This window comes from Heptranchias perlo, chromosome 39 (genome assembly GCF_035084215.1).
Source record: "Heptranchias perlo isolate sHepPer1 chromosome 39, sHepPer1.hap1, whole genome shotgun sequence".
NCBI classification, from domain to species: domain Eukaryota; kingdom Metazoa; phylum Chordata; class Chondrichthyes; order Hexanchiformes; family Hexanchidae; genus Heptranchias; species Heptranchias perlo.
The window spans coordinates 6,436,504-6,497,451 of record NC_090363.1 but is presented as its reverse complement, the minus strand read 5'-3'; the positions used below and the strand labels follow the sequence as shown (position 1 = coordinate 6,497,451).

Below are 60,948 nucleotides of genomic sequence, written 5' to 3'. Positions count from 1 at the left end.
ACTCCCCAGCCATTGGGAACATCCTCCCTGCATCTAGTCTGTCTAGTCCTGTTAGAATTTTATATGTTTCGATGAGATCACCTCTCATTCTTCTAAACTCTAGTGAATATAGGCCTAGTCAACCCAATTTTCTATGATCGGCAATGAATCCATCATTATACATCCATTTTGTTGGATTATTTTGGCTGTTTTTGTTTCGACCAAAGTGATCACCAATTAAAATAGCAACAAACCGAACTACTGCAGCTATGTGAGAAATCACATCGCATTTAAAATGTTCCTGGATTAGCTCCGGCCTGATCTAGTGACCCTCTCTCTCTTGCACACACACAGATATTTTTCAGAGGAAACGTGTGGTTGCTGGAGAGGGGCAATTTTAACCTAACCCGCCCGTCGGGGAATTGACAGGATCGGGTGTAAACGCTGGTTTTACACTCCGCCCGATTTTACTCTCCGGTGTTCCATCCGATCCCGTGAGATTCCCGCCCGTCGAGTTAGGTTAAAATGAACCCCATTTGACCAAGATGTTTTTACGTGCAATGACGTTTTTGTTTAAATGCAGAGCATCCCTGAAAACATGTGTTTGCCGATTTCTTTCCCACTATTCTGTACTCTTTATTGCAAAACGTTAAAGTGGACAGATATGAATCTGGATATGAGAAAGGTAATGGAGCCTAATCGCTGCATCGGTCACTTTTTGCTATTGTTCCTCAGTTTGTCCAATCTGAGTCTAAAGACTATCCATGGACCCAGATATCTGTATCTAGAATGATAGCATCAAACCCCGCTTTCTGCGGCATTTTCCTTTTTTTTGCCAAGGCATGGAATCAGCTAAATTGCCAAAAGCAGTGTGTAAGTTCATTTTTTAAGACTAGACAACGCAGTGCTTCCAAAAATCTTAACCACTGCCATCATCTAACCATGTCATTAAGCAAATGCCCGACCCAAAACATGCTAGGGTGCTCGGAGGAAAAATTCAGCTTTGGGTGGGCACAATATAGGCGCCCATTTGGCACCCCCACCAACGTTTAATTTTACCCCCGCTCCAGTTTCTATACTTTTCTCCTGTTGGGGGTAATTTTAACTTTGGGCGGTAGAACAAAATGGGCAATATGGAATTGGCCGCCCATTATACACCATGCCTGAGATTCCCTTCGATTGATTTCAGGCTAATTCAATATCACTAATTTTACACTATCGCCCAAAGTTGGAATTACCCCAAAACCTCCTCATAATTCTAATAGATTGGCAGAATTAAATTAATTTCCATTGTAGTAACTGCTGTTGCCGAATTTTTGTACTCCACAAAGTAGCTTGCACAACATTTCCCCTCTGTTTAAAAATTTCCATTATCTCACTATTAAAGCTGGTGGTTTTGAAGATTTTTCGGTCTAATTAGTCAATAGTATTAATATATTTTAGGGGATCTTCCGCACATCGACAACCCTCGCATGATTAAAAACAGCTCCACAACGGATAGTCCAGTACTCACTGGGAATATTTGTCTCATCACTCACTATCAAGTCTCAACCACCATCACCCCCCATCCCAAGTATCAGTAATCAAGACGCTATCTAATGTCAGGCTTCAGGTATAACTGCCTTAGATTGTGAGAGTAAGAGAAAGCTGTCTGGGGTAATGAGCTGCACATTTTTGAGGTCCTAGAAAAGGATGCGAGAGCAGAAGCGATGGTGTGATGAATGGTGGGGGGTATTTGTAACTCTGGGCGATAGTGTGAGATGGGTGATATCGAATTTGATGCTTATTATACGCCCACCAATGGAAAGGAAAGTCGGGTGAAGTGAATATTGGGTGACTAATTCAATATCGGCCATTTTACACTATCACCCAAAGTTAAAATTACCCCCTTGGTTTCTATGGAGGGAAGGTGTTGAGAGAAGGAAGGCCATATAGGATGGTGGCTTGATACAATAATATTCTATCCAATAACAGTGTTTACAGGAGGTCCCTAGGAGTGTTTCAATATATACAGGGGGGGTCACTGGGTATATGTCAATATTTATAGATATATATTTATCAATGATACAATTTGCTCCAATATTTCTAATTGACACACCACAATCTGCTTCAAAGTACAATCTTGTGTTTAACTATATAATCTCTGTAGGGTTTGTGAGCAGCTGCATCCTGCTGTTACGATGTATATTTTTGTAATAATATAGGCGAACACTGCAGTCCTGTGCCTATATGCCAGGCACAGAGTCAAACAGTTTACTCATTTATTAGAGATTAAATGAACGTATCGTCACAACCAACTCTGAGATTACAACATATATTTTGCTATAGAAGAACGCACGTCTCAGCCGGTTGAGCTGAACCTTCTCTCCTCTCTCCCCCTTCTGATCGTTCTTCTAACTTATAGTTTCAATCTCACCCCTTTGACACTGTTTCCAGCTCCACTAATTCATAAGCATCTGCAGTCCATAACCCTTCACCCAAGTCCTCCAATCACCTCCCCGATTTTCATTTCTGCTGACTTCCCCCCCCCCCCCCCCACCCGAGAGGTACGATATAGATCCTTTCATTCTATCACCAAGCCTGCCTGACCCAACAGACCAATACTAGCGCCTCCAATTCCCCACCAAGTGAGATCAGCCAACTGAGACAGCATCAAACCTGGAGCCTTCTGGTTTGCAGGGCTCAGGTGGCTCCTGCTTCACAAACTGAGCCACTAGGGACCCGAATTTACCTCTCTGACTGTGCATTAATATTTTGCTTCTATATCTGCCCTTACCCTTGGAAACCTGTGCTACAATTACTTGATATTTCATGTTTATAACCAACAAGTGTCATCCCTTGCCCATAATGTTCACCAGGAGTTGCAAATTTCACTTGGCAATAATAGATCTCCGAATCGCACACTGATACATTGGTTAATTGAATCGAAGCGCCTATCGTTCGGTCGACATGCTCCCTATTTGGACCAATTATCCCCCCTCCTGTATTCCACTACAAGGCTGGAAAGTTTACTTCAGGCTTTACTGTTCCTTTGCCAACTGTAGACACCTACTCCCGGGGCCCCTTCGGCGATACTCTACAGAACTGTCTGCCCCTCAGTTACATTATGGGATGCCGGGTTTTGAACTATTGCGATGTTCCCAACGCTGTCTGCTGTAAAAGAACAAGTAATTTTTAACATTGAAGCCATAAATCTATGCTTGAAATTCCGGTCCTAATATTAAGCAGTGGGAACCAGCGGACCAACACTAACATGCGCTTGTCTCAAATCCCTCCTCCGCTATTACAGGCATTAATATAAAGTGATTAACTCGGCCACTAAAATAGCGGATCAAGAAACGTCGTACAAATGCTCCAGCTTTTTGAGATATAGGAATAAAAGTTGGTAATTATTTTAATGAAGGTTCAGGAGGAGATTTTTAAAATATTTTAATCTTTGTGATCATTAAATTGCGACTGACATGAAATAATTAAGTTAAAAATAAATGATATATTACTTAATCCTTCCATAGGCATATTGAGAGCAATAACATCACATATAACAATCCAGATGGTTATATACTTGAAATTATACCCGGAATATGAATTTTTGCAAGCGCATGGTGTAAATACAGGAGGTTATAAGAGCTACCTCCAAATTGATAGAAAATGCACCATTATTGTAAATAACCACCTGATGGGCACAATATCAAGTGCGCACTATTAACAGAAAGAAGACAATGTAGAGGTCTCCAAGATACCATTTGTTCGCTCCCAAAGTTGAACAACCGTCGTACACTCCAACTATCCCTCGCCCATTCGATTGTGTTTTTTTTTGCCAAACGTTCATGCAGAATTACTCCCACTATCCTTCTCACTGCGGTCAAGCACAAACTGCTCCGATTTTGTATTATGTTTATTAAATAGGCAAAGCATAATCATGGTTGTGGGTGTTTCCCATTTTTCTGCTAAATCGCATGAGATAGTATTTTATTTAGGGCTTAAAGTAGATAATACAGAGCCATTCATCAATTGGTAATGGCAGTTTATCACTGCACCGTACAGATTACAAGATCCCTACCTCAACTTTCTATTTTGGCTGAGTTAGATGTTCTCATCCGCCTTGTTGCCAGGGATGGACAATTGGCCTCGAAAACCCACTCCCTCTCACTTAAATGACTTCTGCTAAGATATACTTGTGTGACCCTCTGGTGACGACCAATCGAGCTGGGCTATGATGCCCCTCAAGTCGGACACTTGGGGGTGGGGCGAGTTTAACCCCCATGAACAGGTGGGTTGCGGGCGGGTGGGAGTTGAAAATAATTGTTTTTTTGGGACGCAACTGCAAAATTTTCGGACTTTGCATTCCCAGTGGGAAGCCTGGACTTTCACATGCCCAAGTTACACACGGGCCCAAAAAACAACTATTTTCAACTCCCACCCGCCCCCAACCCACCCGTTCTTGGGGGTTAAAATCACCCTCCTACTGTCTGTGCTCAAAGGGAAATGATGGACACTTAGATACAGTAACACATCCAACACTTAATGGAAGGAAAGGATAATAGCTGAAAGGGTAAAATTACAACCTGTAATAAATTGCAGAGACAAAATTATCTTTTCTATGTCAATAACTGTAATAAAATGCACGGGTTATCATGCGTTCTGCTTTATATCAACAAGAGAAGCAATGTGAAACTACTTGCCAAAGACAAGATTAAGAATCTAGATTATTTTTTATTATTCGTTCATGGGATGTGGGCATCGCTGGCGAGGCCGGCATTTATTGCCCATCCCTAATTGCCCTTGAGAAGGTGGTGGTGAGCCACCTTCTTGAACCGCTGCAGTCCGTGTGGTGAAGGTTCTCCCACAGTGCTGTTAGGGAGGGAGTTCCAGGATTTTGACCCAGTGACGATGAAGGAACGGTGATATATTTCCAAGTCGGGATGGTGTGTGACTTGGAGGGGAACATGCAGGTGGTGGTGTTCCCATGTACCTGCTGCTCTTGTCCTTTTAGGTGGTAGAGGTCGTGGGTTTGGGAGGTGCTGTCGAAGAAGCCTTGGCGAGTTGCTGCAGTGCATCCTGTGGATGGTACACACTGCAACCACTGTGCGCCAGTGGTGAAGGGAGTGAATGTTTAGGGTGGTGGATGGGGTGCCAATCAAGCGGGCTGCTTTGTCCTGGATGGTGTCGAGCTTCTTAAGTGTTGTTGGAGCTGCACTCATCCAGGCAAGTGGAGAGCATTCCATAAACACTCCTGACTTGTGGCGTGTAGATGGTGGAAAGGCTTTGGGGAGTCAGGAGGTGAGTCACTCGCCACAGAATACCCAGCCTCTGGCCTGCTCTTGTAGCCACAGTATTTATATGGCTGGGACTGGAAATTATTCTTTCTGCGGTGTAAATGCAATGAAATTATTCATGAAATAATTAACGGAACACTAATGGGAGAAGACTACACTTCAATCATTTTATTATGGTGGAACAGACAGGATGTGACGCAGTGGAAAAAATATCACGCTAACTCTTTCTCTCCCAGCACAGTGAGGCTCAGGCGTGGTCAGTGTTTCTACTGGTTTTGGTGTTTCAGATTTTCGTAGTTGCCAGTTACGCTATAGAAGAGAAGCTCAAATGAAGAGATGCTTCCTACTATAAACACCGGCAAAATCGCAGGACTGCGTAGCTTGGTGAGTCCGACAGCGCCCAACATTCCCCAAGGATAAAGAAAAATCGCTAATGCTGAAAAGCTGAAACAAGAAAATGCTACAAATTACACAGCGAACATTTCGAGAGAAAGACAGATTAGGATTTCAGGTAGGACCGTCCATTTGAAACTCAGTGGGGGTAATTTTAACTTCTGACGATTGCGTCGAACAGGCGATTTCGGATCGGCCGACGTTACACACATCTCCACAATTCTCCTCTCCATTGACTTGAACAGGACGAAAAATGGTGAGAGCTGTATAATGTGCGGCCGACCCACTATCGCCTGTTTTACACGAAAAGTTAAAATCGCACCCCAGTGGGTAACTTCAGTTTTCATAGGTTTATTGCTGCAAGGGGGGGAAGGGGGATTTTAATTTTGGTGGCGGTGTAAAACCGGCGATAATGAATCAGCCGCCCATTATACACAACTCCCGATTTTCCTTTCCTGGCGAAGTGCAAACTGGACGGCCAATTCAGATCTTCACACCGCCGCCCAAAATTACAATAATCCCCTGAGTTATTCCCTTGCGAATATGTGCAAGTAATTTACCGAACTGTCCATAAAGTTGCTTCAACTTTCTAGCATCTGCGATTTTTAAAAATTTCCCCCTGGATTATTTATAGCGCATTTTTCATACGCACTAAAATTACACGCGCTAGCCGCCGATCTTAGATATCGCAGCAGCAAAAATCGCATTCAACTGCAAACTGAAACAAAAGCTGCAGCTAAGTGGAAGGTTTCAGTAGTGCAGCACTGATCTAATTACTTATCTTCAGGAAATCTGAGATGTACTGCAAAGAAAAAGACACGAGAGTTTTTTTTAAAAAAGCTAGATATTCTTGGTTCATGAAGGTCCTGTTCTCACTTCTATTTAAGTAGAATATTAACCTTGCGATCGATTTAACCGAATTAATTTACAAAGTAATTCATTCAAGATTTGAGGACTGACTGCGAGAACTAAGGAATAATTTTGAGTCAATCCACCTCTTGTGAGCGATTCCCAGCATCGCATGAGAGATACCAATGAGGAAGGCAGTTGAAACCCATTGACCCTCAATCATTCAAACAGTCCTGAGATCCTTTTATCAAAACACTCAACTATCAATGATTCCAGGCTTTCAGCTACCTGGAAACTCATTCATGGCGAACAGCAAGTCAAAAAAATTCCATTCTGAAAATCGTGATAAAAATAATTATGCATTAGAAAATTAGGAACATTCCCTCAGATCATAAAATGACAAGTAACCAAAATTTGAAACTAAATATGTCAGTGTATACTTCCTCCAGCTCGAAGTCTCGAAGGATATGCTTTAATTGATAATAACTAGTGACACTAGTTTAGATAACACACACTACCGATGTTATCAGGTAATATTGAATGACAGAGCATCGTTTCATTTATAATTTAATCTAAGATAAACTGCTTGATGTGTCCAAGTTAAAAGTGTCCCTTTGCGATTTGGGACAGTTAAACCTCTGTCTTTTTAAAAGTCAGGATGAAGAAAACCAATTGGATTTATTTCGTTCTTCCAGGCTCACAGTTTACTTATTATAGCTTTAACGGCTCATCCAAACAATGGCATTTTCTCACCGCTCGACAGTCGACCTAGACAGTGCCATTAAATTGGTTGTTCAGAAATACTATTGAACCACAAACTTCGACCATTGCAGCATTGAGTTTGGACGCGAAGCGCCGATCAATGAAACGTGCAATGGTTTCACAGAATATGCCTGCAAACTTCTGATTAAACATAAGTGGAAAGTACATAGTTCGCCAAGTTTCTCTGGAGCATAAAATCGGGCCGGTATAAAGCGGGTATCCGACCCAAAACCGCTCGGTTCTCGGGCAGGTTACATTAAAATCTGAAAAGTTTTATACCTACATAAAAACAACAAGTAACCACTTTTACAATGAATGTGTTATCCAGATAACATCGACAGGACACCGTGAGAGTAACATCCAACTTCGGTGGGGACAGGAAACTGGCGGTATCCAACTGCCATCGTACACGAATTTCCTTTGCATTGACCCGCCTCTGCAAAGACCCCTCCGCCCGTCCTATTTTTGTTACTATCACTCTCTTCAAGGTCAAATTTCTCTGAATGAGAAAATGAAACGTTATATAAAGCAAAAAAAATCATTACAACACATATCACTTAAATATAGATAGAAATGTGAAATTAATGAACATGGGTCATAATAAACGCAGACTAAAGACTCTGAAAAGTTACCATACAGAGCCAGGAATCTACTACAATGACTGGCGCACTAACCGAGGGAGTGGGATAGAGTTAGCCCGGTATATTTTCAACTTGTCACCTGGACTAAAAACTGACCTTGCAGATCAGGCGTCTGTTATAGATCCCGCCTGATATTCATTATCACTGACAGCAATGGGAATGAAAATCAGTCGGTTTCCATACCGGGGCAGTGTTAAAAATAGTCGCCCGTTGTACACAACACCCGATTTTCCTTGCTATTTTAGTCAATGGGAAGGGAAAGCAGGCTGATGGGTGCCACTTCGCTAGCGCCCGTTTTGCGCCCAAAGTCAAAATCACTCCCATGAGTTTACCACCCGAGGGCCGAAGGTGAAAAAGATTCCCTCCGTGTTTAAATGTAAAGTAGGTGCATGTCCCTTCATTTTTGCAACCTTGATTTCAAGTATTAACTGCTTGAATTAATCGGCTATTACATTAATACTGGCGTTATTCTGGGCTGATGACATTTCAAAATAGGCAGGTCAGACTCATCACAATCTCGTCCTTCTGCTCTGTGCTGACCCATTTATTTATCTGTCATTTCACAATCGCTGAGCCCCCTGATATTCTATAACCATATATCGAAGAGACACAGATATGTGCATGACATTGGGAATAACGTTCACTTTCATAGTTAGAATGTAATTTATCGTTTTCTAGTCCTGCCCATTTATTTCATCTCGTTCTCTAATTTCGTTAATGTAGGAAAAATGAATCCAAGCTGCGTTCTGTGGATATTAATTCCTCTGTCTGGTAAGTAGACACCTCATTGATTTCCATTCCTCATTTATCAGCTGGACGATTCCGCCTAACATTTATAAACATCCGTTAATGTGCCAATTGGAATTCAGGACTAACTATGCAAGGGCATCATATGCATTGATTTTACATGTCACCCAGGCTCACTGAAGCAAACGGGCAGTAACCAATTATACCAATTAGAGTTGTCCTTTTTTGATGTTCGGATGTGCTAAAACCATCTGAGTACTAAGAAGCAAATCATATTAGGGTGGATTTTCAACTTGCTACTGGGGCATAAAACTGGCCGCCCATTGTAAAAAAAAACCCACCTGATTTTCAATCGCATTGAACACAATGGCGGTGAAATAGATCTTGGGCAGTAGTGCAAAATAGGCGATAGGCAGCCAGTTTCACATCGTACCCGATTTTATTTCGCATGGGATTCAATGGAAAAGAAAATATGCTGCCCAAAAAGGAATTTCACCCAATGGTGAAGGATTCGCTCCACCAGGCAGCGAACATAAAAATTATAGCTCAATAATCCGGAAAACTGGATATACCAGTGTACTTGGGCAGTCTATTCGTTAACCTTTAATGTTGAAATTTTAACATGATAGCCAAACAATACAGATTAATGCGCTGTAAAAAGACTGCTTGGCAAGCCAGGATATTGGGATAGAATGGCAACTTGCAGCCGGGGTGTAAAACTGGAGTTGCAGATCTGCCGCCCGGTATAGATTTAAAAATTGAGAGTCTAGCCCAGTCGTACAATTTCCAGCAATTGTTGCTCAGAAGTTCACGCTTATTCAAACTCCACCCGTTGTAAACACAGCCATTCCATAACAGTCTAAGTAGGACTGTCTCTCAAAGTTACAACTTCGAATGAGATAGCAAGAACTTTCTTCGTTTCCAGGAATTTTCGCTGGGAAGTTCACAGTTGTTCAAAAGGTGCCCAGTATTCTCGCAGAGGAAGGGCAGACAGTGCACCTCCCCTGTACCTACACACCCAATGTCTCTGGGACAATAGGGGCTTATTCCTGGTACAAGGATGACAGAAATGGAACAGAAGTTTCCAACGGAACAGCAGGGTTCAGAGGTCGGATCTCCAGACCCAAAGAAGATGATTTTTTTAATGCCAGAGATGCTTCCATTCTAGTAAAGGAGGTGAGACCGAACGATTCCGGGGTGTATTACTGCAAAGTGGCAATGTTGCATCTTGGCGAGGAATATGGACCAGGAACAAATCTCATTGTGAGGGGTAAGTGATTCGTCTGCCTGCAATATCATGTGAGCAATGAGTGGAAGAATCGGTGCCACAATGCTGAGTCCCTATCATCGGCTTGTGCGTCTGCCAGCTTGACTTCTCAATGGGGAACTATGATGATGGAATCACCCCTCAGCTGCAGGGAGGAGACTATTTCATCATTTTAAATAACTTGGTTACTGACTGAAGGTGAAATTGGACCGTTCAGTCAGCCCAAGTCCGCGGTAGTCACAAGGACCCCTCTACACTGGGACAATAAACAAGCATTCTTGTACATGGCGGAAGATATAGGACGAAGGCAGTGGTTCCCAGTGTTTCCATTGTGACGCTGGGGAGAGCTAGTGAGGACATCAGCCATCTGCCTTCTCTCTTCAGCTGGGGTAGTACTTTGCCTGGGGGAGACCAGAGCAATAGAGTTAATTTTATTCCTTTTCGAGTGAAAGTAATATTCAGAAAGCATGGTTGGCCCACCACATGCCGGCCAGTGAGCCAAATGTTCCATTTGGAGTTAAACCGGTCGGTACCGCAGTTTACATGATTTTCCTATTAATAACTGCCCATAAATTCACTTTAATATCTGGCGGTATCATCTGCCTGTAAGCTTGTGAAGCTTTCCAGAGGCCGATCCAGTCTCAGTTCACCGTCGTTGATAAAGATTCTACAAAGCCATTTCTCTTCTTTTGCAACGTGGCATCGTTTCCAGGAAAACGTGTTCAGCTTCTTTGGTTTTCCAGGATTGTTCCTCTGAGCTTTGAAAACATTCAAAGTAAAAAGAAAAGGATAAAGAGGCACCAGAAAGCATATAGAGACAATAAAACGAATATGGAATCACTGAACATGATAAAGACACACCGGAGAAGATGTAAAAAAGATTGTCAAGGATGATACCAGAACTGAGAGGTTAGAACTATCAGGAAAGACTGAAGAGGCCGGGGCTCTTTTCTCCAGAAAAGTGAAGACTGAGAGGTGAACTGATAGAGGCCTTTAAGCTTATGAAAGTGTTTGATAGGGTAAACATAGAGAAGATGTTTGCACTCGCGGAGGAGACCAAAAGTAAGTATAAGTTACTCACTAGTAAATCCAATATAGAATTCAGCAAAAACACCTTTACCCAGAGAGTGGTGAGAATGTGGAACTGGCTACCACATGGAGTGGTTGAGGCGAATAGCACAGATGCATTTAAGCGAAGGCTAGATAAGTACATGAGTGAGAAAGAAATAGAGACAGACTTAGATAAAGTGAGGTGGGAGGAGTTTCGTGTGGAGCATATTCACGGGCACAGACCAGTTGAGCTGAACGGCCTTTTTCTGTGCTGTAAATTATATGTAATTTTATGTAGATGTTAATTAACTTGTACATTGACGGGTACTTTAAAAAAACGGACAAGGTGTTCATCAACATTCTATTGCAGACTTCGTCTTTTTGGGAGTTTAACCTAACCGTCAGGGTGGGAAACCGAAGAGTTCCATTGGAACACTGGGTTTGCTCGCCCAATCTTACTCTCCCCCCGACTTCAATGGAGAGTAAAATCCGACAGGCTGTAAAACCAGCGTTGCACCCAATCCCGTCAATTTCCCGACCCGCGGGTTAGTTTCAAATTGCCCCGTGTTCACCATTGCCGATTCGATATCGCCCGTCTTGCCCTACTGCCTAAGGCGGATTTCTACCCCATAGACTGGCGACAGAAGGAGAGAATAAGACTAATAGGGAAACCGAATTTTGACTTGTTCTCCGTAGGTTCGGCGGTGGTTGACCTGAACACAGGCATAAACGCAAACGCGATTCTGTATATTGTCAGAGGAGTGGTCGTCATCACATTGATTGTCGGCGCAGTCTTCTGGAGACTGGGAGGTAAGATTATTGAATATCTATTGAGCAAATAGTCTAAAGTTTTGCCTTGATAATGTTCTCTCTGAATATTGTCATCATCCAGGTAACACTAGGCAGAACGACGCTACAGGTGCACCATCGGATAACGACACATGAATGTGTTCGCACTTGTCTGAAACTCCTTCACCCCTATTTTAGCGGCGATGTTACCCAATTTACAATAAATGGGTTAACACTTCCGGTAAAATAGCGGAGGAAGGAATTTCAGACGAACACATTAAGCGTTCAGTCTGGAATCACTCCCAGTTGTACGTAAAGCTCCCACAGCTTTATCCAGCCCAAATAATGCACTTCAGCTGCAACCTCAGAAGAAGACCGTCTGTTGTTTTGATGTGGCTTTTCCATTTCCCACGTCAGCTATCGTTCCAGTCTGTCTGGGTCACATTGACAACTTGGTGCCAAATTAGAAGCCATTTAATTATTTAGTGTTTAAAACATTTCAAATTCAGAGTCATTTTATGTTATGGGATATTTAAAACATTTGAAACACTATGGTTAAAATAATTATAATTTTTTTTAAATTTCACCTATTTTACATAGAAACATAGAAAATAGGAGCAAGAGTAGGCCATTCGGCCCTTCGGGCCTGCTCCGCCATTCAAAATGATCATGGCTGATCATCTAACTCAGTACCCTGTTCCCGCTTTTTCCCCATATCCCTTTAGCATTAAGAAATATATCTATCTCCTTCTTGAATACATCTAATGACTTGGCCTCCACTGCCTCCTGTGGTAGAGAATTCCACAGGTTCACCACCCTCTGAGTGAAGAAATTTCTCCTCATCTCGGTTCTAAATGGCATTCCCCGTATCCTGAGACTGTGACCCCTGGTTCTGGACTCCCCAGCCATCGGGAACATCCTCCCTGCATCTAGTCTGTCTAGTCCTGTTAGAATTTTATATGTTTCGATACGATCACCTCTCATTCTTCTAAACTCGAGTGAATATAGGCCTAGTCGACCCAATCTCTCCTTATACGTCAGTCCTGCCATCCCAGGAATCAGTCTGGTAAACAGCACAAGTTTTAATATTGTGAATGTCTCAGCCACAAGTGTAAAGAAATCTTTTTGTTTGTTTTACTATTTTGAATTTTTGATTTCTTAGATTTTTGTTTCAAATTAGCCCTCAGTGCATGGCATACACTTAAGTGTAAGGGAATTTTAATCACTTTCTGAAAGATTTTTGTTAGTTGATTAATAATCTCGGGATTATTAATAATTAACTAATTAGTAATCTCGTTAGAGCAAAGAAGGTTAAGGCGAGATTTTATAGAGGTGTTCAAAATTTTGATAGGGCAGATAGGGAGAAATTGTTTCCACTGGCAGGAGGAAACCACAGGACACAGATTTAAGATAATAGACAAAAAAACCAGGGCGGAGTGGGGAGGAATGAGAAGAATTCTTTTACTCGGTGAGTTGTTATGATCTGGAATGCACTGCCTGAAAGGATGGCAGAAGCAGATTCAGTAGCAACTCTCAAAAGGGAATTGGATAAATACTTGAAAAGGAAAAAATCGCACAAGCTGTGGGGATAAAGCAGGAGAGTGGGACTAATTGGTTGGCTCTTTCTGAGAGCTGGCACAGGCACAATGGACCGAAAGGCCTCCTTCTGTACTGCATGATTCTATGATGCTATGATTAACATGTAAGAGGCCGCATTGTAAAACTAGAAAATGGTGCAAAGGTAATAATAATAGCAAAAAGGCAGGGTACAAACACACTGAGTATTTCACAAATAATCAGTTACTGATTTTATAACCTGCATTGAACTATGAACACAGTTCACCACTCTATTGCCCACTGCGTCTCATCTGTGGTTCACTGCTGTGGCACTGTCTAATTTGGTTACACTCCCAATGTAACGGTACAGGTTACCCAATGCATTTTCTTCCTGTTTCCTTATGGAAATATTTCCACAATTCTATAATTGTGCCCCTGCCTTAACTCACACTCACTGTCTGACCTCATGCAGGAAACATAATGGTCTGGATAAGGTAATGGCGAGATGTCCATGGAAGATTATTCCAGCAAGAATCAGAAATAAAACGAAAAAGACGCAAGGGGGCAAATATCAACTGCATAGGAAAACTGTATGAAACTACATAATAATAATAATTTTGTTTCTTAAATTATATTTGCAGGAATTCGCAACATTTGTTCTTCAATTGGAATGATGAATCAGGTTCGTAGCACAACAGTTTTAATATTTGTTAATTGATGTTATTTTTTATCGTGCAATATTGATGCAAAATTAACTATCTTATAGACTTCAAAGAATTAGATTATCATGTGTGTTAGTCCTTGATGTGTGAGTTGGGGGTGAATGAAATGCTCTGGAAAACAATAGTGGTCTTAAAGATAAACAGAGGTGCCATTTATAATTTGCTTTTATTTGGGGGTGCACTAAAAGTCATAACCATACCCTGCCAGGTGCAGAGTGGAGCTCTCTCCCCTAAGTCCCATGAACATAATGTGGGGTTTCGAGTTCATCTCAGATCAAAGTTACCAATGGTGCCTTATGTGACTGTGACCTTTATGCGCTATCCCATGTATCCTCTTTAACCTCTCCTTTGCTTTGTACAGTTTGCCGCCTGGAGGTTCGGCACACATGAACAGTCAGGAAGGAGGACCAGTGCCTGGAGCACTAACTTTCTATTGGGAGTCAAAAAGGATGACTGCCATCTTACTGATGTTGAGTTACAGAAGGTTCGGGGACTTGCAGGACATGATGCCCAATAGGTAGTCAGACGGCATTGGATGGCGGTGCAGTGTGAGTCATTAACACTGGGTCTTCTCAGAATACCTATCAACGTTGGGTCTATGTTTATGGATGAAGTCATGGAGGATTGGCATGTAGTTGAGGATAAGTAGCCAGTTAAATACGAACCATTGCTTCTCACTGGGATTGATCATAGGGAAACAGGAAGAAAAGGCATTGGCGAATCTGGGAGTGTAACCAACATAGACAGTGCCACAGGGGTGAACCACAGATAAGAGGCAGTGGACGACATAGTGATCAACTGTGTTGATAGCTACAGATGATGAAGGATAGGGACTCTGAAGAGTAGATGGTAAATTTCATGGAGGTCATGAGTCTGATGTGAACAGGCTGGGACATAGGGGAAAATGGAAGAGCATTGTGGAGCAGGGACTGGAGTATGTGGGGCTTGAGAACATCGAGGAGATGGAGAGGAAGCAAAAAGCAAAGTCAGCCAAGAGGATAAACGTAAGGGAGGTGTTATTTCCATACAGTAGAAATTGGCTGCCACGTTTCCTTTATTACAACAGTGACTACACTTCAAAAGTACTTCATTGGCTGTAAAGTGCTTTGGGAGGTTGTGAAAGGTGATATATAAATGCAAGTCTTTCTTTCTTTTACTTCCAATTTGGCTAAATTTTTCTATTCACTGTTAAGTCACGAATCTACTTAGTCAAACATGATCTGCGAAATTAGTCCGAAAAAATGTGATTTAGAGCGAAGATAGTCTAGCGATTTGGTAAAAGTCCCAGTTTAGATGCAACTCAATACTATTTCCAGGCACATCTGGACAGAAGGAAAAGTGACAATTAGCTTTACATGATATGAATTGTTAAATGCCACGGGAAATTATTTTAAAAATCCAATTAAACATAAATAATGAATGCCTGTTTTATTTCAGTTTCATTCTTCTTTATACGCACCTTAAAACGTACATTTATCTAAACCTTAAGCTTTGTGCCTAATTTGGCCATTTCTTATATAAGGTTTTCTTAGTAGATCATGGTAATTATGTATATTGGAGAAACGCATATTTACAATCGTACGTACTCATTGCTTTGCTATCGAGACTCATTATATTGTCTCCTACTTTGTTTCAGTCATGCTCAGGACCAGCTGGTGATCATTCTCCTTGAAGAGGGAACTGTTTCACTTCATGGTGCCTCCATGTTGACATGCCTTGCCAAGGAAGATTGGAACCGAGACTATATTATGTGTTCATTAGTTTAAGCTGGGAGGGCGAATAGATCTGATACTGGGAGTTGGGACTCTCCCTACCGTGTGCTTCAAGAATCCTACAAACCGATTGTCACAATGGACAAGGTGGTTCCGGTTGGATAGTCAGCAAGGAGCTTGTCAATGCACTGTGATTGGGTATGGTTTTAGATCACTTAGCACAGCAACACCACTGCACACACTTGGAGGTCACTAAACCTTGGCTCTTGCCAATTTGCATTTGGCTAATCAGAATGCGTTCCAATGGAGACAGAGTGTGCACTCCTCAATTCTCAGACAGAACCCTGTTTATATGGATTTCTCAGTAGTTCAGCTTGTAGATTCTTAAGCTTGATGATTGATCTGCGCACTAGACACTTGGTTAAAGGTCAACCCCTCCCACTCCCCCACCGCCCCCCCCCCCCCGAAAAAAAACTCACGTTTCTCAGTCTTGCCATCCCCCTACAATCTACGATCTGGTAGAGCCCAAGTTTGGGATCATCTGAGGTGACTTATTGATTTATCTTGCTTGTTGTCTCAACTCTTTTTTGAACTTTGAAGGTTTCCTGCATTACATTCATTGGCCTTTTGCACTGATTTTTCGATTAAAAAAAACAAAGCAAAGTATATAATTATAACAAGACGGTGTGTTTGCTAATCTCTTAGTCGCCCAGCACTTAAGTGGGTGAAACCTGTATTTTCGTGGCTTCCTGAATATTTCTCGCAGACAGCACTCAGGGAATAACCCCGAAATTAGTGGCCGATATGTGATATATCAAAATAATCGCATTATGGGGAAGCTGGAAGCATTTGTTGAGACCTGGTCCCCATTCTTCAACTCCATTAATCCCAAGAGGGCGGTTCAAACACTACTCCAGACTTTCACTAGCCAGCTCCTAGTGTTTCGGGAAGAAAATCAGGACCATCTCTACAGTAGCACGGTATGAAACATCCGAGCGTATTATGGGCTGGCTTCGCTAAAAAATAAACAACAGTACAATAAAGACAACTTGGTGCGGAACCACCTGTGTCATGTCATAAAGTCATGTGGGTGGAGGGAATTTTCGAAGCCAACTGCGAGGTTTCGGCCCTGATTTTCCATCCATTAATGTCCATAATCGGAAAATAGAGAGGCAGTATCCCACCATTTCCGCTAAGCTGCCTCCTGCTGCGTGCACGCCCACATAATCACACGCCTTATGTGGACTGCATCGCACCGTGATTACTTCTTCATTACCCAGCTCTGCCTTATCACCTTTTTTAAAAAATTGGATAAGGTATGTGGAGATTTTGCAAAAGCTGGGGTTGTTCTCCTTAGAGCAGTAAAGGTTAAGGGGACGTTTGATAGAGATCTTCAAAATCACAAAGGGTTTTGATAGAGTAAATAAGGAGAAACTGTTTGCAGAGGCAGAAGGGTCAGTAACCGGAGGACACAGATTTAAGGTGATCGGCAAAAGAGCCAGAGGCGACATGAGGAAAGATTTTTTTTACGCAGCGAGTTGTTATGATCTGGAATGCACTGCCTGAAAGGGCGGTGGAGGCAGATTCAATAGTAACTTTCAAAACTTTCAAATCCTTCCAGTGTGAGGGAACAATCCCCAACTCTAATGAGCTATTAAATTTACAGGCAGGGTGCTCGCATTGCACCTGTCCCCGTTTCTTTAAGGACCCTCAGGTGGATTTCTTCTGGGCTGGCAGCCCGATCTATTTTAAGCTTCATTATTCTATCTATGTTACCCTCGTCTATTTTAATATTAACAATTCTACTGTTAACAACACAACTTATTGCTGTTAGTTGTGCATTGTCTTCACAAATGAAGACTGATGCAGAGTACTTGTTTATTATCTCTGCCATGCGCTGAGACCCCCTTCTAATCTGTCCTAAAGAATTTTTAATGACCCAATACAGTCTTTGATGGTCCTCAGACTCTTAACGTAGATAAAAAACAATTCCCATTATTACCACAATTCATAATATCATAGTGGGCACAGGAGGAGGCCATTCAGCCCATCATACCTGTGCCGGCTCTTTGAAAGAGCTATCCAATTAGTCCCATTCCCCTGCTCTTTCCCCATAGCCCTGTAAATTTTTCCCTTCAACTACTTATCCCATTCCCGTTTGAAAGTTACTATTGAATCTGCTTCCACCGCCCTTTCAGGCAGCGCATTCCAGATCACAACAACTCGCTGCGTAAAAAAATCTTTCCTCATGTCGCCTCTGGCTCTTTTGCCAATCACCTTAAATCTGTGTCCTCTGGTTACCGACCCTTCTGGAAACAGTTTCTCCTTATTTACCCTATCAAAACCCTTGATGATTTTGAAGATCTCTATCAAATCTCCCCTTAACCTTTACTGCTCTAATGAGAACAACCCCAGCTTCTCCAATCTCTCCACATAACTGAAGTCCCTCATCCCTGGCACCATTCTAGTAAATCCCTTCTGCACCCTCTCAAAAGCCTTGACGTCCTTCCTAAAGTGTGGTGCCCAGAATTGAACCCAATACTCCAGCTGAGGCCTAACCAGTGTTTTATAAAAGTTTAGTCCATTATCCTCTTTTCCATTATCCTTTTAGTTGATTTAATAGTACCTCTAGGTTCCCTTAATGTGCATGGTACAACATAATCATTATCAAATAAATCCTTATACATCATTTCTATATTGTTTGAATCGTTTAGAGTTCGTCTCCCGATATATTCGGTAGGTTTAGACAGCATAAATGAGTTTTTCAAATTGTTCTCTTTGCTTCATGATACCATCTCCTTTAATTTATTCAGTGACTCTCCTGGAAAAATAGTTTCCATCTTTTTTTGTGTTGATGTTACCTTTTAATAAGTTTCTTACTCTTCAATAGGCACACTGGCTGCTCCCTGTCCAAGTATGGAGCAACTGAACCGATGTAATACTCTTAATTCCCTACATGTTAATCAGTTCCAGATGGTGGAGAATACTTGCATTTTTTATCTGAGCAATCGATAGGAAGACCTAAGCTCTACAGTGCGGCAAACTAGTAGGCTCGCACAGTAAGCCAGAAGATCAGTCAAACCAAAAAGTAAACCAAGGCATGAGCTACAAATGTTGGTCCATTTTAGGAGGAAGGGAAGAGTCTAGGCAGTAGGTTAGCTCCACAGTTTCGCGAAAGAATGAGTTAGTACGGGTGACGATGCGATGAATGTTGATTTGAATGCAGTGAGGGTGCCCAGAAGAGATACGACACATAAAACGATATATTACAGCTCAATATTCTATTCAATAAAGGTTTAAATAAATCTCTCATTAAGATATAATTTGTTCCAATCATTTTAACAGGCTTTTCGCTCCGTTGCACAGCCTCATGTTAAATTGCTTCATAGTTTCTTCTGCAAATTACATTTGTGAGCATGGGGTGCCCTGCAGTACCTGGCTGTTAATATCTCACTACACAATGGGATATGTTAGTACCTTAATGACCCATTATGATGAATAATGAAACTGATGCTGCTCTAGAAGCAACATGTTGAATATCAGACGAAAATGCCATAAACCGTAGACATTTTATATCGTGAACAATTGCTAAAGATATTTATTAACTTCTAACTCACCAACAAAAATTAACTTCTGAAGAAATGTACAGATAAAAACAATTACGACTTTCGGACAACCAGTCCACAATTCCAAGGTTAGATGAATTGGCCTTGTGATAGATGAAATGAGCCTTTGGCTTAGTGGTACCACCTACCTCGGAGATGAAGGTGCAGGGTTGAAACCCCATTCGTGACAATGCCGGTGGGTGGAGACCTGAATTCTGGGTCGACAGTGTACGTTTGCAGAATAAAACTATTTCCCGAAAATACTGAACCTGTCTTATTTTTATTTGCATTTTTAGACAAAGTGCTATCGTTCATTCACACTTGTTTAGGTGTTGCATCGGTTGCTAACAAAACTATTGTGGTGGGTATTAGTTTCAGAGGTCAGTTATTCTAGTGTTGCTAAAACGGTCACATCTGCTAACGAAGCCCACATAAATTTCCACCAAGTGTTGCTAAGCACAGAAGGAGGCCATTCAGCCAATGGTACCTGTGCTGGCTCTTTGGAGGAGCTACCCAATTCGTCCCACTCCCCTGCTTATTCCCACAGCCCTGCATATTTTTCCTTATTAAATATTTATCCAATTCCCTTTTGAAAGTTACTATTGAATCTGCTTCCTCTGCCCTTTCAGGCAGCGCGTTCCAGATCATAACAACTCGCTGCTTTAAATAAAATTCTCCTCATCTCCCCCTCTGGCTCTTTTGCCAATTATCTTAAATCTATGTCCTCTGGTCACTGGCACTCCTGCCACTGGAAACAGTTTCTCCTCATTTACTCTATCAAATCCCCTCATAATTTTGAACAGCTCTACTAAATCTCCCCTTAACCTTCTCTTCTCTAAGGAGCACAACCCCAGCTGCTATAGAGTCTCCACGTAACTGGGGTCACTCACCCCCAGTACCACTCAGTATGTCTCCTCTGCACCCTCTCCAGGCCAATTACTTTTAAATGTTTTTTTTAAAGTTCAGTTTCCACACGCGACACGAATTCAAATCCTTCCTGAAGTGTGGTGCCCTGAATTGGACACAATACTCCAGCTGAGGCCTAACTATAAAGGTTCAGCTCACCGCCCTTGCTTTTGTATTCTTGCACTCAATTTATAAAGCCAAGCAGCATGAATCAACTTATCCTGTCACCTTCAAAGATTCGTGTGTACGAACCCTCTGGACTCTCTGCTCCTGCACTTAATTTAAAATTGTACCGTTTAGTTTATATTGCCTCTTTTCATTTGTTCTCCCAAAGTGCGTCACACCACGCATATCTGCACTAAAATTCATGTATCATATATCTGCCCAATTCACCAATCTATGCCCTCTGAAGTCTGAAACTATCCTACTCACTGTTTACTACATTTCCAAGTTTTGTGTATAGCTTCAAACTTTGAAATTATGCCCCCTATACTCAAGTCCTGGTCATTAATATATATGAAAAAGAGCTGTGATCCTAATACTGACTCCTAGGGGGCACCACCGAATACTTCCCTCCTGTCTGAAAAACAACCGCTCAACACTATCCTCTGCTTTCGGAATATCATAGTGATTTCGTATCCATGCTGCCACCGCCCCTTTAATCCCATGGGATTCAATTTTGCGGCATTTTATCAAACGCCTTTTTTAATTAAGGACAGAAAGTGCTGGAAATGCATAGCTGGTCAGTCAGCATCTGAAAGAGAGAAAAACAAATTAAGGTTTTGTGCGGGATCTTTCATGAAGGGATGAAGTTTAAGCCAATATCTTTGTCCTTCAGATGCTAACTGACTCTTTCAGATTTCCAGCATTCAATCTTTTACTTTCTACCATTCTTATCGCTAAAAGACCCCAAAGTTCCCACATAGCTGTCTTGCATGAAACTGTTGATTTACTAATTCGCACTTTTTGGACATGTTCCTCCAATCTGTTGCTCATCCTCTCACACCTTTGGAAACAACCTTATAATTACCTGATAGGGCAAACTCAATGAATCACTCCTCGGATCTACTGTTTGAACTCCTATCTGGATCACCCAGTTTACACCTTACCCTTGGTTGAAGTTGAAGAGGTGTTATAACAGAATAACTTCACATTATCTCGAGCCGTGTACTCTTCATCCATTTGGTCCTTAAACTTACAAAAGATTCTTAGCAGTGTTATTTTACGATTCATGTTTACCTCTGATTATTGCTTGTTGTTTATTAATATGAGCCAGTCAGATATCTTCTTAGTCTGAAGTTCAGCAAGACTTTGAGTGTTTACGGTGAAAATTCAACTGTGCAGGCGTAACCCACAAGTTGGTGAGACTTCTTTGGATGGGCAGGACGTTTTATGGTGTCATTAAGTTACCACACCCAACTTCTGCATTCTGATTGGCTCGTTATTCTACTGGACCACCAATCCTACAGCATTGCCCCCTTCGCTGTTACTCTTTGGGCTGAAATCTGAACTTTAATTTTATGTGGTGGATAATTAAGGCAACATTTTTAACCAAACTCCCGGGAAACTGACGAGTATTTTACTCTCCATCGAAGTTAAAATCACAGGTTTGAGAGTGGCACGTAATCACACTTGGCAGTTTCAAGAGGCTATATTAGAATACCAGGGACAATGCGTTCCACTGTACTTTTTAGCAAAATCATAGGCGTTACTGAGTAGATTACCACACTCATAGGAACATAGGAACAGGAGTAGGCCATTCAGCCCCTCGTGCCTGCTCCGCCATTTGATAAGATCATGGCTGATCTGTGATCTAACTCCATATACCTGCCTTTGGCCCATATCCCTTAATGCCTTTGGTTGCCAAAAAGCTATCTATCTCACATTTAAATTTATAAATTGAGCTAGTATCAATTGCCGTTTGTGGAAGAGAGTTCCAAACTTCTACAACCCTTTGTGTGTAGAAATGTTTTCTAATCTCACTCCTGAAAGGTCTGGCTCTAATTTTTAGACTGTGCCCCCTACTCCTAGAATCCCCAACCAGCGGAAATAGTTTCTCTCTATCCACCCTATCTGTTCCCCTTAATATCTTATAAACTTCGATCAGATCACCCCTTAACCTTCTAAACTCTAGAGAATACAACCCCAATTTGTGTAACCTCTCCTCGTAACTTAACCCTTGAAGTCCGGGTATCATTCTATTTTGGGAGGCGGATTAAAAATCCAGCAGACTCCTAGGATGAAGGTCCACTCTCCCTCCACCTCTATCATGGCTGTAGCGGTCCTTTGCCAAGAGTGGGCATGGGCGGTTAAAACCCAGTTCCTACGGAGGGTGGGTCAACAGAACAAGCTACCCACAACTTATTGCAAATGGACTCACCCAGAGACGCCACACGGACGGTTCATTGTCAGGAACGGAGATGCTGCACTTGTGCATTAGTAGACACACATCTGAGCTTGCAGCTAAAGCACCCGAACTGGCCTATTTGGTTCTCATCTTAGCTATCTAAAATGGGAAACTGCTTTATTTGACAGCGCTAACACTTTTGGGCACGATAAGTGCAAAAATTCACCAAAACACTTATATATTACAAATCACACACTGATGTACAGAGCTCAGTTTAATTAGAAGCACAGATAGCTGTTACATCTTTAATGTTAGCAAAGAGAAAGATTTGCATGCCTTTCAAGTCCGCGGGGCGTCCCTAAGCGGCCACTTTACGGCCGCTTCATTGGCTGCAAAGTGCTTTTGGACGTCCTGAGGTCGTGAAAGGTGCTATATAAAAATTCTTTCCTTCTTTGCTTTACAAAAGGACAGAAAATAAAACTGGAACTGCATTAGAAGGATTGACAACATTACACATTTGCTACTGCACTTCTGTGTACACAGTAGAAGATGGGCCTTTAGACAGATTTTTGTCTTTGCGATCGTCATTCGCCACCCAAGGGCACTGGTCGGAATCTGCTCCATTTTCCTGCTTAAATTATGAAGATACAAAAGTATATTACATTCAACTGGGTTAAACAGTACATCCTGAACACTGGTAAAGACTAGAGTGTCCCACTTAAATATCAGTGTATAACTATCAAATATAAGGAGTCTTACAACACCAGGTTATAGTCCTGTTGTTATAAAATAACAGTTATAAAATAACAGTTATAAAATAACAGTTATAAAACTGTTGGACTATAACCTGGTGTTGTAAGACTCCTTACTTTTGTCCACCCCAGTCCATCACCGGCATCTCCACATTATAACTATCAAGGTTAACGCAGTGCATCAAATAGTTTATTTTAATCACAAACTTCAACAGCAGGTCGATAATTGATTCTTTATTGTAATCATGGTCGTACAGGCAGGTCTGCTGTGTTCCAGAGGACTGTTGATGATTTATCAGCCAGGCTGGCTCATCAATGGGACCCGAAGGGGCAGACCTGTCACATAACAGTGAAGAATCTTTCCCGCTTCTGCACCAGGTAACCCTGTAAGCTAATACCTTAATATCCGTTTTTAAAATTCATTCTCGGGATGTGGGCGTCGCTGGCAAGCCGAGAATTTAATGCCCATTCCCTAGTTTCCCCAACTGAGTGGTTTGGTCGGCCACTTCAGAGAGAAGTTAAAAGTCAACCCCATTGGTGTGGGACTGGAGTCACATATAGGCCCAGACTGGGTAAGGACGGTAGGTTTCCTTCCCTAAAGGACATTAGTGAACCAGTTGGGTTATTATGACAATCTGATAACTTCATGGTCATTTTATGCTGAAACCAGCTTTTTATTTCCAGATTTTTTTCAACTGAATTCAAATTCCGCAACTGCTGTGGTGGGTCATTCTCTGGATTATTAGTCCAGGCATCTAGATTACTAGTCTAGTAACATAACCACTACACTACTGCACTCTTGTTTAGCCAGGATCACCTTACCAGGGACAATGCGTTCCATTCTACTTTTTAGCAAAATCATCGGCGTTACTGAGTGTTGCAGTAGATTGCCACACTCATAGGAACATAGGAACAGGAGTAGGCCATTCAGCCCCTCGTAGTGGAAATTGCTTTGCCCTTTCTTTGAACTAGCTAAACACCAGCAGTAGCCCTGTGGCCTTAGCCCTGCCAATCTGCACCTAAGCTCTCTCGATGTAGATAAGGGGAGAGCAAAGACCACAGCTAAGGTCCTATATCACTCTATCTGTGTGTATTTCTCAGGAGTTTGAATTTCCCAGTAGCTCGGTATACTCTGTATCAGGCATCTAGCTGACCAAAAAAAACTACTGCTATATTGGCCCATGTTCAATTGTAAGGGTGTGGTGATATTAATCATGCATATTTATGAAAGATAATTTCATTTTAAAGAGACCTTGTAAATGTAACATGGTCACAAGATAGGTTTAGATGAAAAACTCTCTACAGTCCTTTTGAGCTCATCCTTCCTTAATATCAATCTAGCGCCTTCCCATTACAGAATCCAGCTGTTTCCTAAATGAACCCGGCAAAACCCTTCCTAGCCACATGTTCCAGCTGCTGTTTACTGCCTTGTGCAGAAATACTTCCTGTCAATTAGACACTAACCTTTAACTTGAATTGGTTCGATTTTCATTGACTTACATTTAGCATAAATGAAGAGAACAAACATTGCTTTCTTACCGGATTCACTAACATGCCTTGAGGATTAAGGTCATGTCTCGCTGTAAATTAAATGACAGAGAGAGAGAAGTGCATGTAAATCGTATAACATTTCAACCCCACACAAAAAAAAATCTGATAATATTCGTTTCATATCCTGATTCATTTAGCATTGCAGAGATATAATGAAAATAAAATTGCCATTTTAAAGAACGGGCGAAAAGCTTGATTCAGCTCCCTCGCTGTAAAAGTGTTCACGAAAGTCCATCTGATCGGTATCCCGAGCGAAACTGTGAAAGATAATTGTTCATAAAGAACGCTAATGATTCGGTTAAAAGTACCGACCAGAGGAAATTTCCACGAACTAATTTGCAATATTGCAACCCAAAATGCTGTTAGCAATGGAACAGCTTAGCAAATAGATTAAATACCAGGAGAGAAAAGGCAAGTGCATAACAAGACTGAACAGTGGATAAAAATTGACGTTCATTTGTACACAGAGTGAAACATCGAAGCACATTACTAGATGCAAATAATATTTGAACAAAATCTTAGATGTTGCCAGGGTGAGGAATGTCAATGCTGGACAATCCGTTTTTGAAATTGGACAATTTTAACCTAACCCAGCCGTCGAAAAACTGACGGGATCGGGTACAATGATCGTTTTACACCCAGATCGATTTTACTCTGTATTGAATGTAATATTGGACGGGCTGTAAAACCGATGTTCCTCCGAATCCCCTGGATTTCCAGGCCTAGTGAATTAGTTAAAACTCCCGTGTCAAAATCGAGTGTTCCCAACTTGGGTGAGTCACACACAAACAAAAGTTCTCTTAACACTGCAGGTAGGTAAAACATGAATTGAATGCAGATCAAAGCTCTTTGCATGCAGCCTATGAACATTTTCTGTCCCCTATATTATAACAAAAAACTTAAAGCGATTTAGGATAAATAAAATCAGTATTTCATTTAGATAGCAAGCTTACTTCAACAGCACCTATTGCAACCTCTACCACCAAGAAGGACAAAGGAGATTTAATAGAATTGTTCAAAATTATGAAGGGTTTTGATAAAGTAAATGAGGAGAATCAGTTCCACTGATGGGTGGCTTGCTAACCAGAGGACACAGATTTAAGGTAATTGGCAAAAGAACCAGAGGGGGAGATGAGGAGAATTTTTTTTTACGCAGCGAGTTGTTATGATCTGGAACGCGCTGCCTGAAAGGGCGGTGGAAGCAGATTCAATAGTAACTTTCAAAAGGGAATTGGATAAATACTTGAAGGGGGGAAATTTGCAGGGCTGTGGGGAAAGAGAGGGGAGTGGGACTAATTGAAGAGCTCTTTCAAAGAGCCGGCACAGGCACGACGGGCCGAACGGCCTCCATTTGTGCTGTATGATTCTATGACAGCAGCAAGATCATGACAACAGAACCGCCTCTGCTCCAACTCCAAGGGTGACATTGTCCTCACTTGGACGTATCCTTTCATATGCGGCTGAGTCAAAATCCTGAAATTGGCTATCTAGAACCATCCTGAGAGCACTATCGCCACAAGGACTGCAGCGGTGCAAGAAAAACGTCCACCATTACCTTCTCATTGCAACTATGGATGGGCAATAAATGTGTCCTCGCCACCCTCACCTACATCCAGAAAACAATTGAAAGAAAGCAAACAAAGGAATTTCGTAGAATGTGTTAATGAGTTATATGCTAATATCACACTACACAATCTCACCCGTAAGTGTCCTTTAACATAACTCTCCATAGCCCAGCTCTTTCATTTCTGGCTCCAGCTGTTTTGTGACCTCTCTGAGTGAGACTGGCGACTAGTGCCAATTTGTGCCAAATTACATGCTGTTTTGTGTCCTGGAGGTATTAAGGCCTTAAGGGATATGGGCCAAAGGCAGGTATATGGAGTTAGATCACAGATCAGCCATGATCTTATCAAATGGCGGAGCAGGCACGAGGGGCTGAATGACCTCCTCCTGTTCCTATGTTCCTAATCCCGTGAATTTAGAAAGATGATAAAAGGTCTCGGGTACTTACAGCGAGAAAAGTCACATCCAATTAGTAACCGTTTGACTCAAACTCAGGAGGTTAAAGGACAAAGTTCAAAGAGAATAAAGCACCCAGTTCCCCCAGAGGACACCATTATTTACCTATTACATTAAGCTCGTCATATTCGTAATCATGCCTGCAAAAAGAAGGGGGAAATTTTAAATGGCATCAGAATAAAATGCACATCAAGAAAGTAGTTCCAATTTAATAGCTTCTTAACTCTTAGCAAATTGGATTTATTTTGCCAAAACACTGATTCTAATGGGTCATTATTTACAAATGCTGGTTTAAGACTGGTACCATTATGAGGCAAGACCCCAGTTATACTGCCTAAATCTGCGCAGGGGAAATAAACGTATTTGTACTTTCCTGCATTCGTCAGCAGTGTTCAGGTTATAACACAGAAACCAGCTGGTCCTTTAATTGCCCTGATAACATTAAAAATATATTTTGAATGAATCTTGAAAAGTTTCCAAGTCGTTAATTTTTAGACTTCTATTTGCATGGAAACTAGTTATACTGCAGCAGGTGTGAGACTGGAGAGGTGTAAAATGACTTTCCAGGGCTGGCCTTACAACAGTTACTTAGATTCAATTCAGGCATCTTTGCACCAAATTTGCACAACAGCTTGTTGCTTGGCTTTCAGTCAAACTGTGCAGCATAAATTAACCAAAAGCCAAAAACTATATTTTAGCCAAGAAATTACTGTCGGTGATATTCGAGAATATATGCTAACCGTGTTAGTATGGCTTTCCTCTATCGGTTATTTTAACACAGATATTAACCCTTTTATTTACTTTTTTAAACAGAAAAGGTGGTAGATTTGTGGAATTGGGTATCAGGAAATTCTACTGAAAGGAATAGCATAAGGCGAATTTCTGGAGTGATAAGGGACTACGCGATAATATGAGATGATGAGCAAGTCGAGATGAATTAAAAAGAGACAGGCTTTTTGAGCCAATGGCCTTTGCATGTTTGTAAAATAATGTCCTAACTGTGCTACAAGGATAGACTGACGGGATTGAGGTTAGGATGTTTTGCTAAAATAAGAAGGCTACATGGATTTGGTCGGACTTTTCAGTCAAGGGAGCAGGTAAAGTTCCCAAATTATTTGAACTGAATCAAGAATGGAAGACAGCACGATACAATTTAAATTGGTGAAAACTGTTTAGATGGATTTTAAGAGCTTGAGAGAAATTGGCACTATCCAGTGACATGAACCCAGAGTATAATTCTTTGCGATGCAGGCCAGGTACAGATTTGATCTACGGTTTGCATATACAAGAATGAAATGTGGTTTCTTTTCATTCCCCTATCTCCTAAAGATAGTTACTTTTCTAAAGATGTCGGCTGCCCTCGTGTACTTTGCCTATATAGTGACTATCAACTTCTCTACTGGACTGTGGATAACACCACAGCCCCGCCTGATCTGTATACTTACACTATCCAGCGGGGGTCAGTGTGATTGTGATCAGGAGCACTAACCCTGTCTGATTCCTAACTCGCCAGCTCCAGGCCTTATAAGACTCCCTATACTCCCTACCCCACCTGGGACGAGCTAGCTCAGCACAGGCCAGGGGTACGACCTGCACAGGCCAGGGGTACGACCTGCACAGGCCAGGGGTACGACCTGCACCTTCCAAGACACCGGTAGTGTATCTATCCACTGTTAATGAATGGTCGAAGTCATCTCAATTTCTTTTAATCCCACAGAAAAACGTTTATTTTTACAGTTGCCAGAAGTCATGAGATTATGATGCATCACTAATGAATCGCTGGGAAACTGACTTCACGACAACAACTCGTGGCCAGCACCTGCCATTACATCATGCTAGTAAACAGCAGAAATTGATGCGAAATGTCACAGAAATTTACAAACATAAGTGATGACGCACAAGTGTGGCCAAAAATCTCGACAACAGGAAATGAGGTTTTGGACAGGAAGTGTTTTTTAATGATATATAAAGGAGCAGAGCTTCTTAACTCGTTAACTATGATGTTTAGTGTACTGTGGAACTGGAAGAATAAAGATCTCTTTCTGTCCCGTTAGCGGCTGAGCTTTCAAAAAAACATACTGTTATAAACAGAAACTGAAATTAGATTCAGTACGTTAAGAGAAATTCCTGACTCACTCTGAATCACAATATTCCACAATCAAATTCAGTGAAGGTCGTTTTTTCAAATAACTTTTCTGTAGCGATGCGTATTGTATACTGCCTGTTGCAGTTTTCTGTTTGAATGGAAAGATTAGATTAGACTAGATTAGACAGACATGACGTACCCTTCACAAATCCACGCTGGACTCACTTTGATTAGCTGATACTCTTCCAAGTGCTCAGTCACGCTGCCTCTTTAAATTAGGATTAAGAAGGGAAGTCACCCAAAATGTAATAGACTTGGAGATAAAGTTACCAGGATATGCCATTAAAGTAGAAAGCATATAGGAACTCAAAAACAACTGAATGTGTTTCTGTAGAGTCAGGGAAAGGATTGGGGGATATGGTGGATAGGTTTGCTGGGCCTTGTAGCTCTTTCCTGTTCTTAACAAAATCTCACAGTCTTAAAAATAAATATGCTGAAATGTTCCATTATAGCAATCGACATCAGTAATTGTTAAACATATTACTCGATGAAATCCATCCATACTAGACAATTATCAGGCCATGTTCCACAAAGATGCATTGTGCTGCATGACCTGTTACTACTGCAGAAAACCTTGATGTGTGATTTGGAAAAAGTGCATTTGATTGGCTTCCGACAAGCTGTGATTTTGAAAGTGCAGTTTGATCAGAAGCAACTTGGATTAAAAACACACGTGTGTGTTAACGGCGAGAATTCTGCCTCGAAATGTATTAAAATCAAAAGGTTTTATTTCACTCAGTTTATCATACACTGCACACCATACTGCTGCTTACCCGATTTTGTGAGTTGATTGGAGTGCTTTCGGCATCTATAACTGCAAAACACAACGGATGAGAAAATGTCAATGCATTTCAATACAATAAGGCATAAGATAGATAGATAGATAGATGGATGTATACATCAGTCATGATCTAACTGACTGGTAGAACAGGCTCGAGGGGTTAAATGGCCAACTCGTGTTCTTGTATTTGTATAACACCCTATCATGCCTCTCAGGATGTCCTAAAGCATTTCACGTAGAATTAATTACTTTGAAGTGCAGACACTATTGTTATGGAAGTGAAAAAACAGCAAGGTCCCAGAAACAGTAATAAGATACATGTCCAATTAAATGTTTTCTGTGTGTGTGTGTGTGTGTGTTTCATTGAATCACTTTGGTTAGAATGATGAAATAACGTCTTGCTGTTCTTCAAACATTCATAATCTGGATAAGCAGGCAGAGCTTTGTTGTAATATCCTGCAAAGGATGCAAGCTCTGCCAATGCAGCAGTCCCTCACTTCTGCACGAAGCCTAGATTATCTATTGAAGTCCTAGAGTAGAACTTGAACCTGCAACCTTTTGACTCATAGAGCAAGAGTGCGACCAACTGAGTCAATATAGAGCTCAGGAAAGCACCTCCTGTGTACCATTTTCATTTCCCACACCAGCCATTTATCTGGGGGTGCTTGGGGGAGGGATGTCAATTTAGTAGCAGATTATGAGTAATTTTCTGCTGTGGGCCAGGCACACTAGAGATTGAATTGAGGCTCTCAAGACTCATTTCACATATCACATCTAGAACAACAGTCAGGAAAATGTCTCATCTGTTTGAGCTGGGCTCAAATAAAGATAAAACGATAACATGTAAACTCGGTGCCTCACCAGGTCCACGCTGTCCTTATTCATGACACTGGAGTAGAACCTGATCATGTCATTGGTACTTGAGAATCTATAAAGGATATTTGTTTCCAGATAGTCTCCCAAAAGCTGATTTGAAAAATAAAGGTAATGTGATGAGGAAAGTTGGAGAGGCATGGGACAGTATACAGAAGTGTATACTTGCAATAGTTCCAATGAACACCAGGGTCAAACAGCTTAATTTATTCTGCTTGAATTACTTGCCTGTCATGTTATCTACCGAATGGTCGAATGTCGTTAGGCTGTGGAAGAAAAATGGGAAAGAATGTCACAAACATAGAAGGGAAATCAATCAAACTCAATTCCACTTTAATTTTTGTACTGCTGGCTTAATATTAGAGTGGAGGGTCTAAGTCTAAGACCGCAAAATCACTTAGCAATCAGGGCCCCCTTTTCCAGAGGCTTACGCACCAAGTCGCCAAATATCACAAGGACCACAGCACACTCCCATAGAATGATGGGCAGGCCAATACGAGAGGGAACTTATTCACTCCAGGTACCACAAGAGTAGCGACCAAACTCAAAGGCACGTCTAGATAGCAAGGTAGCTTGTCTATCTTTGCCCAATGACCCCATCCTCCGTGGCCACCTGCAACAAAAGACTTTATTCCTGAACAGCTTAACACGAATATACCAACGGCTGCAATGGCGCCGACAAACTCATCGGAGACAATTTTAACCAAACCCGCCCGCGGGGAAACTGACAGGATCAGGTGCAACACTGGTTTCGCACCCCGACTGAAGCCAATGGGGAGTAATGTGGGCGGGGTGCAAACCCTATCTCAGTTAAGTTGTGAAGTGAGTCGACACCTAATGCAGCAAAGGCCGAGCGTGGGGTTTGTTTCAGAAGGAATAGGGACACGTTCTGTTGGAAGATTAGACAATTCCTGAAAACGTGCGACGCAACTGCCCTATTGGTCTTGCTGTTACGGCGACAGAACTTAGATCTGTAGCAAGGGTTGGAACGTGGCTCCGATTAGGGCCATGCGGTCACGTTGAGGTGGATTGAACGTCTCAGAACATCTAATAATGTAAACGTGTATGAGAGCTCTGTTATACTGTCACTTTCATGTTGACATGAAATAATTTTTGGATTTGCGCCGATGCACAAGTGCCAGTATAACTCCTGTCAGATCCGGGTTTGAATCCAGAGCACAAAGCCAAGTGGTGTAAGATAAACACCAGGGCTTATTCTCAAATTGTTGTAATATAATGGCATCGGTGCCAAATCGTATTTTGTCAGTGCCCTGTACGTCCATTGGATGCCCAATTAAATTGAATGTTATGAGATAGTGAATTCTGCTGCTCTCTCCTAAGTTTAAAAGTCAGTTGCTAGGGAGATGCACGAACTTCATCGTCGCTGACCTCAGTGTTACTGTGGGGTTCAAAACGCCTTTAACAAAAGACATTTGAAGGAAAGGGTTAATTGTACTCCTTCTAAACAGAGACATTTGAAAACCTGCAAACACAGTAATGTAGTAAATTTTCGTTCTTGCAGATCCTGTTTTCCCTCATTGACGCTGATGCCATTGGAAGAGTGTGAGTTTCGGGATCGGGGACATGGTACTGCGATAGATGTCTAGCTTATTAAATAAATAAGCTAGATGGATAATATTGAGTTTAAAGTGTTGACAGACTTTCAAAGCACGTAGGCTTTAGGAAACACAGCAGGGGATAATGTAAGAAAAGTCATACATCAAAGGCTTCGGATCGGGAAAGCAATGATAGGTGTGAAAAGGCATTGGCCCTTTCAGTCCTACCTGGTAGTCTGTTCAAAGAGCTGGGAGCTGTGAAACATCAAGTGGTATTGCATCCGGCATATGGTCAAATGGTGTAAGAAATGGATTTGAAACCACTGAAGCAATCAAAATGGGAGATATCAGGACCATTAAGGATAACTGTGTATAGGCATCAAAGGGGCTATCTCTACATGAAAGGCCATCAACAGAGATAGTAAAGGAGCCTTTTACATTCCCTGGTTCGAGCACATCTACATCAAAAGGATCTCCGGTCACATGAGCAAAGCCTAAACTGTCAATCATTGAGGTATGTTAACGATTGAGGCATAGCAACAGGGAGTGATTGGACAGAAAGAATGGCACTCCCCAATCCTACGTCCTATTGGTAAAAAGCAATATAAAAAGACTTTGTGAGACGAACAGCCTCTTCACCACCTGACAGCCACAAGGAACGCACACTGTGCAGTTGAACATCACGCAAGAAGAGGAGGACTTCGTGGACTGAAGAGCTGAACAACCTTCAGACCCGATGAGCAAAAGCCTTGGTTTAAAGGTTGTAAATGTATTATTGATTTGTCTGGTGTGTGTTTGATTTGTTAAGTCATTACATAATAACGTTGCGAATTATTAAGTGTATAATGGGATTTTATAGAGATCTATGAACGATAACATCATTAAATAATTCCTTTTGATTGACGAAACGACTGTGTGAGGGTGACTTTCTTTGCTTGACTATTCGTCCAGTATCCAAGAATCACAGGAAATAAGGACCTCCCTACACTACCCAAAGCAAAACGTAGATGGCAGCACAACTTGGTTCTGTTGGCTGTGCATGGCACTCCATAGGTATTGGCGGGGGTCCAATAACTGCAGGCTAACTGTAACCTTAATGGTTGGTTGATTAGAACGTACCTTTCCATAGGGATGTAGATCGATTGGTCTTCTTGGTTTAATTCCTTTAGAACAAAAATTAAGCTGTATCAGTGATAACTTTACTTGCATTAAAGTTTTATATAGCTACACAAAGTGAAATATATTCCTTACCATGCACAGAGGGTCAGATGCAAGTAGAATCCCGTCTTCATTCTGTCATAAAATAAAACATTTATCCACTGAAATAAATATTTATATATACCATGAAATCCCCATATATTACAGGAAAGGTTTCTGTCTCATTTTACAGCTGAAAATACAATTTTGCCAAATAGCAATGCACCACACTAGTGGAAGCTTTCGTCTGGTTGCTAAGGGCTAATGACTTCGAAAAAATAGTAGGAATGTTCAATATTTTGAGCACAGGCACTCCGAATGAATGTGTTGGCAATTTTACTAAAATTAGTCATGAAAGTGTCGAAAACTTAAACTTAATATTACTTATTATATACAATGCATTAACTCCCAAACACTTAATTCAGACAAGCGAGAATTTATTAAGAAACTTATACAAGTGGACGAGTACCCCAAACAATGGTTGGGGCTACGTCTTCGCTGAGTTCAAGAAACAGCTCACGTTTATACAGTTCAGTAACGACGCCCACCTGTCATAGAATATGGGCATACACGTACATTCTTCATTGGTTCAGGTAGTTAGTCAATCAAAAATAGGGAACCCACCCTCTGGTTCCCATGGCCGTCTCGATATTTTGGACACAGGCCTGGGAAAGTGCTTTTACCTAAGAAACTGTCTTTATTATCAGTAAATTTGTAGCTAGTCTCAAGGCTATATGGTCATTCATTTCTGTTAGTCAGACAGTTATCAGCACGTGAAAGCTCAAAGTAATTACACAATTGTGCTTCTGTGTGTTTTTCGTGAGAAACTATTATGTGAGCTTTAAATTGAATTAGCTGGTCAGTTAATATGTCAAATATCCATCATGCATTTCTACATTCGTGGGTTAGGTGTATTAGAGAGAGTTAATATGGTCAGGTATCTCTTTATGCATTTCCACAAAAGGAAATCGTCCCACTATGCTTACCATGTAACCAACACACTGGGGGCCAAAGAAATCTTCCCACTATGTTTACCTTGTTACTAACACATTGGGATTAAAGGAAATCTTCTCACTATTTTTAACACGTAACCAACACATTGGGACTAAAAGGCTTTGAACACCACGGGCCATCTCTCCAGAGATTAAGCCGATCTTCCGCCGAAGTTAAGACGGGAGACCATGAGAACCCCACGGAAACTCTCCCAATTACAGAATTTCCTTGAGGCTCTCTCGATCTCCTGTCATGACGTTCGCAGAAGATCGGGAGAAACCCCCTTTATTTTAAAACACAACACGTAAACATAACTCTCTCCTTATATCCTTCCTGTAAAAAAAAATCAACTGGTCACAACGTGAGAGCAAACGACGTTTTATTCCGGATATTCTTTCTAACGCCACGGCCCTTTGTGTTCGATCAGGTTCAGGTTAATTTAAAGATGAATTAGTTAATACTGTCAGCTGTTTGGGAGCTGGAATTGGACACGGTAGTTCCTGTGCTAGTCGACGTTCATCCGGGCAATGTTTGCGGATGAATATTCCTTACATTTTACATGATAGAGAAAGAGAGAACGAGAGAGAGAAAGAAATACTTGCATTTATGTAGCGCCTTTCACGATCTCAGGGCGTGCCAAAGAGTTTTACAGTCAATAAAGTACTTTTAAAGTAGTCACTATTGTAATGTAGAGACACAATTAAACCCTCACCAGTAGCAATTTGCCCAAAATTGCTAACCCTAATGCAGTACAGTTTTACAATCAGCAAAGTAATAGCTGAGGGAGCATTACCCTTCCCACTGTTTGCCAATGAGAGTGTGTTATGGCCCCTGAAAAGAAATGGGAATACAATGGTTGATCGGTGAGAAACTAAAGGACACTCTGTTTCTTACCCTTTTTAATGTATGTTGAGTAATAATATGTTGAGTAGATATATAATACATTCCTGGCCTATAATTTATAGCTGGCGCTCATTTCCAGCAACAGCTCCGTTGTTTCTACGTCCTTATATCTGATTTAAGAATCGTGCAGTTGAAGAGATTTTGCCCAAACACTAATCAGGGAAAGTACGTGATTTATCGCCTTGTTGGTTTACTTACCGGATCTTGCACTCCCGCCGATCGAGAGGAGGACAAACTAGCTGCAAAACAAGTTTTGAGAATATAATTATAAAACAAACAAGCGGGTCTCCCCTGGAGTTGGTGAGCAGAAGGATGCTTTATCATAATAGTCATCAACCAAATATAACAGGTAAAATGTTACAAGTGAGTGTGATGCTTATAGGAAGTGCATGCTATATGCGTGTTTACTGTATTACAAATATATCCTTGAAACTGTTATCCATGCCAGCACTGATACTAGCTTGGCTCAGTTGACAACACTTTCACTTCTTAAATGGTGATGGTTGTGGGTTCGAGACACTCCAGGACTTGAGCATGTAAACTCTTCCTGGCATTTCAGTACAGTACTGAAGGAGTGCTACATTGTCAGAGGTGCCTCATTCAGTGAGATGTTAATTGTAAACAATTTTACAACACCAAGTTATAGTCCAGCAATTTTATTTTAAATTCACAAGCTTTCGGAGGCTTCCTCCTTCCTCAGGTGAACGTTCACCTGAGGAAGGAGGAAGCCTCCGAAAGCTTGTGAATTTAAAATAAAATTGCTGGACTATAACTTGGTGTTGTAAAATTGTTTACAATTGTCAACCCCAGTCCATCACCGGCATCTCCACATCAGTGAGATGTTAAACAGAGGCCTGTTCGGGTGCACAAAAGATCCCACTGCATTATTCAAAGAAGAGCAGGCTGTTCTCCCAGTTCTCTGGTCAACAATCTTCCTATAAGCAGCCCCATCAATAACCAGTTTAGTGGTTATTGCTGTTTGTGGCACCTTGCAGTGTGCAAAGTGGATGGCACTTAATCCATTGGTTGTCAGATGCTTTGGGAGGTCCACCAGTCGAAGATAATGTGCTATATAAATGGACGTGTTTTTTTTTAATTAAGTTTCATTGTAAACCTTGCATTTTAAGAAATGCTTTCAGCAGATAATGTTTGGCAAAGCAACTGACCGCATTTTACAAAAACAAAGTGAATTATACATTTCAAAAAAGGCAATTGGGGGAACAATTTTAAATTAACCCGCCCATTGGAAAGCTGACTGGATTGGATGAAACGTTGGTTTTACACCCTGCCCAATTTAACGCTCCAATCAAGTAAACGGAAAGTAATATTTGGCGTGGGGTAGAATCGCCATTCCACCTGATCCCATGGGATTCTCGCCTGGCGAGTTAGGTTAAAATTACCCCCAAAATCCGAACCACTGAGGCATCCTGGAGTGTCTGACTGAGTTGCTTTAAAACTACAAAAATCCAACTTCAAAAAAATGCTATAAGGCTGTAGTTGCACTCGGTCAATTCAAGTGTAAGTTAAAACTCGAGCGATAATTTAATGTTTTCTCTCATTTGCAGTTGAAACATTGGGGAAAAATAGCCTCGAACTTACAGTCCGTATATGAACACGTAACATATTGTTAACAAATTCCTGTGTCTGTTGTATCAAAAGGAGAAATAGCCCGTGTGAAATAAATGACGAAGATTTATTCTGTTCACTACGTGCAGTAAATAAACACACTCAAAAAGAACGTCTTTCCGATTGCCCGACAAATGGTTTTCCTCAATGTGGGAGGGTGAGATTAGACATGAACATGAACACAAACCAGGCGGTATCATGTGGGTCACCCGTTTTATATATAAAACACACCCAATATTCAGTTGCACAGACTTCAATAGAACTGACTATCTGGTCTGGCTCACAATGGTCAGCAAATCCGATTTCACTTATTTTGTTTCCCCACCCATGTCTAAATTTCGCCCTCAATATCTCTTAAAAGAGCAGACAGAACAATAAGAACATAAGCAATAGGAGCAGGAGTAGGCCATACGGCCCCTCGAGCCTGCTCCGCCATTCAATAAGATCATGGCTGATCTTCGGCCTCAAATCCACTTTCCCGCCCGATCCCCATATCCCTTGATTCCCTTAGAGTTCAAAAATCTATCTCAGTCTTGAATATATTCAATGACTCAGCATCCACAGCCCTCTGGGGTAGAGAATTCCAAAGATTCACAATCCTCTGAGTGAAGAAATTCCTTCTCATTTCAGTCTTAGATGGCCGACCCCTTATCCTGAGACTATGCCCCCTAGTTCTAGACTCGTCAGCCAGGGAAAACAACCTATAATCATCTACCCTGTCAAGCCCCCTCAGAATCTTATATGTTTCAATAAGATTACCTCTCATTCTTCTAAACTCCTGTGAGTATAGGCCCATTCTACTTAATCTATCCAACGCCCAATGTCCCAGGTATTCATACACTGATATCACAAATAGTAATAACTGGGCTCTAATCACTGGTTAGGTCTCAGTTGGAGCATTGTGTCCAATTCTGGGCACCACACTTTAGGAAGGATGTCAAGGCCTTGGAGAGGGGTGCAGGGGAGATTTATTAGAACGGTACCAGGGATGAGAGACTTCAGTTATGTGGCGAGACTGGAGAAGCTGGGGTTGTTCTCCTTAGAGCAGAGAAGGTTAATGGGAGATTTAATCGAGGTGTTCAAAATTATGAGCGGCTTTGATAAAGTAAATAAGGAGAAACTGTTTCCACTCTCAGGAGGGTCGGTAACCAGAGGACACGGATTTAAGGTAATTGGCAAAAGTAGCAGAGGGGAGATGAGGAGAATGTTTTTACACAGCGAGTTGTTCTGATCTGGAATGCACTGCCTGAAAGGGCGGTGGAAGCAGATTCAATAGTAACTTTCAAAAGGGAATTGGATAAATCCTTGAAGGGGGAAAATTACAGGGCTACGGGGAAAGAGCAGGGGAGTGGGACTAATTGGAAAGCCTTTTCAAGGAGGCGGCATGGGCATGAATGGCCTCCTTGTGCACTGTATGATTCTAAAAAATATCCCCATAGAAACTTATATTGTTTGTCCCAGGAATCAAAACCAGCTGTACTTACCCGGCACGTAAGTGACTTCTGGAAAAACAGTTCCTTGTCTGCAGAGCAAGGAAATGAAAGAGGTGAACGGCCTGTGCTGACATGTGTTGACTGCCCATTTCTTATCATATGAATGTATGTTTGCTGACAACTACCCACCTTTGAGCCTGTCGAATGCCTAATGAAAAGGGAGATAAGAAAGAAAAGTGGATTGTGAAATACTTGACATTTCTTCTCTCTTATTTCTTATCATTGCCATTCTTGCCCAGGTAAAAATAGTGAATTCACTTCAAAATAATCCATTGTGTGAAGCGGTTCAACATGTATGAGAGACGTGATAAAGTACTGCATCAATGCATGTTGTTTCTTTTATTCTTTAAAATCTATTTAATTTTAAAATGTATTTCTAGAAAAGAGAAGGCTGAGGGGTGACCTAATAGAAGTCTTGAAAATTTGATAGGGTAGACATTGAGAAGATGTTTCTGCATATGGGGGAAATCCAAAACTAGAGGTCATAAATATAAGATAGTCACTAATAAAACTAATAAGGAATTCAGGAGAAACATCTTTACCCAGAGAGTGGTTAGAATGTGGAACTTGCTACCACATGGAGTAGTTGAGGCGAATAGCATAGATGCATTTAAGGGGAAGCTAGATAAGTACCCAAGAATAGCAGGTTCTGCTGATAGGGTGATATAAAGCAGGGTGATAGAAGGCTCGTGTGCAGCATAAACACCGGCATAAGCCAGTTGGGCTGAATGGCCAGGTACAGAAAATAATCAAAAAGGCTAATGGCCTTTATATCTCGAGGACTAAGGGTAGAAGTTATGCTACAGCTATACAAAGCCCTGGTTAGACCACGCCTGGAGTACTGTGTTCACACCTTAGGAAGGATATATTGGCCTTGGAGGGAGTGCAGCGTAGATTTATCAGAATGATACCTGGATTCCAAGGGTTAATTAACAAGGAGGGGTTGCACAAACTAGGGTTGTGTTCCCAGGAATTTAGAAGATTAAGGGGTGATTTGATCGAAGTTTTCAAGACATTAAGGGAACTAATAAGGTGGCAAGAAAGAAACTATTTCCGCTGGTTGGGGATTCTAGGACTAGGGGACGTAGCATAAAAATTAGATCCAGGACCTTCAGGAGTGAGATTAGAAAACACTTCTACACACAAAGGGTGGTAGAGGTTTGGAACGCTCTTCCGCAAATGGCAGTTGATGCTAGCTCAATTGTTAATTTTAAATCTGAGATTGGTAGATTGTTGTTAACCAAAGGTATTAAGGGATATGGGGCTAAGGCGGGTAAATGGAGTTAGGTCACAGATCAACCATGATCTCATTGAATGGAGGAATAGGCTCGAGGGGCTAAATGACCTACTCCTGTTCCTAAGTTCCTATGTTTCTGTGCTGTAATTTGTACGCAATTATTAATATTCTAAATCAAAGGGAATGTCTTAGGGCTTATCACTATGCAATTGTTCAATAGGTTCTAACTAAATTCCCTAGTCTGCTATTTTGAGGGAGGGGTTAATCTGTTCATTGGACAACTATGCTTTATGTTATGCTAATGGAGAAAACAACTTCACACAAACCCATTAAACCTTCATACACCTGTTTTTGACAGCATAGTGTCAAGCATAAGAAATGTAATATGGACACAGAGCAGAGGGTGTCCAAGCTTTAGTCCTCCTGGTCCACACAGGTGTGTACCACTGCGACTTGGGGAGGGGACTCCCATGTAAAGTCTAAATCCACGACCCATTAATTTGCAATTGTCTCAACTTGCTCCTACGGACAGATGTTGGTGATTAAGGATTTATCCAGCAACCAAACAACAGTAAGTTTTTTTTAAAAATCAGCTCTTTTCAAAAAAAAACTCGAGACCCACCAAACTGAGAAACATCGTAGAAATTCACCTTGCACAGTATCGCATTGGCCGCCTGCTGAACGTCCTGCCCATTTAAGTCGACCTGCACGAGATGGATTTCTGCCCCATTACACACAAAATGGCGTTACGTTTCGTTGGCTACAAAGGTTGCGTTACTGGCTCTCAGGACGAACATGGGGGCAATTTTAACCTAACCCGCCCGTCTGGAAACTGACCGGATTGGGGGGGGGGCAACGCTGGTTTGACATCCCACTCGATTTTACTCTCCATTGAAGCCAACAGGAAGTAATATTGGCCTGGGTCTAAAACTAGCGATCCACCCGATCCCTTGGGACTCCCGCCCAGCGAGTTAGTTTAAAATGACCCTTTTTATTTGTTCGTGTAGGTGACCTTTATTACCCCTCTTTCGTTTCCCTGAGAAGGTGGTGGGCCTTTTCTCGAAGCAGTTGCTGTTATAACTAAGTCGCTCGTACTTGAGACAGCACCAAGTGTCAACTGATGTTACTTGTAGTCCAGGACGCCATGACACATTCCCAACTGGGTTTGTACAAAAATCTCGTAACTTTCAACGCCATTTTCCCCTGCTGCTAATTTAACCCATTTATTAAATTTAACCTCACAGCCAGCGATGGTGTGGTTCTAACTCGCGGCCACTGGCTCACTGGTCCAGTGCCAACACCACTACACCAACATACCCACTTGCCACCGTACCGCTAGGGCTGCAGATTAGATACTTCTGCCTTAAGTATTCAGCTGTCAATGTTCCCTCCGCACAGTTTCAAGGCCCTAGCGTTTTTCAAACAGCAAATGATGACCACCCTTACCTTTCATTCTTTGGAACTTCAGGCAGAGGAGTACAACGATTAGAAGGACACTCGCTTCCACCCCTACACTGATGAACAGGATTAACAATACAGCCGGGATTGATTTTGTTTTCTCTGTGGAGGAGAAAGCAAATCAGATCAGAACACAGGACCAGGAGCAGGCCACTCAGCCCCTCGAGCCTGTTCCCCATTTAATTAGATCATGGCTGATCTGTATCTTAACTCCAGCTACCCGCCTCCGTTCCAGAGCCCGGAATACCCTTTACCTAACAAAAATCTATCAATCGCAGTTTTGAAATTTGCTATTGATCCCCTCCGGCCTCAACAGCTTTTTGGGGGAGAGAGTTCCAGATTTCCACTCCCCTTTGTGTGAAGAAACGCTTCCTGACATCACCCCCAAACGGCCTGGCTCTAATTTAAAGGTTACGCCCCCTTGTTCTGCACTCCCCGCAACAGAGGGAATAGTTTTTCTTTATGCACCCTGTAAAACCCTTTAACCATCTTAAGCACCTCAATTAGATCACCCCTTAATCTTCTATAATCAAGGGAATACGAGACTAGTCTGTGCAGCCTGTCCTCATTATTTAACCATATTCTGGTGAATCCACACACTGCACTCCCTCCAAGGCCAATATATCCTCCCTGAGGTGTGGTGCCCAGAGCTGATCACATTATTCCAGGTGCGGTCTAACCAGGGCTTTATTGACCTGTAACATAATTACAACCCCTTTGTATTGATGCCCCCTTTGCAATAAAGGCCAACATTCCATAAGCTTTTTAGATTATGTTTCGTACCTGTCCACTTGCTTTTGGTGATTTTAGAATAAACTGCACAGTTGCCTCCCAAAATGGTAATCAGGATCCTGTGCAGGGTATAACACTCTAATTTGCATATTTAAAGTTCCTACTAACTGAAACAGGCGGACACTCGGCATGTCGGTGGGAGAGCGGGCATTAACTGGTAAACGCTATCTTAATGCTGCAACTACCCCATTTATAATGGGCAGAACAAGTTAGAATCCACCCCGCCCTGTCCCAGAGGGGGAAAGGACAGTGTCTGACCCACTGTACCACCCAGTCCCAGAGGGGGAAAGGACAGTGTCTGACCCACTGCACCACCCAGTCCCAGAGGGGGAAAGGACAGTGTGTGACCCACTGTACCACCCAGTCCCAGAGGGGGAAAGGTCAGTGTCTGACCCACTGTACCGCCCAGTCCCAGAGGGGAAAGGACAGTGTGTGACCCACTGTACCACCCAGTCCCAGAGGGGGAAAGGACAGTGTCTGACCCACTGTACCGCCCAGTCCCAGAGGGGAAAGGACAGTGTGTGACCCACTGTACCACCCAGTCCCAGAGGGGGAAAGGACAGTGTCTGACCCACTGTACCACCCAGTCCCAGAGGGGGAAAGGACAGTGTCGAACCCCTTGTATGATCCACCCCATTATGAAAGGGCACTGTCTGACCTACTTGGGGGGGCGCAAAACAGGCAGCATCGCATCAGAAGCCGGTTATTCTCTCCTGCTGATATTAATTTTCTTAGACATCAATAGCATTGACTATCGGGGGTGTGGTACGACAGTCCGCAAAAGCGATTCTGCCTGTTTTGCGTCGCCGCTAAGTCCAATTTCACCTCTGATCAGTAACCAGTTATTTAAAATGGTTAAATATTCTCCTCCCTGTAGCTGAGGGGCGAGTCCGCCATTGGAGTTCCCCATAGGGAAGCCATTCTGGCAGAGGCGCCAGTCGGGGATAGGGACACAGTATTGTGGCGCTGATTCTCCCACCCGTTGGTCGCACGATATTGCAGGCAGGCGAATCACTTACCCCTCACAGTGAGATTTGTTCCTGGTCCATATTCCTCTCCGTGTTGCATAATTGCCACTTTGCAGTAATACACCCCGGAATCGCTCACTCTCACATCCTTTATTAGAATGGAAGCGTCTCCGGTATGAAAAAAATCATCTTCTTTAGGCCTGGAGATCCGACCTCTGAACCCTGCTGTTCCGTTGGAAACTTCTGTTCCATTTCTGGAGTCCTTGTACCAGGAATAAGCCCATATTGTCCCAGAGACATTGGATGTGTGGGAGCAGGGGAGGTGCACTGTCTGCCCTTCCTCTGCGAGAATACTGGGCACGTTTTGAACAACTGTGAACTTTTCAGGGTTAAATCCTGGAAATCAAACAATAAAAGTCAGTCTTAACCCGATTGGGAGTTGGAACGTTGAGAGACAGTCTTGCAGAAACGGTTACGAGGGGCCAACTTTCAGGGCGCAGTCCCGATTAGCGACAACACTCACCGGCCACCAAAAGGCACGACCCGCCCTCGGTCAGAGGGCAGAGCAGGGCAGTGAGTCGGATATTGGTTCGAAGTCCAATATGGGCTTGTTTTTGTCAGGCCCGTCCCCGTCTTTATAACCATGGTACCAACCAACAGATTTGATTTCTGACGTGTCTTATTTTTAACTCAGCTGTTAATACCTTCCCATTAAATTTCTCCACGCTGTTTAGACCCCGTGGCCGTGAGATTGGCCACCAGCATGGACGCAAAACAGGCGCTCTGGCATCGGTCGCCCGTTACACGCTGCGCCCGATATTAACATCCAATGAGAATCCCAACGTGGTCAGTTTTCGGTAAAATATTAAGATGCCTACGTGGCAAAGAAGCAGAATGCAAAATGGTTAGAAAGGGTTAATTAGTTAGTAACTGAGATTGGTACAGGTGGCCTGGCCTCCTGCTGGGCCATATGTTTGCGTAGTCAGCAGGTTTGCATTGTCTTATCAATGTAGAGTCTTTGATGTGATTCAAGGACTGGTCTGAATGTCTCCATGTTTATGGAAGATCAATATAGGTAACGAGCTTAGCCAAAGTTGAAAGACATTCCAAGTTGGGAGATAAGGAACAGAAGGAACAGGAAAGAACATTCCAGGTTGGAAGGTGAGGAAGTTATCCCCTTTGATGTCTAACAGCAGCATGATCAGCACATGGACGATCTATGATTGGCCGGCAATAATGTAACCTCGCATGGCAACCTATGCCCGGCTTATGATTGGTGTTGACCCTCGTTAAGTATGTTCCAACCCCTACTGATCTGTATAAAAACGTGTGGATTTCTGTATGTTTCTTGTTCTTGCTCTGCCAGCATAGAGGGACTTTATCAGGAGTCCAAATCAATGCTGCAGACTAAGAACCCTGCTATTAAAGTTGTGATGAACTTTAAAATGTACTCGACTCAGTTTTTACTGAACCAGACTGAGGGGAAAGAATCCGGATCATCACCATTGCCATCAATAGCTTTGAATATCGGGTGTGTGGTATCGCGGGCGGCAAACGCAATTCCATCTGTTTTGCGTCCCCCCGCCCGTGTCCGAGTTCACCCCCCAGTCAGTAACCAGTTATTTAAAATGGTTAAATAATCTCCTCCCTGCAGCTGAGGGGCGAGTCCGCCATTGGAATTCCCCATAGGGAAGCCATTCTGGCAGAGGCGCCAGTCGGGGATAGGGACACAGTATTGTGGCGCCAATTCTCCCACCCGTTGGTCGCACGATATTGCAGGCAGGCGAATCACTTACCCCTCACAGTGAGATTTGTTCCTGGTCCATATTCCTCTCCGTGTTTAACAATTTCCACTTTGCAGTAATACACCCCGGAATCGTTCGGTCTCACCTCCTTTATTAGAATGGAAGCGTCTCCGGTATGAAAAAAATAATCTTCTTTAGGCCTGGAGATCCGACCTCTGAACCCTGCTGTTCCGTTGGAAACTTCTGTTCCATTTCTGGAGTCCTTGTACCAGGAATAAGCCCATATTGTCCCAGAGACATTGGATGTGTGGGTACAGGGGAGGTGCACTGTCTGCCCTTCCTCTGCGAGAATACTGGGCACCTTTTGAACAACTGTGAACTTCTCAGGGTTAAATCCTGGAAATCAAACAATAAAAGTCGATCTTACCCTGATTGGAAGTTGGAACTTTGAGAGACAGTCTTGCAGAAACGGTTACGAGGGGCCAACTTTCAGGGCGCAGTCCTGATTAGCGACAACACTCACCGGCCACCAAAAGGCACGACCCGCCCTCGGTCAGAGGGCAGAGCAGGGCAGTGAGTCGGATATTGGTTCGAAGTCCAATATGGGCTTGTTTTTGTCAGGCCCGTCCCCGTCTTTATAACCATGGTACCAACCAATAGACTTGATTTCTGTCGTGTGTTATTTTTAACTCAGCTGTTAATACCTTCCCATTAAATTTCTCCGCGCTGTTTGGACCCCGTGGCCGTGAGATTGGCCACCAGCGTGGATGCAAAAACAGGCGCTCTGGCATCGGTCGCCCGTTACACGCTGCGCCCGATATTAACATCCATTGCCATCAATAGCTTTGAATATCGGGTGTGCGACAAACGCGATTCCATCTGTTTTGCGTCCCCCCCCGCCCGTGTCCGAGTTCACCCCCCAGTCAGTAACCAGTTATTCAAAATGGTTAAATAGTCTCCTCCCTGCAGCTGAGGGGCGAGTCCGCCATTGGAGTTCCCCATAGGGAAGCCATTCTGGCAGAGGCGCCAGTCGGGGATAGGGACACAGTATTGTGGCGCCGATTCTCCCACCCGTTGGTCGCACGATGTTGCAGGCAGGCGAATCACTTACCCCTCACAGTGAGATTTGTTCCTGGTCCATATTCCTCTCCGTGTTGCATAATTGCCACTTTGCAGTAATACACCCCGGAATCGTTCGGTCTCACCTCCTTTATTAGAATGGCAGCGTCTCCGGTATGAAAAAAATCATCTTCTTTAGGCCTGGAGATCCGACCTCTGAACCCTGCTGTTCCGTTGGAAACTTCTGTTCCATTTCTGGCGTCCTTGTACCAGGAATAAGCCCATATTGTCCCAGAGACATTGGGTGTGTGGGTACAGGGGAGGTGCACTGTCTGCCCTTCCTCTGCGAGAATACTGGGCACCTTTTGAACAACTGTGAACTTCTCAGCGTTAAATCCTGGAAATCAAACAATAAAAGTCGATTTTACCTGATTAGAAGTTCCACATTTGAGAGACAGTCTTGCAGAAATGGTTAAAAGCTGCACCGATATTAAGTTCCATTGCCATAATAACATTGAATATCCGATGTGTGGTATAGCAGGCAGCAAATGCGATTCCATCTGTTTTACGTCCCCTCACCCATGTCCGAGTTCACCCCCCAGTCAGTAACCAGTTATTTAAAATGGTTAAATAATCTCCTCTCTGCAGCTGAGGGGTTGATTCTCCCATCGGAGTTTCCCATAGGGAAGCCATTCTGGCAGCTGGAAGTTGGAAATTTGGGAGATAGTCTTGCAGCAATGGTTATGAAGTGTACGAGTTTAAAAAAACACAGGGGGTGGGGATGAGGAGAAGTGTTTTCACACAGTGAGTTGTAATGATCCGGAACGCACTGCCTGAAAGGGCGGTGGAAGCAGATTCAATAGTAACTTTCAAAAGGGAATTGGATAAATACTTGAAAAGGAATAAAAAGTGCAGGGTTATGGGGAACAGCAGGGGGAGTGGGACTAATTGGATAGCTCTTTCAAACAGCCAGCACAGGAACGATGGGCCAAATGGCCTCCTCCGTGCTGTATCATTCTACGATCAGTGGATTTCATCGATCCTTTACCCTTGACTAAGAGTCCCTTCACTTGCAGTTCAACACCCCGACCATATGCAGGACATCCTCATGGTCGAGAGGCCAGGCAAACGAGAGTGGTTCCGGCTCCCTGTATCCTCCCTGTGTTGAAATCAGGATTCAGCGCTGTCTCCTGCCCGACCCCATTCTCTCCTCGGACTTCATAGCTCCTCACCTCCTTGTCTTCTTATAATTGATAGACTCTCAAAATCTAATATTTACCTCAACTAAGCATTACTTAATTGGTCTCATCTCTCTCAACCTTTTCACAGTTTCCTCCCCTGTAGAATGTACTTCTTAAGCTCCTTAATAATATAAAAATAACACATAAAGGCATCTACATTAAAAGGGTCTGGTAGCATAGTGGTTATGTTACTGGATTGGTAATCTAGAGTTATGAGTTCAAATCCCACTATAGTCACTGGGAATTTTAATTTAATTAAAAATAAAATCTGCATTTTAAAAAAAACTAGTATCAGTAATGGTGGCCATGAAACTACCAGATTTTTGTAAAAACCCATCTGGTTCACTAATGTCCTTTAGGGAAGGAAACCTGCCGTCCTTACCCGGTCTGGCCTATATGTGACTCCAGACGCACATAAATGTGGTTGATTCTTAATCGCTCTCTGAAATGTGGCCACTCAGTTGTCAAGAAGGCGGCTCACCACCACCTTCTCAAGGGCAATTAGGGATGGGCAATAAATGCCGGCCTCGCCACATCCCATGAACGAATATAAAAAAAATTGTAATGGTACATCAACCTGTGATACATTAGTGCTCATTACTGAAGTTCATTCAAATAACAAATCTGATCCCCAGCGGTTTGATTCTATAGCTTGCTGGTTGGGCCTAAAACTGGCCTTGCTGATTGACTGGTCGATTTACCAGATGGCAAGTTGAAAATCTACATCCACGTCTCTGTCGCATACGCAGAACCAATCATTAAGACAGAGTGTCCATTCAATTATTAGCCCTGGCAGAATTTCTTAACCTTTAACTTGTATAGAATCTTGGTTGGATCACACTTAAGAGTACTGTGCACAGTTCTGGACTCCATATTATAAAAAGCATCCAGAGGCACTGGAGAAGGTGCAACAAACATTTACAAGGGCGATACCAGAACCTATCAGGAAAGATCGAACAGGCTGGGGCTCTTTTCTCTAGAAAAGAGAAGGCTGAGGGGTGACCTGATCGAGGTCTTTAAGATAATGGAAGGGTTTGTTAGGGAAGACGTAGGGAAGATTATTCCACTTGTGGGGGGAGACCAGAACTAGGGGCTATAAATATAAGATAATCACTAATAAATCCAATAGGGAATTCAGGAGAAACTTCTTTACTCAGAGAGTGGTTAGAATGTGGAACTCGCTCCCACAAGGAGTAGTTGAGGAGATTGGATTGATGCCTTTAAGGAGAAGCTAGATAAACACATGAGGGAGAAAGGAATAGAAGGATATGCTGATAGGATGAGATGAAGTAGGGAGGGAGGAGGCATCGCCCGTTTATGAGCTACCACTCATGGCGGACTTATATCCTTAAGAAACAATGGAATGTCCACTTACCGGAAAAGACAGCAAATATCCACAGGATGGGGCTTGGGTGCATTTTTCCTGCAGTGGATGGACAAACAAATTAGACAAGACACCAAGTAAGCAGATGAGGCCAGAAAACAACAAATGCCATTGCAACTGTGAAGGTGAAAGCCAATCAGCATAGGAATTTCCTCCTTGGATGCATCCCTAAAATTACATCCGAAGCTTTGCTCATTATGTCCATGTCAAGTTACGGCCAAGTATCCTCCCAATGTCATTGGAATATGCCCCATCTTAAAATGGATGTAAACAATCGAGGCACAAGGAAACTCCAAACCAGGATATTTCTTCCTTGAGTCTTAAAATTAAAAGTTTCAATTCATTCACCCATCATTCATGCACCTCGGGCAATTGGGGAACCTACAATTGGGGAAGCTTTTCAATTATTAATGTGACTGATATTTGCCATAAATGTGCATTATAAGAAACAGATAATACAGTGCGGGTCTCAGTGATAATATTTTCTAAAAGGTTTAAAAAATTGCAATTAAAAATAAAGCAACATGACTGTCTCCTGTTGGACCTGAAAATCTGGACCGACACGAGCAACCGGAGGATATTCGCATTTGAGAGTCTGGGACGTGGACCAGTTTTGCTGGCGGAGATTGGTTGGAAGGGAAGGTTTACTGGATGGTAAAAGATTGAGGAGACTTGGAATATTGTAATTAGGTGCGTAACTCACTTACGCCCAGAAATCCCACGCTCTTTTAAGCCACATAATTGTTTTTGCGCCCAGGTTTACTTGTGTATCTGGGCGCAAATGTGAAGGAAACTCCCTCTCTGTTTCTATGCATTTGCTGCTGTTTCTCTGGTTTAAAGAAGCTGTGCGATCTATTATATCCTGGCGTTCCTCTGTTGAATTATCTGTTCGGCCACCAACGGCATTATCTGCACGCCGAGTCCCCCGATCACACCAGTTAAAACCCCAGTCTGACATTGCTCTGGTTCACTAGCGGCCGGCTCTGCTCACCCAACGTTGGGACCAGACGAGAAAGACAAATAACCCAAGGAAAAAGCTTTTAAAATGATTAGAAATACATTTAAATAAGGATTTGAAAATATTAAATCATTTCACATTAATATTTGAAATATTACATGCAAGCATAATATACAATAAATTAACCGACATTCTGCAGTTCTGTCTAAATCCTTAATTTTTACTCTTTGTGACATTGCCTGCCTACTATTTAATGGTGAAACATCTGTCTGTCTACAATTTTAGCAGAAGTGTTAACCGATTTATATTAAAGGGGCTACTCTCTACATCAAAATACATATAAAAAGAGGCAACGAGTACAAAGCAAGAAAGTTATTGTAAATCTTTAGGCACCAGCTGGAAAATTGTGTCCAATTCTGGGCACCTCACTTTAGGAAAGCTGTCAAGGCTTTAGAGAGGGTGCAGAGGAGATTTACTAGAATGGTACCAGGGAGAGGAACTTCAGTTACGTGGAGAGACTGGAGAAAGTGGGATTGTTCTCCTTAGAGCAGAGAAGGTTAAGAGGAGATTTGATAGAGGTGTTCAAAATCATGAAGGGTTTTGATAGAGTACATAAGGAGAAATTGTTTCCAGTGGTGGAAGGGTCGGTAACTAGAGGTCACAGGTTTAAAGTAATTGGCAAAAGAACCAGAGGAGATATGAACAATTTTTTTTTACGCAGTGAGTTGTGATGATCTGGAATGCGCTGCCTGAAAGGGTGGTGAAAGCAGATTCAATGGCAACTTTCAAAAGGGAATTGGATAAATACTTGAAAAGGAAAAATTTGCAGGGCTACGGGGAAAGAGCAGGGGAGTGGGACTAATTGGATAGCTCTTCCAAAGAGTCGGCACAGGCTCGATGGGCTGAATGGCCTCCTTCTGCGCTGTATCATTCTATGATTCTCTAAAAGGACGGTTGCATCAATGAATTGAGCATTCCTCTGCTAGCTTATAGAAATAAATATAAAATAATATTGAGGCCATTACCTTTAGAATATAACTTTTTATACGGCAGCCAACTCTTCGGCCAACATCGAGAGACTGAATGAAAATAAACACAGGGAAAAATGTCTGAAATTAAAGCAGAAACTGTACGAAAATCCACAGTCGTTCAGTCAGGCCCTGGAAGAGAAGGAAGAGGGAGACGTTTTAGAAAGCATTCCTCATCACAGCTTCAAAAGCGGAAAACAATGAGAATCGGCAGGCCTGTTTTACACCACTCCCCATTTTTACTTCCATTGAAGTCAGTCGGGAGAGACGTAAAACAGACTGCCGACTCGCTATTGCCCATTTTACACTCACCTCCCGAGTCAGGATCTACTCCGTGGAGTCTCCCCTGGTGTGCAACCGTCCACCGACCCCGCCTTTACGGAGCATTAAAAAGTAGAAATTGTCCTCAGCGATCTTATCTTAACGCCTGGGTTAAAATAGGAGAGGGGAATGTGATGGGAGAGCACTGATACAAGTAACGCTGCAGTGGTTCAAGAAGGCGGCTCACCACCACCTTCTCAAGAGGCAATTAGGGATGGGCAATAAATGCTGGACCATCTAGCGACGCCCACATCCCACGAACGAATAAAAAAACCTCATGCTCCCTTCTCCTACCTACCCTGGATAAAAATAAAATCTAACAGCATTATTAATAACCCAGAGACCATCCCAATCAGTCCCCTTCTCCGGGACTCTGTTTTATATTCTCACTATATCCTGAGATAGAGGCAATTATAAATATATATTTTTTCTAAACTCTAGCTTGGTTGGAGGATTCTGAATTTCGCACATAATTCCTGCAGGTTGTTATTTGTCTGCAGATTTGGTTCCCACCCCAGACGTGAGCTTCTCCGCAGGTTACCAGGTCGCAGATAAACATGGTACAAGCGTTTTATTAAACAGACTTTGCCTACGTGAGTGCACTTCACAGTTCTGCGAATTTTAGCCTCGCCGTTTTTCGCCCTGTGTAAAAATAAACGCGTCGATTGTGCTTCTAGTGCGGTTTGAATGGCAGATGCAGGCGAACGTTCGCTCTATTTTAATCCAGCAAGCGGCCGGCTCGTTACAAACACAGAACCGATATCCAGAGGCGGACTGTGTAACGCGAATTGTAACTGTTTTAGCAACAGCTGCTATCATCTTTAATACAAGTAAAGAGCATTAATGTAACTCCGACAGCAATCTATTAGGATGGGCAGAATGCGTTGTGCTTATTACAGATTGGGAGGTTTCATCAATAGTACAGGGATATTCATACACACGCTTACAGACTGAGAGAGAGAGAGATTCACACAGACACACAGATAGTCACACAGATACAAAGGTATTAATACAGACACACTCACACAGATACAAACACAGTCAGTGAAGCAGTCCGAGCCTGCATCCAGCAAGACCTGGACAACATCCAGGCTTGGGCTCATAAGTGGCAAGTAACATTCACGCCAGACAAGTGCCAGGCAATGACCATCTCCAACAAGAGAGAGTCTAACCACTTCCCCTTGACATTACCATCGCCGAATCCCCCACCATCAACATCCTGGGGGTCACCATTGACCAGAAACTTAACTGGACCAGCCACATAAATACTGTGGCTACAAGAGCAGGTCAGAGGCTGGGTATTCTGTGGCAAGTGACTCACCTCCTGACTCCCCAAAGCCTTTCCACCATCTACAAGGCACAAGTCAGGAGTGTGATGGAATACTCTCCACTTGCCTGGATGAGTGCAGCTCCAACAACACTCAAGAAGCTCGACACCATCCAGGACAAAGCAGCCCACTTGATTGGTACCCCATCCACCACCCTAAACATTCACTCCCTTCACCACCGGCACACCGTGGCTGCAGTGTGTACAATCCACAGGATGCACTGCAGCAAGTCGCCAAGGCTTCTTCGACAGCACCTCCCAAACCCGCGACCTCTACCATCTAGAAGGACAAGAGCAGCAGGCACATGGGAACAACACCACCTGCACGTTCCCCTCCAAGTCACACACCATCCCGACTTGGAAATATATCGGCCGTTCCTTCATCGTCGCTGGGTCAAAATCCTGGAACTCCCTTCCTAACAGCACTGTGGGAGAACCTTCACCACACGGACTGCAACGGTTCAAGAAGGCGGCCCACCACCATCTTCTCAAGGGGCAATTAGGGATGGGCAATAAATGGTGGCCTCGCCATCGACGCCCACATCCCATGAACGAATTTTTAAAAAAGTCACACTGACAACCCGATTTTCACACAGTCACACATTGGTGTGTGTGGCAGGGCTCTGGGGAAAGAGCAGGGGATTGGGTCGAATCGGATAGCTTTTTCAAAGAGCCAGCACAGGCACGATGGGCTGAATGGCCTCCTTCTGGGCTGCATCATTCAATGTGGTGAGGCAACAGTAGTGGTGGGTTTCCAGAAGTAGAATTTTGGTGCAACTTTTTTTAGGTGCTTTTCCATCAGTTTTACTGGTTTTAGCAGCCTGAAAATTGGCAGTGAAAGGCAGAAAAACCCAGCCTTAATGATCTAGTGGAAGACGAGAAGGGAGCTCTCCTATATCCTGGCCAATATTCCTCCCTTTACTAACCCTACCAAAAATAGATGAACTGTCCCTTTATTTCATTACTGCTTTTGGGATTTTGCTAATCACTGCACCATTCACCTACAAAACAACAATCATTGTGTTTCAAATTAATCCAGCGAATTACATGTTTTCAGAAGATTCTGAAGGATGTGACAAGACCTAAAGAAGTGCAGGTCTGCTTTCTTTAGCACCTCTAATGTAAGAAAACATACTCAAGGCGCTTTGCAGGTGTGTAATCAGACAAAAATTGACATCAAACCACATAAGTCGACATTAGGATAAGTCATCAAACGCTTGGTCAAAGAGGTAGGTTTTAAGGAGCGTTTTAAAGGAGGAGAGAGAGGTGGAGAGGCGGAGAGGTTTTGGGAGGGAATTCCAGAGCTTAGGGGCTAGAAAGCTGGGGGATGCACAAGAGGCCAGAATTGGAGCAATGTCGAGTTTCAGAGCGATGTAGGGCTGGAGGAGGTTACAGAGATAGGGAAGGGCGAGGCCATGTGTGGATTTGAAAACAAGGATGAGAATTTTAAAATTGTGTCATTGCTGGTCCTGGAGCCAATGTAGGTCAGCGTGCACAGTGGGGGTGATGGGTGAACGGGACTTGATGTGAGTTAGGATACGGGCAGCAGAGTTTTGGATGAACTGAAGTTTACAGGGTGGGGGGGTGGAAGGAAGGAAGCCGGCCAGGAGAGCATTGGAATAGTCGAATCTGGAGGTAACAAAAGCATGGATGAGGCTTTCAGCAGCAGATGAGCTGAGGCAGGGGTGGAGACGGGCGATGTTATGGAGGTGGTCATAGGCGGTCTTGGTGATGGAGAGGATATGGGCTCAGAAGCTCAGCTCTGGGTTAAATAGGACACTGAGGTTGAGAACACTCTGGTTTAGCCTGGGACAGTCGCTGGGGAGGGGGATGGAGTTTGTGGCGGAGGCGAAGACAATGGCTTCAGTCTTCCCAATGTTTAATCAGGGGGAGTTTCAGTTCATCCAGGATCGGATGTCGAACATGCCAGTCTGACAACACAGAGGCAGTGGAGGGGTTAAATAAAAAAATACCTTCCCCTGATGGTCTGGCTGTTTTGTACAATACATCTGTAATACGGTCATTGTGATTTCTAAGTCCTATTAATTGGTTCCTTGCTTCTGCAAGAGATTTCCTTTCCATGTTCACACTTTCATTCTTGAACTTGATTCCACCGCCCGAGTGTGTACTTGTCGGAAAGGGATTTTTTTTCTTTTAACTCTCCCGTTTGCTACTTTCTTTGCAACAAATCGTTTGGGTGTGATAAAGTTAACGTGTGCTTTAATGCATGAATTGAAGCCCGCAGGTGGGGCCATTGCACTCCCATTTACTCCAATGATTCTCCCATGCGCTCGTGTAGTACTGCACATCCGCCAGCAGGCGGCGCTGTTGCCTCATTTTTACACGCAAGGTAATTAACGATTGAGGAAGGCCATTTGGCCCATCTTTGTTATAGAATCATAGAAGTTTACAGCATGGAAACAGGCCCTTCGGCCCAACATGTCCATGTCGCCCAGTTTATACCACTAAGATAGTCCCAATTGCCTGCACTTGGCCCATATCCCTCTATACCCATCTTACCCATGTAACTGTCCAAATGCTTTTTAAAAGACAAAATTGTACCCGCCTCTACTACTGCCTCTGGGTTCATCCACCCAGAGAAAGAAAAGCTCCCCCCATTGCAGCAACCAGTTGCTTCTGAAATTATTTTAGGGTTATTCTCTTCCACCGCCAAATCCGCCCGTCCATCCAATGTATCGGTCACTTAAATTTGCTTTTTCCTAATTTTAGCCTGTCCTACTCTTGAAATTTAAAGCACTTTTCTGCATTTATCTTTTTCATTCCCTTAATTATCTCTACGATTAGATATATTGTTCCCCTCTCCTCCGCAGAGATGTACTGCCCTCCCTTTTAGGCCTATTTTGAGTCAGTATGCCCAGCAAAGAAAGAACTTGCATTTATATGGCGCCATTCACGACCTCCGGACGTCCCAAAGCACTTTACAAATAATGAGGTACTTTCTGAAGTGTAATCACTGTTGTAATGGAGGCAATGCAGCAGCCAATTTGCATACAGCAAGCTCCCACAAACAGCAATGTGATAATGACCAAATAATGTTTTAGTGATGTTGGTTGAGAGATAAATATTGTTTCTCTGCTCTTCTTCGAAATAGTGCAATGGGATCTTTTACACCCTCCTAAGAGGGCAGACAGACTCTCAGTTTAACAGCTCATCTCGAAAGACAGCATCTCTGGTAGTGCAGTGCTCCCTCAGTACTGCACTGGGAACATCAGCCTGGAATGGGCCTACGAGCCCACAACCTTCTCATTCAGAAGCAAGAGGGCTACCAACTGAGCCACGGCTGACACAGTAAGGAGAGCTTTATTGTGGTAAAGCCTTTATTGAATTGCTGGAGTGGTAATAAGTGTGTCACTAAACACACACATTTACATCACTATAGATGGTGACCTGTCGGCTCACTTGTAGTTACTGGCAGCTGAGTTCATTAAACACACAACAGTTCTGCACATTATATGAGCTTTTATTCAGAATCAGCACAGCAATTTGCAATCAATACAACGCAAAAAACAGTCAATAAATTAGTCACATCAATAAATAAATAAATAGAACTGTATTTCCTGATCATTAAAGTGCAGTAACAAGGAGCCGCAGTGATACACCAAGCTAGCAGTGCACACTGGGCCCCCCCCCGAAGAAAAGTGAAGCCCAATTCACCAGCTTGCAAGAACTGCTGTATAAATCTCTCCTTCTCCGACCCTTCCGCACTTCCTGCTCTCCCAGGGAGATTACATGGTTGTGGAGGGAGAAAGTGTTGAGTCACAGTGGTCCAGCCATCTTGAGGTGTGGGGCACGCTTGATGGACCAGATGGTCTTTTCCTGCCCGTCAATTCCGTCCGTCCGTCTGCTCTCCGCGCAGGGATGACCGGACGCCAATCAGGACCGGAAACCATGGATTTTCCCATTCACCGGTCAAAAAGCACCAAGGCCAATTGTAGCAATGCTCCCAGTTCCTGAGTTGAGATCGGCTAAGCACCTACTGAGGATCAAAGCCCCCCATGGCTGAGTGCCACACCGGGCGATGTCCTTAAGCGCTAAGTCAAAGAGGGAGCGATCCCATCACCCCTCAACAGTTCCAAACAAAAACGTTTACATTGTAACTCCTGTTGGGTCAACGACAACCTTGATGTAAATGGTGTCATTCTTCAGGTAGTGACTCAGTGGCTTCAGAAAGAGGTCATGCCTTACAAACGTGGGGCACCCACTAGCTATGTTCATGTGGCTCCTTGGCTTCTGAAAGGAGCCGCTGAGAACGTCAGGGGAGAAGGACTCCTTGATGTGCTTCTGGTTCGCTTGGTCCAGGAGCATGAAGGTGACCTTTTGCTTGAAGGGCCAGGGCAGGACCTCGTCATACTCCCCCTTCATGATGGCCAGGAAGAGGGAGATGTGGCTGCCCTTCCCGTTCCCATCGCCGTTGGGATAGATCCGACAGCACAGCTGGTAGCCAAATGGGTGGGTGGAGAAAGATGGTGAATAGAACGATGGTTTCTGCTCCGACTTGGCCGCCATCAAGTGAGAAGAAAAATCTTTGATTTTCCAAACGAGCACGCCATTGGTGCTTATTGGCGAGGAAGACCCGACATGGCCACTGGGGCTTTCCGTTGTCCTACTTTTCCTTTGGAGGCCGTGTAGGACCTGCTCGTAGTAGAGACACTTTTGCTGCAGCACCTCGATGACCTGCCCGTACTTGTCCAGGTCCCCGTTGAGGCCACAAACAGCCTTCTCCAGGCCGTCCGTTGTCCTGGCAAGAGCCAGGACGCTAGGGTCCGCCCCTCTTGACCTCTCCGAGGCAGCTCCGGATCCTGAAGCCTTGCTGCCCGTCCCCTGCTTCAAGGGGTCACTCGCCCCCGGGTTCAGAACTTCATCCGCCGTGTGCTGCTTGAAGCTCTCGCTCAGCTCCTTTTGGCTGAGTTTCCGCGATTGCAGGCTGGTGGTTAGCGACAGCATCTGCAGAAGGTGTGCCTGTTGGCCATCTCGCAGGTGGGCGTCCAGATCTCGTCTCTCAGGCTGTTGGATAAAGAGCAACATTAAAGAGTCATTAAAGAGCTTCCATTTACTTTATTTGCTCCTCCCGATTCATGCTGTGGAATGGTGCCCTGGGCACCAGACGCCCTTTAGTATATCGTGGGTTTGAGTCCCACTCCAGAGACTCGAGCACAAAATCTAGGCTGACACTCCCAGTGCCAGTACTGAGGGAGAGCTGCACTGTCTGAGCTGCCGCCTTTCAGATGAAACATTAAACTGAGGTCACGTCTGCCCTCTCAGGTGGAATCAAAAGATCCCATGGCACTATTTCGAAGAAGAGCAGGGGAGTTCTCCTCGAGTGCCCTGGCCAGTATTTATCCCTCAACCAACACCTAAAGACAGATTATCCAGTCATTCTCACATTGCTGTTTGTGGGATCTTGCTGTGCGCAAATTGGCTGCCGCATTTCCTACATTACAACACTGACTGCACTTCATCGGCTGTAAAGCGCTTTGGGACATCCTGAGGTAGTGAAAGGCGCTATATAAATGCAAGCCTTTCTTTAGTACTTCACCCAAACAGGCATATCTCCGTGTGTGAGCTTGCACACTAAGTGTCAGTCAGTCAGTCAATGAACTCATCACAGCCGAACCCTATACCGTCTTCACCCGAGATTCCACAGTCCTGGCTGAATGCCCCTCTCTCGGGGAGTTGGAGGTAAATATCGGGGCACTAAATCCCCCCACCTACCCCCGCAATACACACACACCTTACTGAAACCAGGGATTCAAAATGGGTCTTTTCCTGAGCTCTATGTTATGTCGAGAGAAGCTGGGATTGTTCTCCTTTGAGCAGAGAAGGTCAAGGGGAGATTTAATAGAGATGTTCAAAATCATGAAGGGTTTTTATAGAGTAAATAAGGAGAAGATGTTTCCACTGGCAGGAGGGTCGGTAACCAGAGGACACAGATTTAAGATAATTGCCTAAAGAACCAGAGGGGGAGATGAGGAGAATTATTTTTTTTACACAGCGAGTTGTTATGATCTGGAACGCACTGCCTGAAAGGAAGCAGATTCAGTAGTAGCTTTCAAAAAGGGAATTGGATAAATACTTGAAAAGGAAAAATTTGCAGGGCTACGGGAAAAGAGCAGGGGAGTGAGACTAATTGGATCGCTCTTTCCAAGAGCCAGCACAGGCACGAGGGGCTGAATGGCCTCCTTCTGCGCTGTATGATTCAATTCATGGCTCAGTACCGCACAAGGTACATGACCATCAGGGGAGTGATGTGAAGGAGTTTCATCGCGAAGGTCAGATACATCAGCAGTCAGCAGATTGACGAAGTTTTGAGGATACCAACCTGTTCCTGGCAGCCGACATCTTTAAAGGGACAGGGAACCTTGACATTGGGGCAGGAGCCATGTTGCGGGTCACAGTGTTGCTCCAACTGTAGGAGAAAAAAGATACGGATTAAATTGTTGGGTCTTCGTCACAGCAGGAATCGAACGAACTGCCAGCTTTATACAGAGAGGTTAATCGGGTTTGTGATAAGGACTCCCCAGACTCTGTCACAGCCCAGAAAACCAGCTGATTTACTAATCTCTGACTTCACCAATTTAGGAACAAACCACAATCATTTATATTAAAAGGAGGTGAGGAGGCAGAGGGGGAGAGAGGGAAGCAGAGAGGGAGAGAGGGAGGCAGAGAGGGAGAGAGGGAGGGAGGCAGAGAGGGAGAGAGGGAGGGAGGGAGAGAGGGAGAGAGGGAGGGAGGCAGAGAGGGAGAGAGGGAGGGAGGCAGAGAGGGAGGGAGACAGGGAGGCAGAGAGAGAGGGAGACAGGGAGAGAGGGAGGCAGAGAGGGAGAGAGGGAGGCAGAGAGAGAGGGAGAGAGGGAGGCAGAGAGGGAGAGAGGGAGGCAGAGAGGGAGAGAGGGAGGCAGAGAGGGAGAGAGGGAGGCAGAGAGGGAGAGAGGGAGGCAGAGAGGGAGAGAGGGAGGCAGAGAGAGAGGGAGAGAGGGAGGCAGAGAGGGAGAGAGGGAGGGAGGCAGAGAAGGAGAGAGACAGGGAGGCAGAGAGGGAGGGAGACAGGGAGGCAGAGAGAGAGGGAGACAGGGAGAGAGGGAGGCAGAGAGGGAGAGAGGGAGGCAGAGAGAGAGGGAGAGAGGGAGGCAGAGAGGGAGAGAGGGAGGCAGAGAGGGAGAGAGGGAGGCAGAGAGGGAGAGAGGGAGGCAGAGAGAGAGGGAGAGAGGGAGGCAGAGAGGGAGAGAGGGAGGGAGGCAGAGAAGGAGAGAGACAGGGAGGCAGAGAGAGAGGGAGACAGGGAGGCAGAGAGAGAGGGAGACAGGGAGGCAGAGAGAGAGGGAGACAGGGAGGCAGAGAGAGGGGGAGACAGGGAGGCAGAGAGAGAGGGAGACAGGGAGGCAGAGAGAGAGGGAGACAGGGAGGCAGAGAGAGAGGGAGACAGGGAGGCAGAGAGAGAGGGAGAGACAGGGAGGCAGAGAGAGAGGGAGACAGAGATATACAAACCTACAAAATTAGCAAACAATCACTCAATGTGCTCATATTACATTCCTCTGCCCATTTATTATAAATGGGATAACAGCCTCATGGAAATAGACAAAGGACGTCACATGAGAATTCATCCACGAATATGGGGAACAGTAACTTCCAGATTATGGAGAGGCAGAGACAGAGAGACAGAAATAGAGACAGAAATAGAGACAGAGAGACAGAAATAAATAGAGACAGAAATAGAGACAGAGAGACAGAAATAGAGACAGAGAGATTGAGAATGATTGCAACTCAACTTTCTCATTAAGGGTTGAGCTGATGCCGTAAAATCGATCAAACTCCATCCCCCAGCAATTTACCGAAACCCTGAGCTTTGGACCGTAAACGCTGCAGTCTCTCCGAGGTATTATCTAAATACTGGGGTGGAATTTCCTGATGGGGCGTAACTGGGAAGTTACACCCAAAATTACGCCCGTTTTGCAGCTATCATTTTACGCCTGAATTTCTGGCCAATCTCGGGAAGTAAAATTCAGCATAAGTTTAAATCAGCACAAACAATCAGGGCCCGAGGAGAACACAGAACTCAACATGTGTTCTTCCTTGGAGTTTCAAGTCATTCGGCCCAGTATGTCTAAGGACAAGCAATCACAGACACTGTCCCAGTTTTTAACGTGACTCATACTGAAGCCATAAAAATGCATTCAAAGAAACAGAAAACACAATGTAAGCCTCAGTGAGGACAAAAATACCTTTTAAAAATTGCTTTTAAACAAAAAAAATAAATCAATCGCAATAAAACACCGGGAAAAATTACTGTTTCCCTCTGAGCTTAAATTTACACCTGTTTTCAACCAGCGTAGCTGAGGGAAATTTGGGTGTAGCCTGGGAGCAGAGCCATTGTAATGAGCCAAGTTATGGATATATAGACGGGCGTAAAAGATAGAGGAAATTCTGGCTTAGTGTAATTACACGCCTGACACAATTGCACCCGAGTTTGCTTGATCCTTTATGCCAAAAAATTGCCCCAATTGCACGTGTAAAATACCCAGGAAATTCCAGCGCGTTTTAGATAGTTTGGAACTGAAAGGACTCCTGTTTCCACTCTAATTGTACGTGTGATATTTAAAACAATGAAAGGCCATCTTACTTACATCTGCTTTGGTTAAGTCCGCTGTGCCACAAACTGGACACTGCTCCTTCCGTTTCCCACACATCAACATGTGGTCCTAAAAGGAACAAGAGAAACAGGTGATTAAATCAGCACTGGAGCTCGGCTGGCCGGTGGCATGATGAAAAGGTTTCAGGAGATATTTCTCTGAATTTTCCTCCCTTTTACCACTATAAGCTCCAAGTACCGCACCCATTGTGCTGCTCCTCCTCTCTAGACTCTCCGGATGGAAACTCATCATACCATCTTCTACCCCAACTCATTTGTTCCCAGGGCCTC

The 60,948-nt window shown here is 43.4% G+C and overlaps 1 protein-coding gene and 2 long non-coding RNA genes across 4 annotated transcripts in view; all 3 read right to left on the bottom strand.

Moving 5' to 3' along the window:
• Positions 1-23,111: 23,111 nt before the first annotated feature.
• On the bottom strand, positions 23,112-27,064 carry LOC137305026 (uncharacterized). The gene is made up of 3 exons (XR_010958657.1): positions 27,030-27,064; positions 24,894-24,934; positions 23,112-23,233 (listed from the first exon to the last, which is right to left on the bottom strand). It is a non-coding gene; the product is annotated as an uncharacterized lncRNA (long non-coding RNA).
• A 6,344-nt stretch (positions 27,065-33,408) lies between these two features.
• On the bottom strand, positions 33,409-35,610 carry LOC137304864 (uncharacterized). Its single transcript, XR_010958648.1, has 3 exons — positions 35,572-35,610; positions 33,532-33,573; positions 33,409-33,443 (listed from the first exon to the last, which is right to left on the bottom strand). It is a non-coding gene; the product is annotated as an uncharacterized lncRNA (long non-coding RNA).
• A 19,860-nt stretch (positions 35,611-55,470) lies between these two features.
• LOC137305168 (TNF receptor-associated factor 2-like) overlaps positions 55,471-60,948 on the bottom strand; it is an 11,814-nt gene continuing 6,336 nt past the window's right edge. For both annotated transcript variants that reach the window (XM_067973980.1, XM_067973981.1), the window contains 3 exons: positions 60,653-60,727; positions 58,351-58,437; positions 55,471-57,035 (listed from right to left, as the gene is read on the bottom strand). In XM_067973980.1, the coding sequence (XP_067830081.1) occupies positions 56,118-57,035; positions 58,351-58,437; positions 60,653-60,727 (1,080 nt within the window). In that variant the 3' untranslated portion in view covers positions 55,471-56,117. The remainder of the gene's footprint in view (positions 57,036-58,350; positions 58,438-60,652; positions 60,728-60,948) is intronic.